General features: G+C 43.8%; 3 non-coding genes across 3 annotated transcripts; 1 reads left to right on the top strand and 2 right to left on the bottom strand.

The window, feature by feature from the left end:
- The first annotated feature begins 54,568 nt into the window (after nt 1–54,568).
- On the top strand, nt 54,569–54,642 carry TRNAI-AAU. The gene has a single exon. It is a non-coding gene; the product is annotated as a tRNA-Ile (tRNA).
- A 1,340-nt stretch (nt 54,643–55,982) lies between these two features.
- TRNAI-AAU lies at nt 55,983–56,056 on the bottom strand. Its single transcript has one exon. It is a non-coding gene; the product is annotated as a tRNA-Ile (tRNA).
- Nucleotides 56,057–61,432: 5,376 nt separating this feature from the next.
- TRNAI-AAU lies at nt 61,433–61,506 on the bottom strand. Its single transcript has one exon. It is a non-coding gene; the product is annotated as a tRNA-Ile (tRNA).
- Between the last annotated feature and the right edge of the window lie 10,583 nt (nt 61,507–72,089).

The raw sequence follows: 72,089 nt of genomic DNA, 5'->3' as shown, positions 1-72,089 counted from the left end.
GTAACCCCGAGGAACAATATTCAGCACCCATTGGTCTTGGGTGATTATGTGCCATTTTTTTGAGAAAAGTGCTAGCTTTCCCCCTAGAGGAGCTGCCAAAAGGTAAGTGCTTGGCATTTGTAGAGGGAAATCATTGGGACCGTTTCCTATCAGGTTGTGATTTGTCTTCCCCTCCTTTGGGGGCTGAAGCATCCCATTGTTTAGGGCTGTAGGAGCCTTGGGGCTGAGATCTGCCTCTTGGGCATCTGTATCTACCTCTTTGTGGCCTGTCTGACACTGGAAAGGACCAATTTTTTTGAAGGCTAGTTTCTGCTAAATCTAGGTGGTTGAACCTGCAAGAAATCCTTCACGGTCTGCATTGATTTTGCTTTATCCTCCATTTTCTTAAACACTTCCTCTGCCTTAACACCAAACAAAGTATCATGCTGTAGTGGAGCATCCAATAATTTTACTTTAACATGGTCAGGTAAACTTTGTTCTTTCAACCAAGCATGCCTTCGAATAACAGAGCCTGTAACTGCGGCTCTACAAGAAGCCTCTAATGAATCAAAACCTTACCTTACTGTCTGGACTTTCTAAATTTGAAATCATTTTCTATTTTAACAATGACATGAGATACTGTTGATATTTAAGCATGTGAAACTGGCAATTTAAAGCCCTTACAGCTAAATTAGCAGAAGTGTAAACTTTTTTCCCCCATCTGTCCAGAGCTCTGGAAACCCTATCGGAGGGGACAGGATTTTTAGCAGTGGAAGCCCAACCCCTTTAGGACCCTGAGAAATTGTTTTTGGGTCTGCAGCGGGGGTTTTGTAAAGAAATTTATGAGAGTCAGGGACCCTGTAGTACCTGTCTGGCTTGATTGGTGCAGGGGGTAAAGAATCAGGAGACTGACTGGATTCAGAAAAAACATCATCAACAATATCAAGCACAGGGGGGATAGCCAGGGGCCTGTGCCGAGGCAATAAAAGGAAGTCTCTGAGCCTTTTCTTGGATTCTGAATAATCCTGGCTCTCCCAATGGAAATGCTCCCTCATATACTGTGCAGGGTTTCCCCAAAAGAATAATCCTCAGGCGGAGAGGCTGAAGGTATAGACTCTTCTGCATCAGAGTCCTCATAGGGAGGGAGAGAGTATCCCTGATCAGAAGAGGAATCAGAGGAAATGGAAACCTGGTCAGAGGAATCATAGTCAGTGTCTTGCATAGGCCTTTTGTCAGGAGGGGGATGGGAACCCCTGATTAAAGTAATTAGGTCTTCGGCCATTTTTAGCATCTGTTTCTTTGGCATGGATGACTGTTCAGGAGAATGCTGTACTTGTTTGTCTTCACTGGTGTTTTTTACTTTGCCTTGGCTGCTGAAGTGGGCTTAATTGTAAGCTGTGAAGTCCTGAAAACACCCTCAGAAGCAGATGCCTGCTCAGCGGCTCCGGATCCATCTGAGGGAATAGTTTCCATAGACCCAATACCTTGAGTTTCCACAGGCCTAGGTGTCTCCACGTGGCTGTCGGTTACAGCCTGTGGCTCTGAGGTAGCGGGTGCCAGGGGCTGCGAAAGTGCCTCACTGAGAACCAGCGACTGACCTTGAAGAGGCTTCGTCTGTTTTGGACCTCAGATGCCTGTCCTTTTCTTTGTCTTTGCGTTTTTTATAAATTCCGGTAGTCTGTTGTTCTGACGGCATTATGTAATTAAACCTTCGGCCAAAGTAATGTAAAGCAAAATTGAACAGACGTTTAATAGTGCGTTTATTGAATATAGCACAAAACCAACAACTGGTAACGTCGTGGTCAGGGCCTAGGCAAGGAATACAATAAGAGTGAAAGTCCTTAGGAGGTATTTGCTTCCCACAAGAAATACAATTATTAACTTTTACTGACATTGGTCTGGAGCAAGAAAAAGTTTCCCCAACTAGGTACTTAGCTTTATTGAAGACTTCGGTTCTGAAACTCAAATTTGGAAATCTCAGGAGTCAGCCGGCCAGCACTTGCGAACTGCTTTTGCTTCGGGCACTGCGCGGCAAGAAAGACTGAAGAAAATGGCATCTGTTGCAACTTTTATACCCCTGGTGCAATGACGTCAGGGAAGAGGCGACAGCAACCGACGCCGGACCAAGACTTTGGAACACGGGCCGACTGCGGGTCGCCTGCCAGCAGGATTACCCAAGTGTAATGACTGCAACAGTGAAACACGATGAACATCTGCTTTTCTTGCCAGAGACCAAAGCATATGTCAACAGATATGGCAGATGAAATTCCTTCAGTCCTGAGAAATACTTGTATCAGACAGAAGCTTGAGGCCTTTTATCACTGTTTAGTACTAATCAATGGAGGGAGCCCAGACAATGGCCAGCCAGTGTGCAAGACCCGGAGTCGGCCTGTGTTCCAAAGTCTTGGTCCGGCATCGGTTGCTGTCGCCTCTTCCCTGACGTCATTGCACCAGGGGTATAAAGGTTTATATATTAGTACAGAAGTCATATATGAAGTATCGGGTTAGGTATATTGAGTCTGCAAATGTGTTCAATGATTTTAGTTTCAGTGAAGTGTGTTTTTGGAGATTTGCACATTCGAAAACTGGTCTCGGTGAGTTACTGTTCGGTGAAGCGAAAATTCGATAAGAAGTAGACCCATATATATATATATATATATATATATATATATATATATATATATATACATACATATACATATACATATATATATACACACACACACATACACACACACACACACACACACACACACATATATATATATACATATATATATACATATACATATACAGAGAGATATGAACACACACATATGTGTGTGTATATATATATATATATATATATATATATATATATATTATATATATATATAGCTTACTATTACTTCGTGCAATTGACATATGTGCGAAACTTATTTAGCAGAACCGTAAATGTAATCATTAAGGACACCTACTATCCATAATAATCTGATGTTAGACTACTGTATCACACTGTTCTGTTATCAGTAGTGCTGTTTCCTGTCCTTTGGGGTACTACTACTATTGATAAATCTGACTTTGCTGCACTCATATTTGTATCTTATGATTGGTTCAATCTGTTATAACCTTAATTTGTTTCTTGCCAAAACCCATAGTCTTACCTTTATATTATAAATTCTATTATACCCTTCTGAAGTCTAAACTATGGGATAAAAAAGAAGAGTCAGTCTAGCCTTACTCATTACACCTATTAGACTCTACTGCCCAGTACAGAATCTCAGTAAGGTCTTGCCCCTCTGTGGACAGCTTGTTGGCACTTGGTATTTTAAGGTAGTGCAACATCTGTCCCATAATTACCAAGTGTTTGTTATTTTTACCTTAGAATGATTCATTCACTGCAAGGTGTAAACATTTGAACTTGGAGGCTGCCCTCTCACATCAAACCCTCTTTAGTAAACACAGTATGCACTCACCTATAGCACAACTCAACTCCAAAACATCTACCTTTACTGAGGTCATCAAGAAAACGGTGCTAAGCCTCCTAGATAAAGGACCAAGAAACCTTAGCTATTAGATCAAATGGCAACAGCCACAGTTTCACCATGCATTTCAGAAGCCAATGCACAGACCCAGAGGCATTTCAATGAAATGGACTCCAAACCTTTAAGGCCTTCTGACTCTGCATCTGCCCATTGTAATGTTTTGGTAATAGGTGACTCATATCAATGCCATCCCCACCAGACTATAAAAGAACAGGGTAACAGCTAGCTGTCTTTCTGAAGCCAGGATCCAGTATGCAATGAAGGTCACAGATCCCTCTATCCTGGCAAACATAATTATGACCTTGTACTGGCTGATGTGAAGATGAATGGCCTTAGGTGCCCTATCATTGGACATACAAAAGAATATGATAGACCTTGGTATGCATATGTCTGAAGCAGGAAAGACACTGAACATGAGTGATATACTGCCATCACAGAGAATGTTGCCAAGAATCAAAATTATATAATCAGTTTTAGTAACTGGTCATTTAACTGGTGTTATTTTAAGGGAAGCCAATATGTGTCAGCATGGGCTAAGATGGCCGACCAGCCTTCCCATTTTGCAGGGATGGTTTGTTCCTCTCATACCAGGATTTCTGCATTCACCCTAAAGCCATTTCTGCCCCATAGTATTCTTCTAGGCAGAGTCCATTTGCTGGACTTACCAACCTAGTCAGTTCTAATTCAGAACACTTTAAGGTACACAATGCTAATAATAAAAATGCCTAAACTTGAAGCCCAGCTGCAACTCCAATACATTATATGTGTAGTTACAGAGACACGGTTTCTGTGTAAAGAAAACACTCTGTATTCCTGGGTGCAGTACTTGTTATGCCTTCTGACCTTCTGGATATTACAGGAGAATATCGATATTTGTCAATTACTCATTATCTTCAGGCACAAAAATTTCACAATCTTTTCCTTTACAATGGATGATACTTCCTTTCCAAATGCCGAAGTGTTTCAGGAGTTCTCTAAAGCTAATCTCCCACAACTGCTAGATGTCTTATGTAAATTCAACTATTTCCCTCCTCTGACTAACTCCAACGCCAAAACTGCTGCCTGTAAAACCTGGACTTAAATATATGTATTGATAACACAGTTACTATCTCCAGTAAATTTGCTGGAACATTTAAAACAATCTCTGTGGTGAAATACCCATACTAATAAATCATATAACACAAAGGAGAAATCACTTGATGCTTATAATAACTCACATTATACACACCTGAAGAAATCAGTCAAGCAAGCTAGCAAAGGGCTTAAGAATGTTATTCGAAAACTTAAAACTGAACATGAACTAGAAATAATATTTGAAAGTGAGCAAACGTAGGCCATTATTTAACTATATCAGTTAGGAACTAGCACTCAACAATGCCCTGAGCTTATCGCACAATACTATCCATTCCAATTATGAGAAAATAGCTAATTTCCTAGAAGATGCACTTAGTGTTCCATTTTACTCTTACAGTTAGAACTGCTCCACAGATTGTTCAGTCCCAGCCACCCCTATAACTGCAAAAGCAGTCCCTCAACCCTCTCAAAGCCAAGAACACCACATCCATGGGACCTTAACATACTAGATATCCTGATTATTATCACTAAACATGGCCTATTTGAACCCTTACTTAACCTCTTTGAAACCTAGGTTTCTCCACTGGTTAAATTCCTGAAGCCTAGTAAGTAGAAAAAGAAAAAAAAGAATAGGAAGGAGAAAGAGTTAAGTCAGTCTTTAGTTTTAAGTCCATGTTTAGCTCATCTTCAAAAACCACCACCCCTTTTTTCAACTCCAGTTTCATGCTTACAGGCTCTTTGTTTCACTCCTTATTAATAGATAGTGTGGTACTTAAAAAGCAGTCACAGCTTTCTTAAAATTATGATGGCTTATTTCAAATTAAAACAGGTCTTCTCGCATCAAATTATTGCACAAAAGAAAATTAACAAGGAGGCCGCAAAAACAAGGGGTTATAGTCCGAAAGTTAGTCAAGTGATATTCCTGTCTAATACAGGCAAGAAAGAAGTTTATGTAGGTGTTCCCAAGCAGGATCCTTACTCCTCTAGCACTGCTGGATTCCTCTGCAGGAAGATGGCCAGGTTTCCTTAATACACACTCCAAATGATTCTGCTTGTGGAAGTATAACACATCAAGAGCTGCTGTTCCAGGAAACGATACATTCACTGTGAGAGGCCAGTTGCTGTCATTTGGTAGGGCTATAGCCCTCGTTCTTTTACATCAAAATCAGGTAATTATTAAAATCAACCTGCTGATGCAGCTACATGGATTACACTATACTTAGACACAAGCTTTACATTCTTTCAGATGCCATTACTGGCAAGAACCATCACAGCTTTACATTCTTTCTGATACCATTACTGACAAGAACTATCATACTACTGCAATGGATATATAGTCTGAGGCACATATCTCAGGGATATTGCTTTTGGGAGCTAAACTGGGATTAGGCTGTGGCATTCTGTCAGCTGGCATGGCAAACTGATAATCTATTTATCAATGTGTTCCTTCAGTACTGAGGCAATTTTCTCGCTCTGAACTTGAGGCAGTGGAGTTCACTCCTTTTATCTGCCACCCTGTTTAGCCACTTACAGCTGAAGTTTAAGACGGTCTCCATAAATTCTTCCTTGCTTGTTACTAGGCTCTAGGTCTTCGCTGTTCCTCTTCTGGGCACCGACAGTAAGCTCACTGATTGGTTGAAGAGGACTACATGTGTGAATAAGGATGCTGAAAGTTGTTGGTTAGGATACCTGTAACAAGCCCTGTGCTGCCTGTCCTTTCACAGCACCACATGTGAGCCTCCCAAGTAGCACACTTTGCCTGCAATATATCTATCACTTTACTATGTATTCTGTGCAACACTTCAACCCCTGTAAAAGAGGGGGAACAATAACAAACAGTGACATGAGAACTCTTCCTCTTGTTGAGATGAAGGGATTAGAAATCTGATTCAGAAACTGAGTGACACTGAGCCATTTAATGTTACTCTCATACCAGAGACCCACTTGAAAAAAGACTCTCAGTTTCTCCATTAATACCACTTCACCCTCTACCACCACCACCCCACCCCACCCCACCCCCCACAAAGGGAAGAATAAAATAGCACTCATCACTTTCCTGGGAAGGAGACTAAGCTCTGACTTACAACACTAAAGGATGGTAACAGGGTGTTTAACAGAAACAAATAGGCTTTGTTTGATACTTGAAGTGCCCATGTCTCCTGGATCCTACAGCCCTTAAGAAGTCAGATCATATGGAACCTACTTAAGTAGTGCTCTCTTATCCAGCATCCCTGAGCAGCTAAACAACTTTAGTTTCAGAAACCTCCCACGATCTAAAATGATCAAAGGCTGCAAGGAAGTATGATAAAAAGGACATTTTTTTTAACAAGTTGAGCTGCTGAGCTATCAGCATACACCATATGCTTTTTTTTTTCAGACTTCCTGTTTTTCTGCAAGTGAAAACCAAGTAAGATTACTCAGCAGGCCGTTCAATAATTAAATTCCGTTTTAATGAGTGCTTTCTAAGGGGTCAGTGCCCCAACTTCAGACAAAACAAGACTTTAAAATCACATCCTTAAATTCTCATACATTCATTATCCAATTATCTTTAATTACTTTCTATTAATTACTATACCCATATTTTCTTTGTTTAAAAGCATAGAATAAACCATTGGTCCATACTTTAATGTGTTCAAGCTTATAAACACAATCTACTTATATTTCATAATTTCACTCCATATAGAATAAAATAAAAATAAAACTAAAAAAATATAAAATACAAAATGCTATTAACTTTTAGTTATGTACTCACCATAACTTCAGATGTTTGGGATCCATCTCGCCTACATTCTGACTGATGGGGTTCGGAGCCGATCCCTCGGCTCCGACTCGGCACGCTTATGCTGTAGAGCGAGGCCTCTAATTGGCTGAGCTATCTTTATCCCAGGATGCACCACCACTAATCCCCCAGATCTTGTTTGTCCGCACATTGTTAGATGTTTCAAGATGAAACAGGATTCGGACCTTCTGATATCCTCTGATCTCCAAGGAAGGGGGAAGGAGGGTGGGTTATTAGGAATGTAGGCGAGATGGATCCCAAACATCTGAAGTTATGGTGAGTACATAACTAAAAGACGTTATGTGATCCTATCTCGCCTACATTCTGACTGATGGGACAGCGTCCCTAGCGCCTAAATCCCGGGTGGCTCATTGGAAAACACTCCTGAGCACTGTGGAACCAAATGAAGCTCGTCCTCTAGATGCCACATCTAATTTGTAGTGAGAAATGAAGGTGTGCGGGGAAGACCATGTAGCCGCAGCACAAATGTCACCAATAGCAAGCTTAGAATGAAATGCTACTGAAGTAGCCATAGCCCTTGTAGAATGAGCCTTAACAGAGGTGGAAAGCTCTTTGTTAGAATAAATATAAGCTTGAGTAATACAGTCCCTGATCCATTTGGCAATAGTGACCTTCTTGACTGGGTTGCCCAATTTGTTTTCTGCAAAGGACACAAACAACTGATCTGTCTTCCTTGATTGTTTGGTCCTATCCAAATAAAAACGTAACTGCCTGTGGACATCTAGTGTGTGGAAAATAAACTCCGCTTTATTGGAGTATTTTGGGAAAAAAATTGGGAGCTCTAACGACTGTTGCAAGCATAAAGTAGAACAGACTTTAGGAACAAAAGGAGGATTTGGTCTGAGGGATACCCTGTCTGTATGAAAAACCAAGTACGGGGGTTTCACTGACAAAGCTTGAAGTTCTGAAACCCTTCTGGCTGAAGTAATTGCCACTAGAAAGGCTGTCTTCCATGATAGAAACTTCAGATCACAGGTAGCTGCCGGTTCAAAAGGGAAAGAAGTCAAGGCACGTAATACTATATCGAGATCCCATGGAGGTGCAGGATGAGAAATCGGAGGTCTTAATAGAGCAGCACCTTTCAAGAAGGTCTTGCACAACCTGTTGCTCATTAAAGGTGGGTCTATGGATTCATGAAAATTAGAAATCGCTGCCAATTGTACTTTGATGGTAGAAACAGAAGAGCCTTGGTTGAAAAGAGAGGTCAGGAATGTGAGTACTTCTGCCACGGGAGTAGAAATGGGGTCCAGGCCCCGGAGTTGAGCCCAGATAGCAAACCTTTTCCATTTGCTAGAATACAGTTTCTTCATAGTAGACTTGTGGGCTGAAGACAATATGTGCACCACATCTGGGTCCAGTGCATGTCTCCTGACTATGGTCGGAAGAGGAGGAGCCAGGCCGTCAATTTTAATGTGTGTAGGGACTGGTGTAGTAGTCCCGACTGATGAATCAGTAGGTCTGGGACTTGGTCCAGGAACCATGGACCTTCCAGAGCATGTTTCCGAAGATAGGGAAACCAGACTTGACGAGGCCAATAAGGAGCAATTAAGATCATCTTGCTCCCTAAGAGAGATGCCTTTTGAATTACCCTGGGTAGGAGAGGAACTGGAGGGAAGGCATAAAGCAGGCCGGTGGGCCAGGGATGGACTAACGCGTCCATAGGGCTCTTCCCCGGAGCTGGGGTTAGGGAGAAAAAATTTTTGCACTTCGCATTCAGAGGAGTCGCAAAGAGGTCGCAGCACGGAACTCCCCATTCGCTGAAAATCTGCTCTGTCGTAGTCATATTCAGAGACCATTCGTGAGGAGAGAGGATGGTTCTGCTGAACGTGTCGGCTATGACATTGGACTTGCCCGGTATGTGAGTAGCCACTAGGAAGCGTTTGGTCGAGATTGCCCATTCCCAGACTCTCATCGCTTCCCTGCAAAGAGGATAGGATCTGGTCCCTCCCTGTTTGTTCAGGTACCAGACAACTGACATGTTGTCTGAGTGAATAGCAATTACGCCCTGAGGGAGGTAATTGTGAAGGGCTTGGAGGGACAGAAGCACTGCCCTCATTTCTAGAATGTTGATGTGGAGAGGGGTCTCCTCCGGATGCCATTTGCCCTGGACTGACCTGCCCAGGGAATGCCCCCCCCCCGTCTGGGAGGCGTCCATGGTCAAAGTGGCCGCCGGAGGGGGAAGAACAAAGGGTCGTCCCTGATCCAAATTGGAGGACTCTAGCCACCAGCGAAGGTCCCGTCTGCAAGATTCTGTGATCCATATTAGATGATTGAGAGGGAGTTCCTGAAAGGACCACTGAGTTGAAAGAAGCCACTGGGGGATTCTCATGTGTAACCTTGCCAAGGGAACTAGCAGAACTGTGGCAGACATCGAACCCAATAGCTGCATGACCATTCTGGCTGGGGCTTTGGACCTGGGGAGTAAGGCTCGAACCTGATTTTGTATGATCTGAATTCTGTCTGCAGGTAGATAGACCCGCATCTGGTTTGAATCTATCTCTGCCCCTATGAATCTTATTCTTTGAGATGGCGTAACACAGACTTTGGCCAATTGAAGGTGATTCCGAGGGAATTGCCCAGTGATGTTGTGGCTTGCAGGCTCCGTAGAAGTAGATGCTTGGAGGTGGCAGTTAGAAGCCAGTCGTCTAGGTACAGAAACACCTGGAATCCTAGACTCCTCAAGTGAGCAATCACTACTGCCAAGCATTTGGTGAACACCCTGGGGGCTGTGGTGAGACCAAAGGGCAGCGCACGGAACTGAAAATGACTGCCTCCTAGGCTGAAGCGCAAGTGTCTCCTGGACGTTTGATGTATTTTGATATGGTAATATGCGTCCTTGAGGTCTATGGAGCACATCCAAACACCTTTCTCCAACAATGGGAGAATGGTTTGTAAAGTGACCATTCAGAACTTGGACTTCTTGGCTGAACAGTTTAGGTTGCTTAGGTCCAAAATGGGCCTCAAGTCCCCTGTCTTTTTTGGCACCAAAAAGAATCTTGAGTAAGTCCCTAATCCGATCTTGTCTGCGGGGACCGGTTGGATGGCTCCTTTTTGCAGCAGTTTTGAAATTTCTATGGTTGCGGTATCCCGTTAACTGGGTGGCGGGTCCGGGATTCTTTTGGACTGAGGGGGGGGGGGCAAGAGAATGGGATGGAGTAACCTCCGGCGATAATTCGAAGCACCCATCGGTCCTGAGTGATCCCTTCCCAGGCCTTCAGGTGCTTGGCGACCCCGACTGGCTCCGGAGCAGCACAGTCGGGCAATCCCTCAGGGACTATGAAAAGCTGAAGAGCCACGAAAGGACTCACGGTCTCCAGTGTTGCGGGGGCCTCTGCCGCCTCTGGGACGGCGTCTTCCTTATGAATTTCCCCCTCCTCTGCCTCTGGAGGGGGAACCTTCCTGCTGAGAGGGGTAAGACTTCTGCGATCTCCGGAACCACATCTTCCCTCCTCTTTTAGCCTTGGGAAAAGGCCGAAAGGGAGTGGAAAATCGTGCCCCTATGGCAGTCAGAGTCTTACCCTCCTGTTCACAGCGGGTAAGTGTGTCTTTCACCTTGGGCCCAAACAGGGAGGACCCATCAAAGGGGGCGTTGGCGAATGAAGACTTGAAGGCCTCCGCGAAATGACACAGGCGGAGCCAGGCTTGTCTCCGTAGAGCAATGCCTGTACACGCCGCTCTACTCGCCCCTTCGGCCGCATACGAAATGAGCCTCATGGACGAGTTCGAAATGGATGACATTGTAGCCAGCTGAGATCCAACCGTCTGGGCCAGCTCCTCAGGCAGGTTACCTAAGAGGGTATCGGATAGCTCCTTAATCAGATCCCTCTGGAATCTTGTAAAGTGCATCAGGTAGTTCAAAGACCTCAGAGTAAAGGCCGCTGAACTTAGGGTGTGCTTGCCGTACCGATCCATGCTCCTAGACTCCTTATTAGGAGGATGGACGGACGTAGAAGCCTCGGCTACATCCTGCTGCGTAGCAGATGCCACCACCATAGCATCCACAGCCACACCTTTGGTAAGGAACTCTCTATCTGGGGGCGCCGAAAGAAATTTGTTTGGACGAGCGGGCACCGGTTCCACAGAGTCCGGGTGTTCCCACGCCCTTCGACAGATCAAATCCAAGAGCTCGTCGAAGGGCGGAGACACCCAGGAGGCGGAGGGCTGAGCCCCGAAGGCCTTCAGGAACACAGACTCATCAGCAGAGGGAGGTTTGGACTGCCAGCCGCCTCGTTGTTTTAGGGCTTCCAGGATGTCTGCAAAGGAGACATCATCCGAGGATGACTTGGGGGACCCCTTTGCATCATCGAGATCGGTGTCAGATGTCAAAGACTTGTCAGGGGAGTCAACGTGCTTCCTCTTGCACGTTTTCTTCCTGGGAGGTTCTTCCGAAGAGGCTTCAGAAGGACCTCCAGGAGGGGGAGAAACCCCAGCGGGGGTAACCTGAGGTCCAGGGGCTCCGCTGTCTGCGGACAGGGGAACTGCCAACAACCCAGTCTCCAAATGTAGGGAAGGAGCTGGGGAAACTATGGAGGTAGCCAATGAAGATTTGGCTAGAGCACTCCTCATAGCCCTGAAGGCGGGACCACCAGAATCCTGGGAAGGTCCCCCCCTCCGTGGCCACGACAGTGGACGGTACTCCCGCCGCCGACGCACCAAGAGGGAGACTTGGGACCGAAGGTATCAATCCTGAAGCCTCCCCCCCAGGGCCGAAGGAAGAAGTCAGTGCACTGAACTCCGACCCAGGAGCCAGAGTCGGAGCAAGGGTCAGGCCTGACCCTAACACCTCCACTGGTTCCACCAACTCCTGCTCCAACGGTGCCAAAGCTGTTGGAGGAGGAAGTACAGTAAGGGAGTGGACCATCGGCTCCGAAGCCAAATGGGCTGGAGCCGAAACCATCTTTTGGAACACCGAAGACTGGAAGAGTCGAAGGAGCACCCTGTCGATGTCCGAATCAGACATCCTAGAAGATCTCGAGGATACCGATCGGGCCCGAACCGATTTCTCCATCGGCTCCGAAGGGCTCGGGGACCGGCTCCGAAAGGACTCAACAATTATCGGCTCCGAGGAAACCTTCAAAGAAATTTCCCTCGGTGCCGATAAAGACTTCGGCTCCGAGGGGGAAGTGTCTGAGCCGATGACCCTTATCGGCTCCAATATCAGTGGAGCCGATGAGGGTGACCCGCCTCTCGATGCCCCAGACCTCGGCTCCGAAACCAGAGGGGTCGAAGCTGGAGAAATCGAGGCAGACCGTTCCGACCTCGGCTCCGAAGTCCGTGGAGCCGATAGAGAAGTCTGCTTAGTCTTCTTAGCCGTCGGATCCGACTGACTGGTCGGAGCCGGCGCTTTCCTCTTTTTTGAAGGAGACTGAGAGGAAGACAAAGCCTCCTCAAAAGAAGGCTTGATTAATCCTTTGAGGACTAACTTGTTTTTCCTCTACTGGAGGACTCGGGAGGAAAACGCATGGCATACACTGCACGATTCCTGGAGATGTTTGGCGCCAAGACAATAGACGCACGAGGAGTGGTCGTCCGTTATGGACATTTTGAACCCACCCTTCGTGCACTTCTTAAACCCGGTGGGTTTATGTTCCTTAGACATAGTAGTACGAGAAAAACAGACCACAACAGTAGACTTAAAGATACAGGTACAATAAGTAAGTCAGTAACTCTGAATATTTTAAACTGAACGAACTGAAAGAACTTTTTTTTTTTTTTTTTTACACAGAGAAAAAGAAAAGGGGAAAAAAACAAGGAGGGTCAAGACCCTCTAACTCAAACGGGTACTTGACCCACACACAACCACTGAGAAGCAGTAACCACAAGGGAAGGCCCCTCTAACTGAAACGGAACCTTCTCTGGCAGGAAAAATTACTAAAATTCAATCAAAACTTGCAGAAACACACTCGTACACAAAAAATAGCCGTTAAAACAGCTTTTGGTTTTAAGTGAAAGAAATACTGACAAGAAAGACTATATAGATATAGTACTTAGCCCAGCCAATGTTGAGACCACGTCCAAGCTCTGTAAGCGGCAAACGAGATCTGGGGGATTAGTGGTGGTGCATCCTGGGATAAAGATAGCTCAGCCAATTAGAGGCCTCGCTCTATAGCATAAGCGTGCCGAGTCGGAGCCAAGGGATCGGCTCCGAACCCCATCAGTCAGAATGTAGGCAAGATAGGATCACATAACATATAATGTTATTAAAACCAGGTATATTTTACTAAGAGCCCACGAATCAATAATCATTGCAACACATAATTGCTAAAGCTTTGGGCAAACGTAAAACCTACTTTTAAAACCACGTTGGGTGCGGTACATAAATACATATTAAATATGTTACAATTTAGGTGTAATCTAAAAATACTCTAATTACCAAATTTCACTGCCATAAAAATATATGTATATGCATGTACATGTCTCCATATACATGCACATATATAACATAATAAAATACACAAATTATATCCAAAAAGATTCCCTCTATATAAAAATTTATATATATATATATATATATATATATATATATATATATATATGTATATATATTTTTTTATTATTATTTATTTTTGCTTTGACCACCTCAGTTTATTTTTATTATTTGTATTGATTTATTAATTATTCATTTTAAATTTATAATCCACCACCATTCTACCTAAAGAGTGCCTTTAACTTCAGAATACTTTTAATTGATGCATATTCATTAAGGCCTGGTGGAATATGTGCCAATGTACGAATTTGCCACATTAACTCACTCTCTTCTAATTTAAGTTGCCAGGGTCCACCCCTTATTTTGTATTGCACTTGTTGTATTACTATATATTGAAATCTGTGGTTTGGGTTATCTACTATATATTTAGCTAATGCATTTGTGGTGTACCTCCTATTAATACAATATTGGTGCTCTTAAATCCTTTGTTTAATTTTTGTTTCTGTCTTTCCAATATAGTATGATGGGCATGCTTCACAGCACGCTACATACACCACCCGTTTAGATTCACAATTAAATCGACCATTAATTAAATATGACTTATCTCTTATCACTTTATTTCCGGTTTGGATAAATTTACATTGTTGACATATTCCACATTTCTTCAGTCCAGTAATCTTACTTTGCTTCTTTTTCTTCTCAAGCAAACATTTTAGATTGGGCCCCCTTCTATAAGTAAATCCAGGTTTTTTGCCCAGGACTTTACTGAGACTATTATCTTCCAGGATAATTGTCCAATTTTTTGTTGAGAATATCTCTAATTTTCTTAAAATCTAGAGAGTGAAGTGAATAGAAAATTCACACCCAAATTCTGGGCTGAAACCCCTGGACATATAATCTGTTGGTCTGTTGTTGATACTAGATTATTGACATAACCATTATATAATAATGGTCTGAAATGCCCTGAAGACCTTTTCATATTAACCTCCAGAATAATGTCTTCTACAAACCCTTCTGGGTAGCCCCTTTTGATGAACATTAATTTCAATAATTCACATTCTTTTATATAGTCGGTATCTTCAGAGACCATCCTAGCCGCCCTGACCATCTGCCCCTTTACAACTGCTTTTTTCTGATGGTAGGGGTGGCTACTAGAAAAATATAAGTAAGCATTTGAGTGCGTGGGTTTCCTATATATTGTAGTTTTACATCTACGATTGACTTTATCCTTTGCTAAATTTATGCCAATGAAATTAATGCTTTCCAACCCTATGTGGTATGTAAATTCTAGGAAAATCAGTCATATTGGTCATACTTGCTACAAAAGCCTCGATAAGTCTTTCCTCTCCCTGCCATATACGGCACATATCATCCTCATACCTAGTATACCATAACACATTTTCTTGAAACAAAGCATTATTAAACAGTAAGGTTCTTTTCCAATATGCCATTACACAATTTGCAAAACTTCCACCACAGGGTGACCCCATCGCCACTCCCGTGTTTTTGGAGATAGAATTGCCCATCAAAAATCATAAAGTTATTAGATAGTACTACCTCTAACGTCGTCTCAACCAAATAGATGTTTTTATCATCTACCTTTTTTAGGGACAAAATCCTTAATCCATGCAAGCCCCAGAGTTTGCTGAATCACTGTATATAAATCTTTTACATCTATCGTAAGAAAAATATTGCTGTCATTGTATTCCATTTTATTAATATTACCTAAAAAACTCCAGGAATCTCGACAGATCTGTGTTTCATCTTGAATGAGGGGTTTCAACAGGTTATCAATAAATTTGGCACAAACATATGTTACTGATCCTCTGCCATCTACAATGGGTCTAAAGGGAGGGTCAATATAGCCTTTTCTAGGCAGCAGAAGGCTCTTGGGAAAGTCATTAAATCATCTGTTTAATGCGGAGTTTCATGAAGCTTACAGTTTTTATGAGACGCAGGCTTAATGGCGAGTGCTGTGACCACCGATGTCTGTATGAATGCTAAAGGCTTTCCACATTTTGTGAGGAAATGCGTTAGCAATCCAAGTTATGTTTTTAAATGCAAGACTCAATGATTAGTTCTCTCAAAAAATTATTGGTGATCTCCATAAGCATGAAGAAAAATCATTCTGCCTTTAAGGATGGTGCTTCCTCTTCCAATGAAATTTAGCAGATGTTAATGACAAAAAGCCAAGTACCAAAGGAGCCCGGCACAGCACCAGCCACATTATCTACTTTCTCGCCCCGTCTCATTCTATTCCTCTGATGAAGGCATCTGAGAAAACTGAGCCAACTGACCACTACACACACTTCACTTGCCTTCCCAGGTTACTTGGGTTGGAAGGTGGTTTTCTGGATATTTTCTGTCAGGAGAGTTGTCACCACCTGGCAGATGGGTGCTACTCATTATGAAAAGAAATTACATTTTATAGCTGTCTGGCTTTCTCTTGCCTCTTGATTGTCCCTCTTTGGTAAGCCATTTGATGCCTGTGGAGTTTCTGGTAAAGTCAGTATCACTTCTTTTCATTTATGTAGTTGACATCTCCCAAAGCATAAAGAAAGTGCACAAAAACTTGGCTTATTATACAGAAATAAACAGTATCTTACAAAAAAAAACTCAAAATCAACTATAGCCCAAACACATCTTCTCAACTCAACTCTTCTCTATGCCTCACCAATTCTCACTAATCTAAAAAAATCTGATTTAGTAAAACTAGAGTCCTGTTATTGTTTCTTTTATCCATTAATATGTTGTAAGCTAATATGTGTTTAATAGCCACTTTCTTACAACCCTCCAAGAGATGTTCATACAGTCTATCCATTCGAGGGCTATATACAGAGCAACTTGGGAACAAACCTTTAATATACTACCATAAAACATCATGCACACTACAGAGTAACGTGTTATAAGTAAACCTAGCAAAATACCCACAAACTCACAACAAAATATGGTATTGCAAACATTAATGTACGTGTTGTCTTTATATTGTTTAAACTTGTCTGAGAAAGCATCTATGCATATAGTGCAAATAGATTTGTTATATGACCTTCATGTTTCTATATTGACTACAATGTATAACTTTCTCTTATGGTCATGTTGTAAATATAAAAATTTTGTGTCTTTTATAAATGCAAAATGAAAATAAAAATTATCAAAAAAAAATAGAGTCCTGTTATAACAAAACTGCCAGGTTTACCACAGACTCCCCCCTTCAGGGTACATCGCTGTACTGCACTCCAGCAATTTAAAGAAAAACTTCACCCTCTCCAACAGTTTAACTCAATCTTTAGATTTTTCTCCATACAGTATGGTTCCAGGATTGCGTAGGTTCCAGAAACCTGATTGTACTGTTTAAAACTTTTATTTCCTTGCATTGGAGTCTAAGGAAAGGAAGACCACCTACTTTTTAAAGCTCAGCTTCTCACATACTTTGCAGATGAATTTGTCTCCACCGGCATGACATATCATAGACACAGTTACATCTGTAGTTTACCCATCAGGTACTGCTGTCAGTCTTATATGGGCAATTAATCCTGCTAATGTCAAGAACACAGCAGCTGATATAAAACAAAAGACAGAAAGCTGTGGAACTGTTTTTATTGCAGAGAGGAGGAGAACTTAACACTCCCGTTTCACAGCAAAACAAATTAATTACATCAGTCACAGTTTTAAAGGCAATATCTATTCTTCTAACAAATTTACATAAGCAGCAACGCAGTATTGAAATGCTAAGCTTTAAATATTGGTCATGTGTAATAGTTTATTTGTTAAGATAGCTTAAATGTAGTATCAAAGATTTCCGTGACATTTAAAGAAATGTCAGAAGACATTTTTCTTGTAAAGCACCAACACATTTACCATTTTCAAACCCCCCCCCACAGGACAGAACTGCAGAAAAAGAGACAAGTGGCAACCTATCAACTAGGTGCACTGATACTGTTCATAAAAAAAGAAGTTATATACTCACTAACATTCCATGTGAGTTGTTCATCTCGCCTTCATTCTTTACTGATGGGTTCGGAGCCGATCCTTGGCTTGGACTTGGCCAACTGCAAAAGTTCAAGGTCTTCAACCAGCTCGAGGCCAACTCCCTATCCCATGATGCCCCCTGATCTTCTCTCAGATCTTGTTTGCTGAGTGACTACTTAGTAGTATAAATATGCCACTCAAAGAATTGGATAAAAGACCAAGCACCCTATATGGACCTCAAGTAGACTGGATGGGGGTTGGAGGATGGGGCGCAAGAATGAAGGAGAGATGAACAACTCACGTGGAACGTTATGGTGAGTACATCATTTCTTTATGTGAAGTAGTTTCTCTCTCGCCCATTCATTCTTGACTGATGGGTAGCGTCCAAAGCATCTTCTCGGGTGGCTCACAGGAGAATATTCCTCAGAACTGTGGAACCAAAGAAGGTCCTGCCCTGGAGGCCTTGCCTACTTTGTAATGAGTGATAAAGGTATGAGGTGTTGACCAGGTAGCTGCTGCACAAACAGAATCTAATAGTAACCTTGCAGAAAAAGCTAATGAGGTTGAAATAGCTCTAGTAGAGTGGGCCTTTACTTTTTGTTGCAAGGGGGCATTTTGAGAATTATAAATGAAGGAAATGCAATTGGATAGCCATCTTGACAAGGTTACTTTTGTCACTGAGGCACGCTTCTTTGACTCTGAAAAGGAAACAAAGAGTTGATCCGTTGACCTGAATTGTTTCGTTATGTCTAGGTAAAATCAGAGTTGTCTATGGACATCAAGTTTGTGCAGCATGTGTTCAAAAACGTGCCACTCAAAGTTTGACATTCTGCCCAAAGTTCCTCATCAGACAACATACGGGCCGCCCTCACCAACTGGCCCTTAACGACAGATCTCTTCTGCTGCTGAGGATGGCTACTGGTGAAATGGAAGAAAAAGTTGGAATAAGTGGGTTTTCTATGAATCTTTGCTTTAAACATTTGATTCTCCCTATCCTTGTATAATTCTACATCCAAATACGCAATACTCTCTGTACCTGAACTGTATGTAAAGGACAGAAAATTTGTGGAATCATTCAGATAGTTTAATAACTTGGGGATGTCTTCCATTTCACCTTCAAACATATACATGTCGTTATTAAAAGAAACTGCTGCGCCTAATGGGCTATCACAAGATTGGCAAAGCTTGCCCCACATGGAGAGCCCATTGCAACACCTGTCTTTTGCAAATAATACCTCTCTTTAAACATGAAATAATTGTTGGTCAAAATCAAATCCAAAAATTCTTGCACAAGTTTGATTTCCCTTGCTGTACTACCCTTATCCAACATAAAGCTAGATACCCATTTGATGCCAATATCCACAGGTATGAGTGTATAGATCCTTTACATCAATAGTCAGGAAGACAATCTTGTCCTTGTATTCGAGACTATTGATGTTAAGAAAGGACCAAGAATCTTTAGAAATACGGTCCACACGTTAAACCAATCTTTTCAACATTGTATCAACATACTTTGCTATGGGATAGGTAACAGAATTTCTCCCATTCACAATAGGTCGATGGGGTGGATCTTCCAGGTTCTTGTGGACCTTCTGGATTCCAAAAATAATGGGCGTTAATGGGACTAAGATTGACAAATAATTATACAAGTCCAAAGAAATTCTTGATTCCATAAACAAATCATTTAAACATATCTTCACTTTCTGTTGTGCTTTGTTCAATGAAGCTAAAATATAATTATCAGTATTAAGTAATCTCAACATATGGTCTCTATAAATCAAATTCATCAAAAAAACACAAGGCCACCTCCTTTATCAGGTTTTACTATCCTTACATTACGAAAATGCTAAGAATTCAGTTTATCCCATTCCTGCTCATTAAAATTTAATGATTTACTAAAAGGTACACAGATCTACTACTATCTAATATGTCTCATAAATTCAACTCACAAACGCTCACAAATTGACAAAGCAGGAGGTAAAGGTGGATTAAAAGCACTTGGCACTCTACATTCCCTGTTAACTGTAGGTTGGTTCTTAAACATGCTTTCCAAATTTATTCTGCATGTAAAAAGTTTTAAATCAGCAACTGTCCTTGCCAGGTTTGCCCTCTGATCAGAGACAAATGTTAAACCCTTGGCAAGGAGGTCTGCCAAAGGTACATCAACAACCACGCTTGAATAAAGATTTTGAAGTCATGATCACTACACAATACACTTGTATTAGTTCTGGTTTAAGCACTTGGGTTTCAGGCCAGTTATTTTACATTAAGAAGGTTCGTGGTCTGCACTCTTGTGAGAGGAGAGGCTGGACTCTGCCCTTCTGAGCTGGGAATTTCTGGTTAAAGGCTTATAGTGCCTGCATATTTGAACTGTTTCTTACTGAAATTGGTACACCTTGTTTGCTGTAGCATAGACTAGATCCAGGCCTGCTGAATCTAGCTTTGTTTGTATGCTTGTTTGCTTATTTCCCTGAAACGCTAATTCCACCTAAAACGCGGCTTTTCAGCGCTTCTGTGGATCCCTAGTGATATCTGCATTGCTTACTGTACTTCTTTCCTTGTTTCACTTGAAAGAAAGTTACTGTTTGTCGTTTTTGCATTTAAGTTACCTGTAACACATTGCATTAAGTTACCTGGCACTTGCTCACTAAAGCAAATATACAAGTCAGCACTAAAAAAATTAAAAGCACTACACCCTCACAAACTCCCCTTGAGTACCTTGTTCCCCATTGGCCCTTTTTTCCAATTATAAAGGAATTCCCAATACTATTCTAGCATGTCCAAAGGTCAGTTGTCAATCTCCTCTCCGGTCCGGTCCAGCTGGTGAATCTGGGAATCTTGAGGCAAGGTTACAACTGCCTCATGTACACAGACAACCCTCTCCTCCTCCCAACAAATTCCAACACATGTGAGAGATGCAACCATATAGCCAAACTGGAGGCTAAGCTCTCTCAACTCATTACTGGCGTAACCAATCAGGAGGAGAAGGAAACCACACACTACAATTCCAATCTCACATAGACCTACTACGACAGCAAACCAAACACAAACACAAAAACATACTCGGAGGCTCTAAATAAAAATCTGCCTAAGCAGCAGAGACCTCCAAAGCAGACACCCAAGCAACCGCTACCCCAAAACAAAACACATGCAACACATAGCTCACAAAGCCAGTGTGCCGAACAGTCACAGCCCTTAAGGCTAAACAACACACCTGATACACTTGTAATAGGTGACTATCGCCAGGCACACTGACGTCCCGCTCACCAGGCTGAACAAGAAGGTCACAGTGAGCTGCCTGTCGGGCACTAGGATCCACCACATAACACAAGCACTCAGGTCACTCCAAGGCAAGTACAAATATGACTCAGTCATTGTCCATGCTGGTGTGAATGACCTAAGACGTACCTCCCTGGACTACATGAAGAGAGACAGAGGAGCTCTCTGAGCATGTAGCCCAGGCCGGTATGACCCTGACCTTGAGTAGCATCTTACCCTCACCAAGAATGATGCCACAATATGAATACAAGATGATTAATTTCAACAACTGGCTTAAGTAATGGTGTCATTCAAAGGGGATGCAATGCCCGTCAGCCTGGGATGACATGCTCGACAAGCCACGATGCTTTGCTAGGGACGGCTTGCACCTGTCACCCCTGGGCTTTCGGATATTGGCAAAGGCTCTTGCTACCCCCATAGTGCCTTTTTTAGGCAAGGCTCAAAAGACAAACCCACCTCCATAGGTACCACAAGGGATAAGAAACTAAGAGTAATGCTACTCAACGCCAGAAGTCTAAACCTCAAGATGCATGCACTCGAAACTCTCCTTAGCATGGAGAACATAGATATCTGCGCAGTAACAGAAACCTGGTTCAAGGCTTCCGAGAGCACCCCAGCACTACCAGGTTATACCTCATACCATACTTTTCGGCCCCAAAACTTGGACCGAACCAGTAAAGAAGGGGGAGTGTCAATAGTTGTCAAAGATGCCCACAACTCCAGGTTGGTGGCATAGCACGAAGCATCAGAGACTATCCATGTGCAAATAACAGTGGGTAAAACTGTCTTCCAGTTTTTAGCCTGCTACAGACCACCCTCCCAAACCCAGGAACCCCACTCAGCCTTCCTGAGAACACTGGAAAATATGAAGGTCTCTCCAAACACCATTATATTGGGTGACTTCAACTACCCAACATAGACTGGGAGCATTACTCTAGCTCCAACACCCTAGCTCAAAGGTTCCTAGAATTTATAAACTCAAATGCTATGGAACAACTTCTTACCACTCCCATAAGAAGGGAAAACATACTGGACCTGATCATCACCAACATGGGGACTCTATGCTCCAGACCAGAAGTGTATCCCTCACTGGTAAGATCAGACCATAAACTAATCTCACTGGATATTCACATCCCGACCCTACCCCCTTGCCCAGAAAACCACAGTGAAAAACTTCTCTAAAGCAAATTTCACACTCCTCAAAACCGAGGTGGATTCCTTCAAAGCCCCCGGGCCTGTGGAAAATACGGCCCAGACAGCAGAATCATTTATAAACGCATTCTATGAACACCTTCAGGAATGCATGGATCATGCAATCCCAAATAAAACCAAGACCCAATCCTCCAAAGGCAGACGTCCCGTCTGGTGGACCCCAGCCATAAACAAACTATACAATAGAAGGAGGAAGCTACTACATGACAGAGCAAAATCCCAAAAAGGGAAGGCATCTCTGATCAGTGTTGGCAAAAAACTACGGGCACTCATAAAATAGTCTAAGGCCAGCTTCGAGAGAAAAATTGCACAGGACACTAAGGATAATCACAAGGCTTTCTTTAGTTATGTTAGGAAACTGGGTGGGAATTCCCAGATATGCTCAGAATTAGTCCAAAATGACAAAAAAAACACCGAACCCACAGACATTGCCAACATCCTAGCTGACAGGTTCAGTGCAAACTCCCCCCCCCACCAAAAGAGCAAATATCTATCCCAGCAGAGTGCTGCCCCCCTGACATCTCAGATGCTCAGGTAAGTGCCGCCCTCTCCAAAGCAAAAAACACAGCATCAATGGGACCAGACTGTGCCCCGGGCTGCGTCCTACATGAACTCCAAGAAGAGCTAAACCCAAACATAAAACTACTGTTCAATCTCAGCCTTACCACAGGATATGTACCCAAAGAGTGGCGTACAGCAACAGTGGTCCCTCTCCACAAAGGTGGTGCCTCAACGGATCCTGGAAACTATCGTCCCATAAGCCTGACTAGTTTGGTCTGCAAAGCTATGGAAAGGATCATCATGGACCTCATAAATAAAGATATTGGGGACCTACAGACATTGGATCCTACCCAGTTCGGTTTTGTTAAGGGCAGATCCTGCCTCTTAAACCTGGTCGATTTCTTTGAAACAGTCACCAAGGCCATTGACGAAGGGAAAGTGGTCCACACAGCCTACCTGGACCTCGCAAAAGCCTTCGATACAGTACCCCACTTGGGCATTATAGATAAGCTCACCAGCTTAAATATAAACCCCTAGGTCACTAGATGGGTTGCAAACTGGCTCAAGGACAGAACCCACATGGTTAGAATTGCTGGAGCCATGTCAGACTCCAGACCAGTTACAAATGGCGTCCCACAAGGCTGAGTCCTGGGACCTCTCTTGTTCAGTATACATTTCTCGGAGGTGCAGGCCAACACTGAAGGACTGTGGCTGACCAAGTTCGCAGATGACTGCAAACTGGGCCCCATAATCAACTCTCCAGCCGACACAAGCATCCTCCAAAAGGGCCTCATAGAAACAGACAACTGGTGCCAGAACCATGGCCTCAAGCTAAAACGCCAAAAAGTGTATAGTCATCCCCTTTGGCAAAAACAAAGTGCCCACAAATTACCACATAGGTGGTAATCCATTAAGTACGGAAGAAGTAATTAGGGACCCAAGTTGATAGCAACCTCTCATTTGACAACCATGTGGCCAAAGTGGTTAGAAAAACATTTTATATAGCCCACCTAATCATGAAGCGATTCACATCTAGATCAGGGGAGGTCATAGTGCCTCTTTAATCACCCTCATCAGGCCCATAATGGAGTACAATGCCCTTTTTGGGATGTACCTTACCAGACACCTGCAGCAACTGGAAAGACCCCAAAAGTACCTCACCAAGAGGATCAAAGGGCTCAAACAGATGCCATATGCTGCCCGGTTAAAGAAACTCCAGCTCTACTCAGTGGCATACCGCCTGCTCAGAGGCGATCTGTGCCTGACGTATAAAGCCATGTCCAACCCGGAATTAATGGACATGCTGCACCTCAGAAAATCCAAATCCCATCGAGCTACGCGCTCGAGAGACTTGCACTGAAATAAATAGGACATGCTGGAGGGACAGATTCATAACCCAGAGGCTCCCTTCACTCTGGAATAAAATCCCAGTCCAGGTTAGGCAGAGTCCCTCATTCACTCTCTTCAAGAGGAATCTTGATGAGTGGATGGAGGATCGTAGGTTTACCCCTGGTATCACTTCTGTCTCACTGTTAGACAGGAGGCACAGTATACTAACTTCGAAAAAGGGCATAGCAAAATTAATTTAAAATGGGTGGCGAAAGCCAAACACACTCTGGATAGGCTTATAAATGCCCTAGGGCAGATAGCCTAGTTTGAACCTATGAACTATTAAAAACAATGCTATAAGTGCTGGCATTGACTCTACCAAAAGCACCGGCTAGATTGTGACTAGCCGGATCAACAGTTACCTCTGAGTTCACCAGTTCACCCTCAGACTCTTCACATTCAATTGTCTCGAACTGTTGGTTGAACTGGCCTCAGTTGTGAAAATTTTGAGATTTATTTTCATAATTTTGAGAATTATTGTAAAAATTAGGTTCCCGATTGGGGGAGACAAAATCCCGGTCATTATTCCGTTGATTAGCATTGGTACTGGCACTCCTAGACATATTCTTGTTTCTGGTGTTGTTCCTTAAGCAGCCATTCCAATTAGTACATTCAGGTTGCTGCTCCTGTAACTTCCCCATATCCTCTGCATAGCTACATCCTGGAGACTGAATATGCGGCCTATCAGGACCCTTGTGCTCATTACTATGGGAACAAGTCGAACGGTTGAGCCATACCTGTGCAGGTGGTGGTTTCGGATAAGCTAATCCTTTACCATAATCAGAACTGTCCCATTCTAGTTTTTTATTTTTTTGGAATCGCATACTAAGCCTGCTGGAAAATGCCAGGATCTCAGGCCTCTAGGTACCTGGCATCGCTGTAGGCATTCTCTAAAATAAACTATTTCTAGCTGCAATTTCTTTACTTTAAATAATTTAGTATATGAAGTTAATGTTGGATTCAATATCCCACAAGGAACTTATGCTTACTCGACAAGCAAGGTTTTGAACTGATAGAGATGTATATTAAGCATTATTCAGCTATTATTGGTCAAAGTATTAAAAATTACTCTGATTTCAGTAGATATAAGTACGAATACGGTCATATCTTTAGAAGTATCAATGGCCAAATAACTAGGGTTAAAGCCACAATTTTTTTTTTCTTCTTTGTATTGCTAATTGCATTTAATACTTATTATCTTTGCCAATGTAGTCCACATCGTGGCTGAAAAGGGTCCTGGGACCAGTTCACATTCCTAGTTTCCAAAGTATGAATAAATATGAAATAAATAAAGGGGGGGTGAACATGACAGAAATAATTAAGGAACTAGTAAAGTACATTTTAATTCTGCATCATTCATGAGAAAGAAAAAAAAACGGAGTCCTACTACTTGCATTTGTAAATGTACAGCAGGGATCATTTATGGCAGTGAGTTTTCACACCACAGTATGAGAGGAGAGTGTGGGGGAAGGCCTGTCAATTCTTCTAGAACTTAAAAAAAAAAAAAAATACAAAAGCCTGCTATTTACCTACTTTCTTGTGCTGGAAGTAGCTAACAGCTATTTATAGCACAGAACAAGCTCTGACAGGCACACAAAAGATGCTCAGTCAGGGAAACATAGATGTAGCTCTGTTACAGAAGGTGTGTTCAGATGACAGTGCTTCACAGTCCTGCCATTTTATATCAGTGGCATGAGAAAACACCACTACTTCCTTATGTCTAGCACGAGTATTATAAAGAGGACTTGAAATGAATTCTGGGAAGAAGAAATGAAAGCAAGAAAGGCTCAAAAGACAAACCCACTGCCGTAAATAGCACAAGTAAAAAAATCTGAGGGTAATGCTACTCAGTGCCAGAAGTCTAAACTTCAAAATGCACGCACTCGAGGCACTCCTTACTATGGAGAAAATAGATATATGTGCAGTAACAGAAACCTGGTTTAAGGCTCCAGAGAGTACCCCAGCACTACCATGCTACAACTCATACCATACATTTCGACCACAGAACCCGGACCGAAATACAAAAGGTGGGGGAGTATCCATATTCATCAAGGATGCCCACACCTCCAGGTTAGTGGCACAGCATGATGCTTCAGAGATCATCCACGTGCAACTAACAACGGGCAAAACTGCAATTCAAATTGTAGCTTTTTACAGATCACCCACCATGTCCCAGGACCCCCATTCCGTGTTTCTGGAAAACATTGGGAAACAAAGGTCCTACCAAACACCCTAATATTGCGTGATTTCAATTACCCAAACATTAACTGGGAAAACTACTCAAGTACTAACTCACTTGCCCAACATTTCCTAGAATTTATAAACTCAAATGCCCTGGATCAACTGGTCAACACTCCCACCAGAGGTGACAACATATTGGACCTGGTCATCACCAACCTGGGCGACCTGTGTTCCACACCGGAGGTCAACCCCTCGCTGGTTAGATCTGACCATAAACAAATCGCTTTGGATATCCACATTCCGCCCCCGGACAAGGGAACCACCGTAAACTTTTCAAAAGCAAATGAGAAGTTATGTACCTACCATAACGTTCCATGTTAGAGGTCTTCTCTCACCTTCTTTCTTGCTGGATGGGTTCGGAGCCGATCCTCGGCTCTGACTCGGCCACTTACTAAAGCTCAAGAGCTTATTTTACCGGCTCGAGGCAACCCTATATCCCATGATGCTAGGCAACAACTCCCCAGATCTCATTTGGAAGCTGAAAAACCTAACATAGGCCAATAAAACAAAAATCCTCCAACTGGAAAGGAGGAGGAAGAGGGATAAAAAACCCCCAAAGATCATTATCTACACTATGTATGTCCTAGGACACCTAGATGGTGAAACATGGAAATATAAGGACCCTTCAAGGAAGGGAAGATCTTCTCGGTCTGTCCAGGCTAGGGGGATGGTGGGTGGGACGCAAGAAAGATGGCGAGAGAAGACAACCAACATGGAACGTTATGGTAGGTACATAACTTCTCGATGTTAAGTTGTCAATCTCGCCTTCATTCTTGCTGGATGGGACCGCGTCCCTAGCACCTTCATCCTGGGTGGCTCATTGAAACAGACTCTTGAGAACGGTGGAAACAAATTTTGCTCTGTCCCTGGAAGCCATGTCCAATTTGTAATGCGAAACAAAAATATGAGGAGAGGCCTATGTGGCTGCCGCACAGATAGTGTCTATTGGTAGTCTAGCTTGAAAAGCTGCTGATGTAGCTAGTGCTCTAGTTGAATGGGCTTTTGGCTTAGTTAATTCCCTGCCTCTGAGTTGATAAATAGATGTAATCACAGAAGACAGCCACCTAGACAGGTTTACCTTAGAAACAGGAAGGCCTTTCTTATTTTCTGCATACGATAAAAACAGATGATCAGACTTCCTTATTTGTTTGGTTCTATCCAAATAGTATCGGAGCTGGCGGTGAACATCTAGATAATGTAGCTTTTGCTCCGCTCTATTAGTATAGTTTGGGAAAAAAAAACTGGGAGATCAATTGATTGATTTAAAATTTGTCTGCGAAGCCACCTTGGGTAAGAAGGATGGATTAGTCCTTAGAGAAACTCTGTCTTTATGAAAGATTAAGTAGGGAGGACGAATGCAGAGGGCGTGAAGCTCAGATACTCTCCTAGCGGAAGTAACGGCGACTAGGAAGAGTGTCTTCCAGAAAAGAGATTTCAATGAACAGGAGACCGCAGGTTCAAAGGGGGGAAGAATCAAGGATTAAGATCCCACTGAGGTGGAGGGTCTTTGATCGGAGGCTTAAGTAAAAATACACCTTTAAGGAAAGCTTTGCAAAGCTTATTGGACATGATGTTGCGGTCCGATAAGCCTGTATGAAAATTCGATATGGCTGCCAACTGAACTTTTACTGTAGAGGCAGAAGACCCTGAATAAAAATTTCGGCTAGGAAGTCTAAGACCGAATGAATTGGGGCAGTAAAGGGATCTATATTCCTTGCCTTTGCCCAGAAGGAGAAACGTTTCCATTTACTAGTGTAAATCCTTCTGGTGGAAGATTTAAGGGAAGCTACTATGATACCCCGGACGGGATTAGAAATCATAGGAAGCCTGGCTAAGGACAGAAGTGGAGCAACCAAGCAGTGAGGTTGAGAGAATGTAGGGATTGGTGCAGCTGCCCTGACTGATGGGTCAACAGATCTGGAGCTGGGTCCAGATGCCAAGGCTGTACCAAAAGATAATGATGTAGGAACGGAAACCATATCGGTCGAGGCCAATAAGGGGCAATGAGAATCAACTTGACTCTCAAGGCGGCTGCTTTCTGAATTACTTGTGGGATTAGAGGAAAGGGTGGAAAGGCATGGAGAAGTCCCCGAAGCCAATCTTGGACTAGAGCGTCTGAGGGGATGGCCTGGAAGGGGGAAGAGGGTGAAGAAGTCGGGGCATTTGCTGTTTTGTGGTGTAGCAAAAAGATCGCCGCAAGGAAGGCCCCACTTCTGAAAAATCTCTTGCGCCACAGATTGTTTGAGAGACCACTCATGTGGCATGAGTATAGCTCTGCTCAACCTGTCCGCTATGATGTTGGACTTCCCGGGGATATGCGTTGCTATCAGAAACCGCTGAGAGGAGATTGCCCATTGCCAAAGTCTGAGTGCCTCTCGACACAGGGGATAGGACTTGGTTCCGCCTTGCTTGTTGATATACCACACTACGGACATATTGTCCGTTTGGATTGCAATAGTTCCTAGGGGAAGAGTTGTGGAGGGCTTGCAATGTTAAAAGCACTGCTCTCATCTCTAGGACATTTATGTGCAGGTGGCGTTCGAAAGGTTGCCAAGTGCCATAGACCATCCTGCCCTGAAAATGCCCCCCCCCCCACCCGATCAGGGAGGCGTCCGATGTCACCGTGGCGACTGGGGGAGGAGGAACAAAGGGTCTGCCTTGATGGACTTGAGGGGACAATATCCACCAGGACAGATGACATTTGCAAGTTGGAGTCATCATGATCTTGTGGTGCATGGGGAGTTGCTGAAAAGACCATTGGGCGAAAAGCATCCATTGTAGAAGACGCATGTAAAAACGTGCAAGGGGAAGAAGTGTTATGGCGGCCGCCATAACACCCAATACTTTCAGGACATACCTGGCCTGAATTTTGTCGCTCTGAAGAAGAACATGGACATGGATTTGAATATCTAAGACCCTTTGCTCCATTAACTTTGCTGAAAGTTGTACGGTTTTCAAGTTGGCGCCTATAAAGGTTAATAGACTGACAAGGCGACAAGGCAGACTTTTCGAAATTTAGAGAGATTCCTAGCCTTCTGCAAATGTGAATTGTGTAAGCTCTGGCTTGGAGAAGTTGATGCCTGGTGGTGGCAGTGAGGAGCCAGTCGTCTCGATATGGAAACACCTGGAATCCTTGCCGTCTCAGGTGAGCCGTAACCACTGCCATACATTTGGTGAACACTCTGGGGGCTGGAGTGAGACCAAAGGGCAGGGCTCTGAATTGGTAGTGACTGGCCCTCAGCCGAAAGCGGAGAAACCTTCTCGAGCGCCTGTGAATTTTGATGTGATAGTACGCATCCTGAAGGTCCACGGAGCACATCCAATTGTCCTTGCCCAGAAAGGGTAGAATGGACTGTAGCGTGACCATCCGGAATCTTGTTCTCTTTACAAACTTGTTTAGTTTGCTGAGATCTAATATTGGTCTCCAGTCCCCTGTCTTTTTCGGTACCAAAAAGAACCTAGAGTAGATTCCGGATCCTAGTTGGTCTGCTGGGACTGGCTGGATGGCTCTTTTTGCTAGCAGTTTTGATATCTCTAGTACTGCTAGTTCCCTTAGACCGGGTGGAACGTCTGGAAGGGTTCCCTTTTGCTGAATTGGGGTTTGGATAAAGGGGATTTTGTAACCCTCGGATATGATCGACTGTACCCATTTGTCTTGAGTAAGGGAAAGCCAGGCTTTTGGGTACAGCGACAATCTTCCCCAGACTGCCTCCGAAGGTGGACAATCAGGCAACATCTCAGGGATGCTGGAAGGGTTTGTCAGAGAGAGGTTCCCTGCTACCCTGGTTCTGCGGACCCCCTCTGCCCCTAGGGCGGCGTCTGTTGTTGTTACCCCCTCTGCCTCTGGGGGGTAAACTGACCTCTTGCGTCAGGCGTGACTCCTTGAGATTTATGGAACCACATTTTCCCACCCTTCTGACCTTTAGGGTATGGTCTTGAAGGGGTGGAGAAACGGACTCCTATGGCAGAAAGAGTCTTGCCATCTTGTTCGCATCTGGTCAAGGTGTCTTTCACTTGAGGTCCGAACAAAGCCGAACCATCAAAAGTGGAATTTGTGAAGGACGCCTTGAAAGGGTCCACGAAATTACACAGCCGCATCCAGGCATGACGCCTTAAGGCCCCTCCTGTGCCCGCGACCCTACTCGCTCCATCGGCTGGATATGAAATTAGATGCATGGAGGAGTTAACAATCGAGTTTAGGGTTCCAAGCTGTGAGTTCATTTTATCCTTGGACCCAGCAGCTGATGGATCCTGTAAGACTTCTCCCAATTCTTTGAGAATATCTCTCTGAAGGCGGGTGAAGTGACACAAGTAATTCAGCGACCGCATGGCAAAGGTCGCTGAAGAAAACATCCGCTTACCGTACCTATCCATGGTCCTAGAATCCTTATTAGGAGGATGGATAGGTACTGAAGGATCAGCTAGTTCCTTCTTGGTGGCTGCAGCCACCACCATGGCATCTGCCGGTACACCTTTTTTTAGGAATTGTTTGTCAACTGGTGCTGTGATGAATTTAGATGGCCTCCGAGGGGTGGGTTCCACCGAATCCGGGGCCGACCACGCCTTCCGAGCCACTACTTCCATAAGGGGGTCGAAAGGCGGAGACCCCCAGGAGGTGGAGAGTCGAGAACCAAACGCCTCCAGGTACACCGACTCGTCCTCGGAAGGATTAAGGGAAGACCAGTTCCCCCCCTGCTTTAGGATTTCTAGGATGTCTGAGAAAGAGACATCCTCAGAAGGGGACTTTGGGGATCCCTCCGACTCATCCAAGTCTGTCTCAGATGTAATGGACTCAGTGGAGTCCACATGCTTCCTCTTACATGTCCTCTTACGCGGAGGCTCCGCTGACAGGTCAGGAGAAGCCTCGGAAGAGGAAGAAATTCCCAGCGGGGAAACATGAGGCGTTTGGTCTCTGGGTCTGGGAGCAAGAGAGTGGGAAGAGACATCAGCAGGCACTGTAGTGGGAGGAGCTGATGGAGCTGACCGTTGACTATGCCCTGGGGCTAGTACACTCCTCATCACCTTGAAGGCTCCCCTATCAGAAAGGCCAGAGGGCCCCCGCTCCGAAGAGGTAGGAACCCCAGGCCGCATCGACATGGAAGGCTCCGAGGCCGATGTCGGGGCCGAGCTCACCAGAGCCGACGCTCCGAGAGGGAGAACGGGGTCGGACAATCGTCCAATGCCACTCGCCCCCTCGGAGCCGACGAGAGAGACCAGGCGCCCGGATCCATCCAAGGAAGGCATCAAGGAGGAGATCAGAGCAGAAGACGAAGGAGCCGAAGGGGGAGGTATCTGCTCCGACGCCACAACAGTCATGGCTCCGAGGAGCTCCGGCTCCAAACTATGAGGGAGAGTCGAAGGAGGAAAAATAGGTGGAGTCGTAATATCTACCATCTGATGAGATGGGCTACAAATCATCTGGGCCAATGCCTGAGACTTTAACAGCCTACTTACCACTCTCTCAAGGTCGTGATCTGAAAGTCTGGACGACAGAGAAGATCGGCTCCCATGGCTCCGCTCCGAGAGCAGGGGAGATCTCGGAGCCGAATGGATGGACTCCAATGAAGGGGATCTTGACCTCTTCTTAGATATGGATGGAGCCAAAGGAGCAGAGGACACGTCGGCTCCAGCCGGAGCCGACAGTGAATGCATGGATTCTGAGGTATCGGCACCGAGTGGTGCCGAGACCGGAACCTGTGACTCAGAGGGATCGGCTCCAGCCGGAGCCAATCTAGGCACAGAGCCAGCAGTCGAAGGCTTAGTACTCTGAGCCGACGGTTTTGCTGGTTTCGAAGGCCTCCCCGACGCAGACTTAGTCGGGGAGCCCTCGGGCTTTAACAAGCCCCTCAGTAGAAGTTTGTTCCTGCGCTCCTACAGGACTTTTGGACTGAATGCATGACACACAGAACAAGAGTCCTGCAGGTGCAGGGGTCCCAGGCAGTAAACACAAGAAGTGTGACCGTCTGTCAGAGATTTTCTGACAGCACGAGTCACACTTCTTAAAGCCTGAGACCTTAGTTTCCTTAGGTTCCTTCGACATAACAGTGTTGAGGGATCACAAAAGGAAGAGAACACACACACACACACACACACACACACACACACACACACACACACACACACACACCACTTAAAAACATAATATAACAAAAATATTAATTAGTATACGGACACACCCAAACACTCCACAGGATCACCAAGAAAAATTAGGAAAGGGGGCAGGCTTAAGGCCTAACCTAAGAGTGGAGGGGGCGGGATATAAGGGATAAAAAGGAATAGAATTTAAGGTAGTAGGTAACTACTGAAAAAAACTTTTAGTTATGTACTCACCATAACTTCAGATGTTTGGGATCCATCTCGCCTACATTCTGAATGATGGGTTCGGAGCCGATCCCTCGGCTCCGACTCGGCACGCTTATGCCAAAGAGCGAAGTCTCTTATTGGCTGAGCTTACTATATCCCAGGATGCACCACCAACAGTCCCCCAGATCTAGTTTGTCCGCATACATGCACACATGCATACCCTGCTTATATAACATCGTCAGATGAAACAAGATAAAAACAGTGGAGCTCAAAACCGTTCTATCTCTTCTGATCTGCAAGGCAGGGGGAAGGAGGGTGGGTATCAGGAATGTAGGCGGGATGGATCCCAAACATCTGAAGTTATGGTGAGTACATAACTAAAAGATGTTATGTGATCCTATCTCGCCTACATTCTGAATGATGGGACAGCGTCCCTAGCACCTGAATCCTGGGTGGCTCACTGGAAAACACTCCGGAGTACCGTGGAACCAAATGAAGCTCGTCCTTTAGATGCCACATCCAATTTGTAGTGGGAAATGAAAGTGTGCGGGTTAGACCAAGTAGCCGCAGCACAAATTTCCGAAATAGCGAGCTTGGAATGAAAAGCTATAGAAGTAGCCATAGCTCTGGTAGAATGAGCTTTGATAGATGATGCGAGTTGCTTATTTGAAGAAGAATAGGCCTGAGTTATGCAATCTCTGATCCATTTTGAGATTGTAGCTTTTGTGATGGTCTGGCCCAATTTATTATCTGAGAAGGACACAAACAACTGGTCTGACTTACGAAGTTGCTGGGTCCTGTCTAAATAGAACCGTAATTGCCTGTGAACATCCAATTTATGGAGAGTGTATTCTGCCTCATTAGAGAATTTTGGAAAGAAAACTGGTAGTTCTAGGGATTGTTGAAGACAGAAACTAGAGCAGACCTTTGGGACAAAGGATGGATTAGGCCTAAGAGATACTCTATCTTTGTGGAAAATCAGATATGGTGGTTTAATAGACAGGGCTTGAAGCTCTGAGACTCTTCTTGCTGAAGTAATAGCCACTAAGAATGCCGTTTTCCATGACAGATATTTTAATTCGCATGTAGCAGCCGGTTCAAAAGGGGGAGATGTTAATGCGCGAAGCACTAAATCAAGATCCCACGGAGGTGCAGGATGAAAAACTGGTGGTCTTAACAGACTCGCACCTTTAATGAAAGTTTTGCATAGCCTGCTGCTCATCAAAGGAGGATCCGTGGATTCATGGAATTTAGAGATAGCAGCTAGTTGAACTTTAATAGTTGAGACAGAAGATCCCTGATTAAATAGGGATGTTAAGAATTTCAAAACTTCTGGGACAGGAGCAGTGATAGGGTCTAAGCCCTTGAGTTGAGCCCAGATAGCAAACCTCTTCCACTTACTGAGGTACAATTTGTTAGTGGTGGGTTTATGGGCAAGACAAAATGTGAACAACTTCCGGTCTAGTGTGTGGCTTCTGACTAAGGTCGGAAGTGGAGGAGCCAAGCTGTCAATTTCAGAGATTGAAGAGACTGATGCCAATGTCCCGACTGATGGATTAGCAAATCCGGGATCAGGTCTAAGGTCCACGGATCGTCCACTGCATGCTTTTTCAGGTAAGGAAACCATATCTGACGAGGCCAGTATGGGGCAATCAGAATCATTGAAGACCTTAGCTGGGAAGCTTTTTGAATGACTTTGGGAAGGAGTGGGATTGGAGGAAAAGCATAAAGCAACCCTGTTGGCCAGGGTTGAGCTAGAGCATCCATGGCCGGTACTTCCTGATGTGGAATCAAGGAGAAGAACCTTTGGCACTTGGTGTTTTGTGGAGTCGCAAATAGGTCGCAGCACGGCGTCCCCATCTCTTGAAAACCTGGGCTGCTACTGTGCGGTTTAGAGACCATTCGTGAGGAGAGAGAATTGTCCTGCTTAATTTGTCCGCCAATACATTTGACTTTCCGGGATGTGGGTCGCTACCAAGAAGCGGTTGGTAGCTACAGCCCATTCCCACACTCTCATGGCCTCTCTGCAAAGGGGATACGATCTGGTCCCTCCTTGTTTGTTCAGATACCAAACCACCGACATGTTGTCTGTGTGGATGGCGATGATACCCTGAGGAAGGAACTTGTGTAAGGCCTGTAGGGATAGAAGTACAGCCCTCATCTCCAACACGTTGATGTGGAGAAGAGCTTCGTCCGGAAGCCAGAAGCCCTGAACTAGCCTGCCCAGACAATGCCCCCCCCCACCCTATCTGGGAGGCATCTGTCGTCAGGGTAACCGCTGGAGGGGGAAGAACAAAGGGTTTGCCCTGATCTAAGTTGGATGTCTGAAGCCACCAGCGCAGGTCCCTTTTGCATATTTCCGTAATCATGATGTGATGATTGAGGGGGAGATCTTGAAAGGTCCATTGAGTTGATAAGAGCCACTGAAGAATCCTCATGTGTAACCTTGCTAGAGGAACTAAAAGTACCGTGGCAGACATTGAGCCTAGAACCTGTAGGACCATCCTGGCTGGGGCTTTGGATCTCGAGATCAGAGCTTGAACTTGGCCCTGTAAGGTTGGATCCTTTCGGCAGGAAGAAAGACAGCATCAATCTTGAGTCTATCTCTGCTCCTATAAACTTTATGCGCTGAGAGGGCAGCAAGACAGACTTTGACCAATTGAATGTAATCCCCAGGGAAACACCCAGGAGATGGTGGCTTTGAGGTTGTCCATAAGTAGATGCCTGGTGGTGGCAGTCAGGAGCCAGTCGTCGAGATAGGGAAACACTTGGAATCCAAGGCTCCTCAGGTGAGCCGTCACTACTGCCAAACACTTGGTGAACACCCTGGGGGCTGTGGTGAGACCAAAGGGCAGAGCACAAAATTGGTAATGACTGGCTCCCAGGCTGAAGCGCAGATACCTTCTGGACGCCTGATGTATCGGTATGTGATAATAGGCGTCCTTGAGGTCTATGGAGCACATCCAAACATCCTTCTCCAACAACGGGAGAATGGATTGCAACGTGACCATTCGGAATTTGGATTTCGACGGATAGGTTCAGTCTGCTGAGATCCAATATTGGTCTCAGGTCCCCTGTCTTTTGGCACTAAAAAGAACCTGGAGTAATTTCCTGATCCGATTTGGTCTGTGGGGACCGGTTGGATGACTCCTTTTGTAGCAGCTTTGAAGCTTCTGCGGCTGCTATTTCCCTTTGACTGGGTGGTGGGTCCGGGATTCTCTTGGACGGAGGGGTGAGTATTTGAATGGGATGATGTAACCTCCGGCAATTATCCAAGCACCCATCTGTCCTGAGTGATTGACTCCCAGGCTTTTAGGTGCTTGGCAACGACACCCGACTGGCTCGAGCAGCACAGCCGGGCAATCCCTCATGTCGTGTGGGAGGCTGAAGAGCCACGAAAGGACTCATGGTCTCCAGAATTGCGGGGCCCTCTGCCGCCTCTGGGACGGCGTCTCCCTGAAAAATTTCCCGCCCTCTGCCTCTGGACGGGAATCTTCCTGCTGTTGGGAGAAAAACTTGCGAGATTTTCGAACCACATTTTCCCCTCCTTTGGCCTTGGGGTAAGGCCGAAGGGAGTGGAATAACGGGCACCTATGGCAGATAACGTTTTCCCTCTTGCTCACAGCGGTAAGGGTGTCTTTCACCTTGGGTCCAAACAATGAGGACCCATCAAAGGGAGCGTCGGCGAAGAAGACTTGAAGGCCTCCATGAACTGACACAAGCGGAGCCAGGCCTGTCACGAGAGCCACGCCTGTGCCTGCCGCTCTACCCTTCGGCCGCATAAGATATGAGCCTCATGGACGAGTTAGCAATTGACGTCAGGATAGCCAACTGAGAGCTAACGGACTGGGCTAGCTGTTCAGGTAGGTTACCCGAGAGGGAGTCTGACAACTCCTTGACCAGATCCCTCTGAAGCCTGGTAAAATGTGCCAAGTAATTCAGAGACCTTAAGGTAAAGGCCGCTGAAGTCAGGGTGCGCTTCCGCACCTACCCATACTCCTAGACTCCTTATTAGGAGGATGGATGGACGTTGAAGCCTCTGCCACGTCCTGCTGTGTAGCAGATGCCACCACCATGGCATCTACAGCCACGCCTTTAGTAAGGAACTCCTTCTCGGGGGGAGCAGATAAGAATTTGTTTGGACGAGAAGGGACTGGTTCCACAGTATCCGGGTGTTCCCACGCTCTTGACAAACTAAATCCAGAAGCTCGTCGAAGGCGGAGATACCCAGGAGGCGGAGGGCTGAGCCCCAAAGGCCTTGAGGAGCACTGATTCGTCCGCAGAGGGGGTTTGGACATCCAGCCGCCTCGTTGTTTGAGGATCTCTAAGATGTCTGCAAAGGAGACATCATCCGAGGACGACTTAGGGACCCTCTGCATCATCCATATCCGTGTCCGATGTGATAGACTCGGGGAGTCCACGTGCTTCCTCTTGCACGAGCTCTTCCTTGGGGTTCCTCTGGAGATGACTCAAGAACCCTCAGGAAGAGGGAACCCCACTGGGGTAACCTCAGGCCTCGGGCTCCGCTGACTACGGACAGGGGAACTGCCAAAGACCCAGTCTCCACGCCCAGGGAAGGTGCTGGTAAAACCGGAGAGATGGCCGAAGAGGATTTGGCCAAGGCACTCCTCATGGCTCTGAAAGCCGGACCTCCAGAATCCTGGGAGCGTCCAGTCTCCGGGCCATGATAGTAGACGGAAGTCCCGCAGCGAAGCACCGAGAGGAGGCTCGGAACCCAGCATCGGTCCCAAACATCACCCTCGGGTCCAGCCGAAGAAGTCCAGCGTACCAAACTCGGACCCGAGGCCGGGTTGGAGTAAGGGTCGGAGCCGACCCTAAGATCTCCACCGGCTCCAAGAGCACCTGCTCCGACGGAGCCGAAGCAGTCGGAGGAGGAATAACAATGGGGTGGGTCATGGCCATCGGCTCCGAAGCCAACTGGGTCGGAGCCAAACAAATTTTTGGAAGACTGGGGACTGGAAAAGTCTTTGGAGCACCCTGTCTATATCAGAATCCGACATTCTCAAGACCGAGAGGAAACAGAACGGGTTCGAGAAGACCTCTCCCTCGGCCCCAAGGGACTAGGGGACCGGCTCGGCGACTCGATGAGAATCGGCGCCGAGGAAACACACACACCAGATTCCATCGGTGCCGAGCTAGACTTCGGCCGAGGAGGAAGTGTCTGAGCGACCCTTGTCGGCTCCGAGCAGTGGAGCCGGCGAAGGTGACCCGCCTCGATGCCCCAGCCATCGGCTCCGAAGCCAGGAGTCGATACTGGTGGCATCGAGGCAGACCGTTCGACCTCGGCTCCAAGTCTTTGGAGCCGAAGGAGAGGCCTGCCTAGGTCTCTTGGCAGTCGGATCCGACGGACTGGTCGGAGCCGAAGCCCTTTTCTTTTTGGCAGGAGTCGGAGCGGAAGACAAGGCTTCTTCAAAAGAGGGTTTAATCAACCCTTTAAGAATTAATTTATTTTTCCTCTCCTGGAGGACCCTAGAGGAAAAAGCGTGACATACGCTGCATGACTCCTGCAAGTGCTTTGCCCCTAAACAATAAACACAAAGTAGATGGTCATCGGTAACAGACATCTTAAAAGCACATTTAGTACATTTTTTAAAGCCCGAAGGCCTAGGGGCTTGGGACATAATGTTAACAATTCCTGACAGGAAATTTAACCACTGTAGAATCGCTAATGACAAAAAAGGCGAAGGCTTACAGAAACTGTGTCAAACACAACCTTAGGTGTAATAACCGGGAACTTTAACACTAAAAAGTTCAGTTATAGAGTTTGACTGAAAAGGCCCTGGATTGAAAGGGGCGCCAAAACAAACTCTACCCAATCACACACAATAAATTCCAGTACTCAATCTAACACAATTTAGCAATAGCAATAGCAATAGCAAAAGCAATAGCCGTTAAAACGGCTTTTGTGAAATACAAGCACAAAACTGACAGAAAAGTAGTTAATAAAAGCTACTCAGCCCAGCCAGCTCGAGACCACGTCCTTGCAGTTAAGCGGCAAACGAGATCTGGGGGACTGTTGGTGGTGCATCCTGGGATATAGTAAGCTCAGCCAATAAGAGACTTCGCTCTTTGGCATAAGCGTGCCGAGTCGGAGCCGAGGGATCGGCTCCGAACCCATCATTCAGAATGTAGGCGAGATAGGATCACATAACATCAACTGTTTTTTGTGAAAAAATTAACTAAAAGAGTGACTGAACACTATATTTGAAAGACTTACCCGAGGCCGGTAAAAATACGCACCTCGCAAGCGAAAGCGCAAACGAGATCTGGGGAGTTGTTGCCTAGCATCATGGGATATAGGGTTGCCTCGAGCCAGTAAAATAAGCTCTCGAGCTTTAGTAAGTGGCCGAGTCGGAGCCGAGGATCGGCTCCAAACCCATCCAGCAAGAATGAAGGCGAAATTGACAACTTAACATCTTCACGTTACTTAAGACAGAGGTTGAAAGTTTCAAAGCCCCCATGCTAAAAGATAATGCTGTCCAAACTGCCAAATCCTTTACTAATGCATTCTATGGGCACCTAAAAGAATGCATGGATCGTGCTTATCCCAAGTAAAAAAAGAAGTTATGTACTCACCATAACGTTCCATCTGAGTAGATAACTTCATTTGTCTGCAACCTGTGGGTATCAGATCTGAGCCGGCAGCTTTCCAATCCGAGCTCCAAGCTCCTCCCCCTACCCATAATGCCCTGCCATCTCCCTCTAGCCCTCAGATCGAGTTTGCCAGAAAAAAAAGGCAATATGAAATTCTATAACGTAGAAATTGTTACAATACGTTCCAGTGATGTCAATGGAATGAAGACATATCCTGATAACGAACTAAGGGTCTGGAGGATGGAGGGCGGGTCGGTTGCAGACAAAGTTACCTACTCAGATGGAACGTTATGGTGAGTACATAACTTCTTTATCTGAAGTAGTTAACTTCATTTGCTCAGCAACCTGTGGGACAGAGTCTCCAGCTACCAGCAACTTGGGAGGTCCTTATGGAAGGATATTCCGGAGCACTGCTGAGCCAAACTATGCACGTCCCCTAGATATTAAATCCAATTTATAGTGTGTAATAAAAGTATGAGAGGAAGCCCAAGTAGCTGCTGAGCAAATGTCATCCAAAGAAACCCTTAATCAAAAAGCAGCAGAAGTGGCCATAGATCGGGTAGAATGTGCTCACACTCTCAGGGGCACAGGACGACCAGAACTTCTGTATGTTAGGAGAATGCACTGGGAAATCCATCTAGCTAAGGTTACTTTAGTGACTGGCTTCCCCAGACAGGATTTTGCAAAGGAAACAAAATGTTGATCAGATTTTCAAAGATCTGCTGTTCTATTGAGGTAACGTAACTGTCTGTGAACATCCATACAAAGAAGTCTGTATTCTCCTTTGTTTTGGAAACTTGGAAAGACAGAAAGATTGATGGACTGGTTGATGTTGGCTTCCGAAGCCACTTTGGGCAGAAGAGAGGCATTAGTCCTGAGGGAGACCCTGTCTTTATGAAAGATGATGTAGGGACGTTTACTGCAAAGAGCATGAAGCTCCGATATTCTTCTAGCATAAGTAATGGCAATCAGAAAGGCAGTCTTCCAGGATACATATTTTAAGTAGACTAAAGCCGCGGGTTCAAAAGGAGGCCCAGTCAGAGCTTGAAAAACTAGGGTAAGATCCCATGGAGGGACTGGATCTTTAATAGGGGGTCTTAACAAAAAGGTTCCTTTCATGAATATTTTGCATATTTTGGAGGACGCTAGAGGCCCTGAACTGTTTCCAACGTGGTAGTGGGAAATAGCTGCCAACTGAACTTTAATAGTAAAAGCACCGGCTCTGATCAAAGGTATGCGAAAAAGTCTAAAACTGCCGGGATAGGAGCCGTGAAGGGGTCCAAGTTCCTGTGCTCCGCCCAGACAGAGAAACGTTTCCATTTAGTCTTACAAATTTTTCTGGTAGACTGTTTATGGGCGGCCACCTGGATGGCCTTAACTGAAGAAGATATACCAGTAGTCCTAGCCATTAAGGGAACGGGATCAAACAAGCTGAGAGTTTAAGGTAGTCCAGATCGGGGGTCTTCAATCCTAAAGGATGAGAGATCAGATCCGGATTGGGATCTAAAATCCACAGAGGATGTACTAGATGAGACCGCAGGTAAGGGAGCCAGGTTTGACAAGGCCAGAATGGGGCTATGAAGTTAACTCTGCTCCCCAACCGACGAGCTTTCTTCCAGAACTTTGTCATCAATGGAAGAGGAGGATAAGCATATAGAAAACCGGATGGCCAAGCATGAACTAGAGCGTCTCTGGGAGCTTCCCCTGGTGGGGGAATCAGAGCGAAGAACTTGAACTTTGTGTTCAAAGGCGAGGCGAAGAGATCGCAGCAAGGTTGACCTCATTGGATGAAGATTTGTTTCGCTGCTGCTGGGTACAGAGACCACTCATAAGGTGACAATCGTTCGACTCAACCTGTCCGCCAAGATGTTTGACCGACCCAGGATGTGCGTTGCTATGAGAAAGCGGTTGGTGGATATCACCCATTCCCATACTCTCATTGCCTCCCTGCAAAGTGGATAGGATCTGGTTCCCCCATTTGTTTATGTACCAGACTACCGGCATGTTGTCCGTTTGAAGTGCAATAGTTCCTGGAGGGAGAAAGGGATGGAGAACCTGCAATGCTAGAAGCACCGCCCTCATCTCCAGGACATTGATATGCAGTGAGGTCTCTGTGAAAGTCCACGTGCCTTGGACGGATCTGCTCATGCAATGCCCCCCCCCCCCCACCTGAGGAGAGATGCATCCGTGGTCACCATGACTTGGGGAAGGGGTATAACAAAGGGGCAGCCTTCTCAAAGATCTCTGGAGTAGAGCCACCAAAGAAGCGACTCCCTGCAAATCCTGAGAGGAATAGGTGTAGACAGGGGGTGAAAGAATGGACCATTGCACTTGTAATATCCACTGAAGGATCCTCATCTTCAGGCGAGCGAAGGGCGACAGATTGATGGCCGCTGCCATGGATTCCAGGGCCCTCAGGACTAGTTCTGCTGGGGGAGCTGACGATTGTAAGGGGTCTAGAATGTGAAGGCTTAGATTGCGAAGTCTGTCCGCTGTCAGAAAGACTCTGGATTGAGTAGTGTCTATCTTGGCCCCTATGAATTCCAAAATTTGAGTAGGTTGAAGGAAGGCATGATCCCTAGGTGGCGGGCTAGGTGTAAGAAGTAGTCCCTGCCTGAGCAGAGGTGATGCCTGGTGGAGGCGGCTAGGAGCCAGTCGTCCGGGTACGGAAAGACCTGTATTCCCTGAAGCCTCAGGTGGACCCCTACAACTGCTATGACCTTGGTGAACACCCTGGGGGCTGTGGTGAAACCAAAGGGGAGGACCCTGAACTGATAATGGCTGGCTCCTAGCCGAAAGTGGAGGAACCTCCTGGATGGTCTGTCCATCAGAATGTGGTAGTACGCATCCTTGAGGTCTATCAAGCACATCCAGTCGTTCTCCTGCAAAAGTGGGAGAATGGATTGAATAGTGACCATCCGGAATTTTTCTTTGGCGACAGACAGCTTCAGTGTTGACAGGTTGAGAATGGGTCGTAAGTCCCCCGTCTTTTTTGGTACCAAAAAGAACCTGGGGTAAAAGCCTGATCCGGATTGTTCGGGGGGATGCGCTGTTGCCCACCTAATCACAAAAGAGTTTGCATTCAGATCAAAAGAGGTCATTGTGCCCCTCTACTCATCAGACCCATCAGAGTACAACGCCCCATTTGGGATGTACCTTACAAGACACCTGCAACAGGTGGAAAGACCACAGAAGTACCTCACCAAGAGGATCACTAGCCTTAAACAGATGCCCTATGCAGCTCGACTGAAGAAACTCCAGCTGTACTTGGTTGCATACCGCCTACTCAGAGGTACTCTCTGCCTGACAAGGCTATGTCCAACCCAGAATTGATGGACATGCTCCACCTAAAGAAAACCTTATCCCCTCAAGCCACACGCTCCTAGGGATCTAAACCTCACCACAACAGTAAATAGGACGTGCTGGAGGGATAAATTCCTGTCCCAGAGATTTCCCATGCTTTGGAACAAGGTTCCAATCTACATTCGGCAGAGCTCCTCGCTAACACTCTTCAAGAGAAACCTTGACGAGTGGATGGGAAACTAGAAGTTATGTACTCACCATAACGCTCGATGTATGTGGTCCATCTCGCCACACGTTCTTACTCACGGGTTCGGGGCCGAACATCGGCTCCGACTCGGCCAACTTATTTTTCTAGCACGAAGTCTCTAATTGCTGGGCTAACCTGGTATCCCATGTTGCACCGCTCCATAACCCAGGATCTAGTTTGCAGCAACTCATAGTCCTACCTCATGCACAACCACAGTTCAGAAGAGTAGAACACTAACCAGGGCAGCAAAGAAAAAATAACCAATACCGAAGGGTCCTGAAACAAAGGTCGCCTCCAAATCCTCCAGGAGTGGGGAAGGTGGGAGGGAACGTAAGAATGTGAGGTGAGATGGACCACATACATCGTACGTTATGGTGAGTACATAACTTCTAGATGTTATGTGGTCCAATCTAGCCTACATTCTTACTCACGGGACAGCGTCCCCAGCACCTCTATCCTGGGAGGCTCAATGGAAGATGCTCCTGAGAACAGTGGAACCAAAGGACGCCCGGCCCCTAGAAGCCACGTCTAATTTGTAATGACTAATGAAGGTGTGGGGAGTAAGCCCACGTGGCCGCAGCACAAATTTCATCCAAGGACAGCCTGGAATGATAAGCTACTGAGGCGGAAAGAGCCCTGGTGGAGTGAGCCTTGACGGGGAAAGGTAACTCTCTGCCTGCTGACGAGCAGACGTATGAGATGCAGTCAGAAATCCATCTGGAAATTGTAATCTTAGAAACAGGGGAACCCGTTATATTTTCTGAGAAGGACACAGAGTTGGTCAGACTTACGAAGTTTTGTCATGTGCAAGTAAAATCGAAGCTGCCTGTGTATGTCCAACTGATGAAACTTAAACTACGCCTTGTTGGAAAATTGAGGAAAGAAAACTGGCAGCTCAATGGACTGATTGAGATTAACGGCAGAGGTTACCTTCGGAAGGAAGGACAGATTAGGTCTCAAGGAAACAGTGCCCTTATGAATGATTAAATACGAGGATTTGATGGGCAACGCTTGAATCTCAGACACCAGTCTGGCTGATGTGATAGCTATTAAGAATGCAGTCTTCCAAGACAGAAATTTTAATTCACAGGTGGCAGCTAGTTCGAAAGGTGATGAAGTCAGGGCCTGTAAAACAAAATTTAAATCCCATGGCATGATGGGTTCTGACACTGGAGGCCTAAGCAACAAGGTGCCCCTCAAAAAGGCCTTACATAGCTTATGAGCCATGAGAGAAGGTTCGTAAGAGGTATGAAAATTAGAAATAGCGGCCAGCTGAACCTTAATGGTAGCAGGAGCAGAACCCTGCTGAAAAACTGTGGATAAAAAATTTAAGACAGCAGGGATGGGGGCTGTGAAAGGATGCAGTCCCTTGGCCTGAGCCCAAATCGAAAATCTTTTCCACTTGCAGGAGTAAATCTTCCTGGTAGAAGATTTATAAGATAAAATGGGTACTACCTCAGGTGAAAAACGAAGTCTGACTAAAGATGAAAGTGGAATAGCCAGGCTGTCAACCTGAGGGTCCCGCAGGGAGGGATGGGACTGTCCCGACATGTGTGTCAGTAGGTCTGGTGCTGCGTCCAGAGTCCAAGGACTGTCCACTGCATACCGATGAAGAAAGGAGAACCAGACTTAGCAAGGCCAGTGTGGGGCAATCAGAATCATCTTGCTTACAGAAGAAATGGCTTTCTGAATCATTCTTGGTAGCAGAGAGAAAGCATAGAGCGGACCGGGAGGCCAATCGTGGACTAGAGCGTCCCTGGGTGACTCCCCCTGTGGGGGGATCAGAGGGAAGTAGTTGCTGCACTTGGTATTGTGGGGATTGGCAAAAAGGTCGCAGCAAGGCTGACCCCACCTGTTGAAAATCTGTTCCGCAACTCGGCGGTTCAGGGACCACTCGTAAGGCATCAGAATAGATCTGCTTAGCCTGTCTGCTATCACACTGGCCTTCCCCGGAATGTGCATTGCCACTAGGAACAGTCAGGAAGACACTGCCCACTACCACACTCGCATGGCCTCTTTGCATAGGGGGTAAGACCTGGTTCCCCCTTGCTTGTTCAGGTACCACACCATGGACATGTTGTCCGAGTGAATCACAATCGTTCCTAGGGGAAGAGAGCTCTGCAGTGCTTGCAATGCCAGTAACACCGCTCTCATCTCTAACATTGATGTGCAGATGTACCTCGTGATCCTGCCAAGTGCCTTGGACCGTCCTGCCAAGATAATGCCCCCCCACCCTATCTTGGAGGCGTCTGTGGTCACCGTGGCAACCGGAGTCATAGGAATAAATGGATGCCCTTTGTTCAAGCTGGTGGAATGCAGCCACCAACAGAGGTCCTGTTTGCACCGATCGGCGAAGTAGGATCAAATGGGACAGGGGAAGTTTCTTAAAGGACCATTGGGCAGAGAGGAGCCACTGCAGAAGCCTCATGTGTAATCTGGCTAGGGGCACCAACATAATGGTGGCTGCCATGGATCCCAGGAGCTGTAGGACCCATCTGGCCTGAACCTTCTTGAGGGGTAGCAACGTGCGAACCTGGCCCTGCAACACCTCTATCCTTTCTTGAGGCAGGAACACCCGCATATGAACGGTGTCTAGCTCTGCGCCTATAAATGTGACACGCTGTGAGGGCAGCAAGGCTAACTTTCCCCAGTTCAAGGTAATACCTAGTTGATGACAAAGGGCAATGGTCTTTTCCCTGGCCTGAATGAGAAGATGTCTGGTCTGAATGAGAAGATGTCTGGTGGGGGCGGTGAGGAGCCAGTCGTCCAGGTATGGAAACACTTGGAATCCTTGACGTCTCAGGTGAGCTGTCACAACTGCCAAACACTTGGTGAATACCCTGGGGGCTGTGGTGAGGCCAATGGGCAGGGCACGAAACTGGAAATGACTGGCTCCCAGACGGAAGCGTAAGTGACTCCTGGATGCCCTGTTCATTTTGATATGGTAGTAAGCATCCTTGAGATCGATGGAGCACATCCATACTTCTTTTCCCAGTAACGGAAAAATAGACTGAAGGGTGACCATTCGGAACTTGGACTTTAGAACGTAGCGATTCAGTCGACTCAGATCCAAGATGGGTATCAGGTCCCCTGTTTTTTCGGCACCAAAAAGAGTCTTGAGTAAGTCCCTAATCCAATCTGGTCTGAAGGGACAGGTTGGATGACTCCTTTTTCCAGCAACTTTGAAATTTCTAGTGTTGTGTGATCCCTTTGACTGGGTGGAATGTCTGGGATTCTCTTGGGTGGAGGAGGGTCTGACAATAAGGGGATGGAATAACTTCCGGTAACTTTATGAAGCACCCATCGATCCTGAGTGATTCTTGCCCAGGCTTTCGGGTACAACGAAATGCGGCCCCCGACTGGCTCCAGAATAGCACAGTCAGGCAATACATCAGGGACGATTATAGGAAGGCTCGCGAAAGGAATCACGGTCTCCCGAATTGCGAGGGCCTCCTCTGCCCCTAGGGCGGCGTCTCCCAGAATAGCCACCCCCTCCTCTGCCTCTGGAGGGGGACTCACCTTGCCCGGCAGGGAAAGACTTCTGTGACTTTTTGAACCACATTTTTCCTCCCCTCTGAGCCTTGGGGTAAGGCCTAGATGGGAGAGAAAAACAGACCCCTACGGCAGACAGGGTCTTTCCCTCCTGCTCGCATCCGGTGAGGGTGTCTTTCACTTTGGTCCCAAAGAGTGAGGACCCATCAAAGGGGGAGTCAGTGAAGGAAGACTTGAAGGCCTCTGCGAAATGACACAGGCGCATCCAGGTTTGCCTCCTAAGGGCTACACCTGAGCTAGCTGCCCTGCTCGCCCCCTCGGCTGGATAAGATATGAGCGTCATGGATGAGTTGACAATCAAGCCAAGAGTAGACAACTGGGCGTTAACCATCTGTGTTAACGCCTCAGGTACATTACCCATTAGGGTATATCCTAACTCTAAGGAGATCTCTCTGGAGCCGAGTAAAATGACAAAGATAGTTCAGAGACCTAAGTGTGAAGGTCGCTGAAGAGAGGGTATGCTTCCCGTACCGATCCATACTCCTGTACTCCTTGTTAGGAAGATGGACGGAGGAAGAAGACTCTGCTACTTCCTGCTGAGTGGCCGCCGCCACCACCATGGCATCCACAGAAACCCCTTTGGACAGGAACTCTTTCCCAGGGGGAGCTGAAAGAAATTTATTAGGGCATCTTGGTATAGGTTCCAGAGTCAGGAGTCTCCCATGCCCTTCGACAGATCAAATCTAGGAGCTCATCAAAGGGTAGAGACACCTAGGAGGTGGTGGGTTGAGCCCCAAAGGCCTTGAGGAATAACGACTCCTCCTCAGAGGGTGTTTTGGACGACCAGCCACCTCTCTGCCTCAAAATCTCCAGGATGTCGGAGAAAGAGAAGTCATCAGAGGACAACTTGGGGGACCCCTCTGACTCTTCGAGGCCAGTATCAGAGGTGAGAGATTCATCCTCGGAGTCTATGTGCTTCCTCTTGCACAACTTCTTTCTTGGGGGCTCCTCATGGGGGTATCCCCAGACCTTGGGGCTCCACCATCAACCAATAAGGGGACATCAGAGGCTCTCGCCGGAGTGGGAGGGGGATGGAATGACCGATCCGGGTGATATCACTGACGATCTGGCCAGTGCGCTCCTCATGGCCTCGAAGGCGGGTCCCCCCAAATCAGAGGGTCGACCAACCTCAGAGGCCAAGACTGGAGCCAAAGTTCCCCGAGCCGAAGCACCGAGAGGGAGGCTCGGAACCGACAAAAGTCCCGAAGTATCCCCCTCGGGCCCGACAGAGGAAACCCGGGTTCCGAAACCAGAGGACAAAGCCGACATGGTAGGAGCGGACTTCGGCACCGATAAAGCCTTAAGAGGTATTGGAGCCGGCAGAACATCATCTGGAGCAGAACACTCCGGCTCCGAAGACAAGGAGGTGCTCGGAGGAGGAAACATGGGTGCACTCATCGGGACTGGCTCCGGAGCCGAATGGGTCGGAGCCGAAAATAATTTTGCCAAAACCGGCGACTGCAGGAGCCTCTGGACCACCCTATCCACATCCAAATCAAAGAGTCTGGAGGATTTGGAGGAGAGAGAAGGTGAACGTGATCTCCTATCTGGAGATCCTTGTCTGACACTAGGAGACAGGCTCCGAATGGGCTCTAACAGAATTGGAGCCGAGGCTGATTCAAGAACAACAGCTACCTCCTGCGGCCCCGAGGACAAGGGAGCAGAGGAGGTAGAATCCAATTTGGTAGTCTTCTCCGGTGGCTCAGATGAAACAGATGGAGCCGGAGATCTCTCCTTAGCCTTAGAAGTCTTTGCTTTAGTCTGTGAACCAGAGGAAGAGTCCAAGGACTCCTCAAAGGAAGGCTTTAGAAGACCCTTCAGTATAGGTTTATTTTTTCTTTCCTGTAGCACCCTTGGGCTGAAAGCGTGACAAAAGCTACAGGACTCTTGTAAATGTATAGCCCCACAGGCAGTATACACAAACGGCATGTCCATCTGTTATGGACATCTTGTAGCTGCATTTAGAACATTTCTTAAACCCGGAGGGTTTCTGTTCCTTTTGATCCTTTGACATATCGGCAAAAACCACAGTACACAACACCACAGAAACAGGACCTTAGGCCAACAACCGTTAAGGCGGGAAACTACCGCTAACAACTGTTGACAAGAATCTCTAAGTTAAACGATTCTGACACAACTAACGAGATACACTCAGAAGCAAGGGACAAAACGCTTTCCTCAGACAAACTACACAACGGAGGGAGGACTAGGTCCTCTAACTTAAACGGGCCTAGCCCGTAGGTACAGAGGGATACCACAAAACAAATCACTCACACCACAAAAAATACGTCAATAACAAGAGCAATCAGCTATTAAAACAGCTTTTGTGAGGAAAAAATACAATTTTCAGTGAGAAAAGAAAGTTTTAAAGCTACTTAGCCACAGCCAAGCGAGACCACGTCCTAGCTACACGAGCGGCAAACGAGATCTGGGGTTATGGAGCGGTGCAACATGGGATACCAGGTTAGCCCAGCCAATTACAGACTTCGTACTAGAAAAATAAGTTGGCCGAGTCAGAGCCGATGTTCGGCTCCGAACCCATGAGTAAGAATGTAGGCGAGATTGGACCACATAACATTAGAAAGTTTACCCTGGGGATCACTTCAGTGGCTCTGCTGGACAGAGGCACAGGGAACTAATCCTAAGGGGGTGGCAAAAGCCAACACATTCTGGCTAAGCTTATAAATGCCTTCGGGCAGATAGCCTAGTACCTACCTATGAAAAAAATATCACATTACCAAGGCAGGCCCAATCATCCAAAATTTTGAGGGAAATGCATTAAAATTGTTAAGGAAGCACTTAGAATGATCTTGAGGCATTAAAATAGCTCCGAAAACAAAGATACAATGAAAAAATATGTTTGAGTTCTAAGGTGGAGTTCTCCTTTAACTAGCTGGAATTTCCTCAATTCCTACTTTATACTCAACTAATTATGACCCAGAATATTTTCAATCGACCAGAGAAAACCCCTGCCCTTCAAAATCTATTACTTCCATACTCCAGTAACAGGATTCTTTGCACTAGCAATAAATACCTGATGAAAGTGACCAAAGCCAATAATGCTGCAGAAGACCCCCCTCTTCTCAAACTATATAGGCAAAATCTGAAACACTATCCATAAACAGTTTAAATTGTATGAACACTATAAAATGTTCAATATTAAATTGTATCCATTTCTCTGCTTCATATGATGTACTTGAATTTTAATGAAGGTATATACAACATTGTTCGTTTTATGCACTTCTCTGCAACAGATAACAAAAGACCTTCGGCTTTTCCCGGTTCGGGGTCGCCACAGCGGAACTCTCATCCGCTCATGTTTGGCAGTAGATTTTTACGGTGCCGAGTTGACAGCCTGACACCCAACCTTCAAAGAAGGCACGCCCATTCACGCTCGCACTTACCTGCATTCTTTAACGTCACTAGACCGTGGGGAGGACATGCAGACTCCACACAGAAGGCGCTCCAGCGGAGAATCGAACGGGAGAACCTCTTGCTGTGAGGCGACAATGCCAACAGCTGCACCACAGCGGCTACACTTCTCTGCAATAGATTATGTTCGTTATTTTGTCAAGATGTACACAAAAATTTTAACATTTTCTTATGTAGAATCTTGTATATATAATTTGTGTACACTTAAATGTTGTATGTGGAGCTTTTCGAAAAAGAACTTGTGTCCAGTCGGACTTTCCCGGTAAACAAATGTACAAGAAGCTATTCCAAAGATGGAACTGGTAATGGGGTTTCTGCTCAGGTCTTCCCAATTTTCCCATATGTATCTAAACCTTTAAATCAATATACAGACCGTTTACAGATAAAACTCAAGCAGAAGAACGAAGCCACAACAAACTGACAGAGCTGCACCACAGACACAGATAGTCCAGAATGCCTAGATGGGAATCTTTAACAGCACCAAAAAGGAAGTGGCATTTTTCCTAACAGCGAAGCAAAGCAATGAGGATGTGTTAATGCATTTAAGTACACAACTGAAAAATGACTGAGGTAGAATTTTAAAGAGCACAAACAGCAAGCTGAATGCTCTTCTCAAGGACAACTGGGAACAGCATAATACAGCACCAAAGATAGGTAAGCAAGGATGCCCACAGACTGTCGCTGACTGCTACTTCTGTCCTACACAGAAATAAACCATTACAGATAAATCCATTACCAGTAACCTTATTGTTTTATCAATAAACTACCCACTGGCAAGGAAAGACGTGCATCATTACGGCCAAAGGGGTGAGAGAGAAGCTGAAAGGCTGCAGTACATCATCATTCAGTGTAAGATGAAGCTAGCAAGTACGGCTGGTGCCCGGCAACCAAGCTTATGTGACCAAATGAAAAAAATAAGCCAGCATCACGAATGGATCCAAAAAGTAGTAGTTTATTGCACTGAAACTAGACCGGTTTCAGCTATTTAGCTTTCCTCAGTAGTTACAATCATAGAATAAGAATGCTCCTTATATACCCTTCAAGGAAGGAATGACATCACTTCCTGTCAGAAAAGAAGAACTATTAATAAAATGAAAAATAAATAGTTAAAAAACATTCAAAAAGAATAGAGAAAACAAAAGTTACTGGCAAAGACACAAAAACGTCCAGGAAACAGTCTCTGTAATATGCAAAAAAGGACGCTGACAGCTGTAGATAGCCAAAAAGGCCTTTACTCAGTGCAGAACACAAGCGCTTTCACTAATAAGCGTCTTCAGGTGTATACTAAGCACTAAAACACACACACCTTTTATATCAGCTGACATATCATATGTTCCCATTCCCGAGATGCTCCAATTATCTTAAAGGCACTACCAATATATAAAAAATATATATCTATACACATAAAAAACAGTACTATGACACATGTAACAATGTCAATACAAATAAAATATGCTCAATTTATATAAAACATATATACAAATGCATTTAATACATAGAAACATTCAAAGGCAGTAACTAAATTCACACATATTATCTCCTAAGGGGCCTCCTCTTTAGTCTAGGTTTTAAGGGAATGCACTCATTAAGCCCATGCCCATCAGTGCTTTTCAATTTGGTGATCCAAATAGCTTCCAAGTTCTCTGTTCTGTTGCAAATATCTCCTTGTCTTAAAGTTTCTTGCAACAAGCAGATAACCCTGAAACTAAACACATGTGAATCATCTGTAATAGCTACATGTTTGGAAAGGGCATTAGTCTGACTCCCTTTCCTGATGTTGTAAACATGTTCCCTGATACGTTCTCTAAGATGTCTGTCTGTCTTGCCGATATAGAATTTGGAACATATACGTTTCTATCGTAGATTTGTGGATGACGTTTTTATCCTTTGGGAGGGAGATGTTGACAGTCTTAATAAATTTTTAAGTTTTATTAATGGATCCACAGAGTTTTTATGCTTTACGTATAGAGTGTCACATCAAGAATTAGATTTTTTAGATGTAGTTGTTGTGAGAGATATAAATGGGTCTATTTACACCAAACTACACAGGAAGGATCGTCATGTGAATCACCTCCTTCATAGGAGTAGTGCACATCCGCCCCATGTTTTTAAGAATGTTGTCACTAACCAGGCTATGAGGGCCTCTAGATTAAATGTTAGAGACGCAGATTTTAATAATGAGATGGATAGAGTCGTTGGGTTTTTGAAGGAAAGAGGGTATGATTAAAGGACCCTGACTGAGCACGTACCCATAGTCACTCAGAAGCGAGGTCTGGAAGCTAAACCATATTTCTCTAATAAGAGAGTTTCAATGCAGAATTCTACAGATAATATGAAGCAAACTAAATTGAGAATGTCTCTGAAATATACTAATGATATTGGCAGGTACACTGAAATTATTAAGAAACATTGGCAAGTGTTATTAACAGACAACACCATAGCATGCCTAGTTGATACTATACCCAGGTTTAGTTACAGGAATGATAAGTCTATTAAGAGAAGGTTATGCTACCCAAAGGAGAATAGAACACATGGTGAATCTACGGGTACAATTCAATGTGGAGCATGTAACTGGTGTAGTTACATACACACGGGTAATTCCTTTTATCACCCGGATCAAAGTAAGGAATATTTTTTTCATGTTTCTGCCACATGCAACAGCAGACACGTGGTCTATCTTGCTAGCTGTAGGGTATGCTCCAAATTCTATATCGGCAAGACAGACAGACATCTTAGAGAACGTATCAGGGAACATGTTTACATCAGGAAAGGGAGTCAGACTAATGCCCTTTCCAAACATGTAGCTATTACAGATGATTCACATGTGTTTAGTTTCAGGGTTATCTGCTTGTTGCAAGAAACTTTAAGACAAGGAGATATTTGCAACAGAACAGAGAATTTGGAAGCTATTTGGATCACCAAATTGAGAAGCACTGAGGGGTATGGGCTTAATGAGTGCATTCCCTTAAAACCTAGACTAAAAAGAGGAGGCCTCTTAGGAGATAATATGTGTGAATTTAGTTACTGCCTTTGAATGTTTCTATGTATTAAATGCATTTGTATATGTTTTATATAAATTGAGCATATTTTATTTGTATTGACATTGTTACATGTGTCATAGTACTGTTTTTTATGTGTATAGATATATATTTTTTATATATTGGTAGTGCCTTTAAGATAATTAGAGCATCTCAGGAATGTGAACATATGATATGTCAGCTGATATAAAAGGTGTGTGTGTTTTAGTGCTTAGTATACACCTGAAGAAGCTTATTAGTGAAAGTGCTTGTGTTCTGCACTGAGTAAAGGCCTTTTTGGATATCTACAGCTGTCAGCGTCCTTTTTTGCATATTCAAAAAGAATAGTCTACCATAAACTGTACCAAACTGTCATGATACCTTTTAGGTGAAAAACAAAATATTACCTTAGTATGATAAAACATATATACAAATGCATTTAATACATAGCTAAATTCTCATTCTGCATTACTGATAACATTATTGGAAACCGGGCATTCAAAACAGGATGGCATGACATTTTAAACAACAAGGAGAAAAGATGGATAGTCAAACTTGGCGGGCTTTTCTCACCGGGACTTAATGATAAAATGTGATTTATTGTTCCAACATTTTATTTCAGCTCAATCGTTGATGGTCCAAGTATGTGGTATTCCCATTGTAACCAAAATATGATTTATTGTTACCATAATTTTTTAGTGTTTTTTTCATAGGATCTTATGACATAATGTGAGTTAAAGACCTATTATGTTAATCCATTTTTTATTTCATACAGCCAAAATCTTCTTTAGCATACTAAGGTAATATTTTGTTTTTCACCTAAAAGGTATCATGACAGTTTGGTACAGTTTATGGTAGACTATTCTTTTTGAATGTTTTGTAACTATTTATTTTTCATTTTATTTTATTAATAGTTCTTTTCTGACAGGAAGTGATGTCATTCCTTCCTTAAAGGGTATATAAGGAGCATTCTTATTCTATGATTGCAACTACTGAGGAAAGCTAAATAGCTGAAACCGGTCTAGTTTCAGTGCAATAAACTACTACTTTTTGGATCCATTCGTGGTGCTGGCTTATTTTTTTCATTTAGTACATCATCATACCCAGAGTACCTGAACTTCTGTCATGCGGTGGATACCTCAAAACAGCAACTAACAAAAGAAATTGGCTTCCATGTTAAGTAATCCAGAACAGATCAGAGGTACATATACACACACACACCGTAACACAGCTCATCCATAGGCATGGAGGAACAAGTTATCCAAACCAAGGAGAAAGTCTGTGCTAAATCCCTTCAGCTGGATGACTGAGATGAAGTCTGTAGCAAGCCACGAGTCAGCAAACTGTTGAAAGAATGGCAGGCATAGATAGGTGATCCTGTTCCCCACAGCTCAAAATATGAAGCATCTCTGAGAAAGTATTGGTATTGTTGAGAGATACAATGTTAAAGACACGCGCACACACACACACACACACACACACACACACACACACACACACACACACACACACACACACACACACACACACACACACACACACACACCTACCTTTGAGTCTTCAAACAGTAATGTACTATTCCTTAGCTGAAAAACAATGAAAAAATATACTGTTTCTTACTCTATATTCTCATCCCACTCACAATGATGGGACATTCAGCTCTTTGGTGGGGCTGCTGTTGGAACGCCATACACTGGTAGGTAAGTCCGGTTAGCTCAGTTGGTTACAGCGTGGTGCTAATAACGCCAAGGTCACAGGTTCAATTCCCGTACGGGCCAGAAGCCTTTTCAATTGGAGAGGCCACAAAAGTACCTCACAATGAGGATCCTAGGCCTTGTCCTATATGGACAGACTAAAAAAAAAAAAAAAAAACTAACTATTCATCATCTCACATCACCTACTTAGAGGCAGTCTCTGTTAAAAGCCATGTCTGACCCAGCTCTGTCAGAAATGCTACATCTAAAGAAATACCAATCCCTCCGCACCACATGCTCCAGAGACCTCAACCTCCTTAGCACAATCAGAGCATACTGGAGGGACAGGTTCATAACCCAGAGACTGTCCATGCTATGGAATAGACTTCCCATACATTTCAAACAGAGCACCTCACTGGTCCTGTTCAAGAGGGATCTTGAGTGGATGGGAAATAGAAAACTCACCCTGGGGATCACGTCAGTGGCTCTACTCGACAGAGGCACTGGGAACTAAGGTCGGGTGACACAGTGCCAGGGTAATCTTATGGGCCAGGCTTGTAAAGACTCCAAGGCCATTAGCGTAGTACATACCTATGAACATGCAATGGGGCTTGGCATGCTGCAGCTACTGCAGTCGGTTATATTTTTTAAAAGGCTGTCAGAAAATTCCTGCCAACCCGCTTCCTTCATTAATATCCAGGTACTGCCAGTTCCATTTCTACTGGTATGCGACATAAGGTCAGAGTAAATGGCCTGGTGAATAACCGCAACATGGATATCATGTATACTCCTCCATATTATGAACATAGCAGCCCTTGGCATTTTACCGGAGGAGGATGTCATAGGGGAAAATGCAAAGCGCTGAAGACCCTGCTGATACAGGACATCCAGCACTTCAAGGAAACTACTGATACTGCAAGTGTTTCAGTACCAAGTTCTCAGAAAATGTGCTACTGTATGGAGTCTATTCTATGTCATTAAATACGACATTACCGACTCCTTGATTTTCTTCCATGCAGCCAGACTATGATGGAAGCAAGCACAGGCAACTTTGGAGACATATTGGTGTGTGTCAAATATCCATCAGCAGTGTGTTCCAAACACCCAGCGGGGAAAAAAAAAAAAAAAAACATGCTGATGACTTGAAAGCATTTTGAATCACTTCCCATGACATTAATTTGGCATAGATAATCAACGCTAATAATGAAAATTAATATCAGATTAATTCACTGCATTAGGCCACAATGTGGGTTGTGATGCAAGTAGCATGTCACATTTTATAGGTTCATAGGCGACTACTAAGCTAGCTGCCCCTGCAGACCATTTTAAACCTAGCCAATTTTCCTTGAGAGGTGTAAATCAAACCGTCTAACTTGCATCTGTGAGGTAAACACTTTATGCCAACTCCAGTTAAAAAGGATTTGTGGCCCGTACGGGGATCGAACCCGCGACCTTGGCGTTATTAGCACCACGCTCTAACCAACTGAGCTAACTGGCCTTCCTTACTTCAGGTTTACCATCTGTCTTCCTACTGTAGTCAATAGCTGGTTGCTGTCTCAGCTTTTTATTTTTGCATACATTTTCCTACGGATTGCAGACCTGAGTGAATTATTACTGCTGTGAGCATGAGTGACTGTTTTTTCTGCTAGACTTTTCACATGTATATACTTTTGGATAAGATTTCTGAGTGTAATTTATTGTAAAATTCTTTAATTGATTTATCATTGGAGATGAAAAGACTTATGTACATATATATTCTCAAGTGTTTGCTAGTTTATTTAGGGTTTTTTTTTTACATTTTCTTTAATACGTATTGTTTTTACCCCCAACAAAAAGTAGTATTACGCAATGATATTTAAGTTTTAATTTTTAACTTCTTTTCACACTGTGGTCAGGTTTTGAATGAAATGATGGAACGCGAGTCCTGTAGAAGGTTTCAAAAGTGGATTAAAATGGATTTTAACTTTAAACGGGACAACTGTTTTTCAACAGGGGGACATTTCTAAAAGACTACAAGAGCTTGAAACAAAATTAACAACGGTATGGAACCTCCAATGTGATAATGTTTATTTAAAAAGAGAGCATTAGGCAGAAGAGAGTACCTAAAGTTTTAAGGATGTATAAATTTCCGAATGATTTAAGAAAATGACAGAGTGTACTGAACTTTTAGAAATGTTTGACAGACATGGTTTGGAACTTATGGATTTTATAATCAGAATTAATAAGAAAATTAATGAACAGAGGGTGAAGTGGATAAACTAAATGAAAATATTAATTAATGATGCTTACTTTTCCTTTTTTTCTGTAAAATATATGTTTAACACAGTTTAACAAGTAGCTAAATGAAATTTTAAAAGAAAACAGAAAAAACTGCTTTGTGATGAAGCTGAGTATAGGGATAAAGTAGCATACCCCTTCTCCAAATCTTATGAGAAAGACAACACAACCAACCACACCTGGGAAGGAGAGAGAGAGAGACATGAATAACCCAAGGGATGTGCAAAATAGGGACAGGGAGTTCAGTTGTAACAGCAACTGAAAATGCACTAAGGTTTTAATATTTTTAATTACACAAGTTTAATGGTAGAGGAAAACTTATTTTCTCTCATGCGTAAAGGCATAAAATTTGTGCCTGCAAAAAGAGGGGATGTAGCAAAAACGTCAACAGAGTTAAAATTATACATGCGAAAATTAAACTTTAAAGTCATGCTTAAGGACCATGAAAATGAATCCAGTAATAATGTTGCTTTATTTAAAAAGAAAATCTGCTTTAATCCTCCCCTGCACCCTACTATTAACATCTATGAGCAGGTTTGCACTGAAGAGATTTTTGAATGTTTCCACACCCATAGGAGAAGGTACTACAACCTGATCCTTGATTAATCACCGTCAATGAACCAAGTAAGGGCTAACAATAACTTAAGGTTTATGAAACCGGATAAAGGGGGTGGTATGATTATTGCAGAGAGGACTGATTACATTAATCAAATCTTCACTACTTTGCATTGTGAGGAAAAATACAAATTTGGGTCAGGAAACAAGGTGAATATCGCTTACAGGAAGATCCAACTTCTATTAGAAGATTCTTTATTTCAATGCAGTGAGGACATCTTTAATTTTTTAAGTATTGAACATCCTACCACCCCAACCATATTCGGAATCCAGAAGATTCGTAAGAGTATTGAACATCCATCTTATAGACTCGTTACGTCCTAGAATAGTGTTACCTATCCATTAGGGATCTTTGTGGATAGGTTGGTCAGAAATTCTATGATGGAAATTGACCACATATTAAGACGCATGGGACTTCCTTTCCAGGATCAAAGCAGATTATTATTCTGACTTGGTTTGGTTTTTCCCCAATAGATGTCATGGATATTTTTACATCTATACCCCATCAGGAAGGGTTGGAATTATTCCAAGCGGCTTTGTTAGAGAAAACAACCTTAAGGGGGGGTCAATTTTAAACATCATGTTGGTCATGGAGGTCATACTGAAAAACAACTGGTTTGTGTTTGAAAGGGAATACTTTAGACAAGTTATGGGTGTAGCAATGGGGGCCAGTTGTGCCCCACTGTTTGCCAACCTTGTGATGTATTCCTGGGAAATGAAATATGTTTTGACTAGTCCTTTTCAAGAAAACTGGCACTGTTATTTGAGGTTTTTAGATGATCTTTTCACTTTGTGGAAGGTTCCTGGGAGACGAGAACAGTTCTCAGACTATCTCAGTGGCATCTGTGATTATTTTAAGTTCACATCTAATCACTCAGACCAGAGTGGACTATTTGGATGTGACATTATGTAAAGATGTGGAAAATCAAACACTCATTTCTAAAATTTACAGAAAACCTATGTTCTCTAACGATTATTTAGATTTTAAAAGTTGCAACCCTGGACATGCAAAGAAAAACATAGTTAAGGGCCAAATGGTCAGGGTGGCAAGGATGTGTTCTGAAGTGGAGGTTTTTAGGTACGCGGTGGGAACTCTTGTTCAGTTTTTTTTTTAGATGTAGGGTACCCAAGGGACTTAACACTTGTGAGCAGGTCACGGGTGGTTGGGGTACTCGGTACACACCTTTGCTGAGTATTCCCCCTGTAAAAAACAACTCACAAGTCGACAAAGGGTCATATTTTCAATCAATGGTTCTAATATACAGTGGTATCAGTAGTAAGGTGAGACAGATATTGAAGAAATGGGTGATATTCAGGAGTAATGATGAGATTTTCCAGTATGTTGGTAATACCCCTAGGTTTGTGTATAGAACTGATTTTAACTTGAAATACTTGTTGGAGCACCCAAAGGCCCCGGAGAATCTAAATTTCAAAGGTACATTTAAATATGGTGTCTGTGGTTACTGTAGATATATTTTGGAAGAGAGTGGCATCTGTGTGGGGAACCCTCCCATGAAGGTCAGACTAGCCACAGGAAACTATAGGTCAAGGGGTCTGGTATACATTGCAGTGTGTACAGGATGTCAACAATTCTATATCAGGTAAACTGAGAGACCCTTTCAAAAACGTATTTACGAGCACTTATACGCCATAAGAACTAAAAATGAAAACGGTCTATTTAGGCACCTAGAAAACTCTCCCCTTTGCACAAGATTCCAATTTGGTATTTTAAAGATAGTGAAAGAAGACATCAGGGGAGGACACTGGCAAAATAAGCTGGAAACAATGGAACTGATTTTTTTTTGGCAACAAAGTTTAAATGCCAACACTAGTCCAGATATCAATGATGGCTGTCCCCTAATGACTATTTTGAAATATAAATCTACTATTTTAACATGACTGTTTAAGTTGAGATGTCATAATGTTCATTGATGGGAAGTGCTGGTTTTACTATTTTAACTCATTTTTAGCTTTTTTTGTATGTTGTTCTGATGAAGTCCAGAATATCCATGGATGAAAGCGCTTGACTGGAGATTTGTATTCTTTTTGTATTGAATTCTATTTGTGAAGTACCATTAAACTTGTCCTACTACAGGTGGTTTTGGGACATTTCCTACATCTAAATACACAATTCAAAAATACTTGGAAGCAGAATTTTGAGGAGCACAAACGGCAAGCTGAACACTCTTCTCAAGGACAACTAGGAACCTCCTAATACAGCAGCAAAGATGGGTACCAAGGACGCCCACAGACTGTCACTGACTGCTATTTCTGTCCTACACAAAAATAAAACCATTACAGATAAATCCATTACCAGTAACCTTACTGTTGTTTTATCCATAAACTACCCACTGGCTAGCAAAGACATGCATCATTACGGCCATAGAGGTGAGAGAGAAGCCGAAAGGCTGCAGTACATCATCATACACAGAGTACCTGAACTTATCAGTCATGTGGTGGATACCTCAAAACAGCAACTAAACAAAAGAAATTGGCTTCCATGTCAAGTAATCCAAACAGATCAGAGGTATATACACACACACACACACACACACACACACACACACACACACACACACACACACACACACACCTCATCCATAGGCATGGAGGAATGCGTTATACAAACCAAGGAGAAAGTCTGTGCTAAATCCCTTCATGTGGATGACGGAGATGAAGTCTGTAACAAGCCAAAAGTCAAACAGTTGTGTACTATTCCTTAACTGAAAAACAATGAAAAAAAATACACTGTTTCTTGCTCTATATCCCCATGCCACTCAAAATGATGGGACATTCTGCCCTTTGGTGGGCCTGCTGCTGGAACATGTAAAGGGGCTTAGCATGCTGCAGCCTGTTTTATTTTTTTAAAAGGCCACCAGAGAATTCCTGACAACCTGCTTCTCATTAATATCCAGGTACAGCCATTTCCATTTCTACTGGTATGTGATACAAGGTCAGAGTAAATGGCCTGATGAATCACCGCAACATGGAACTCACATATACCCCTCCATATTATGAACATAGCAGCCCTTGGCATTTTAATGAAGGAAGATGTCATAGGGGAAAATCCAAAGCACTGAAGACCCTGCTGAAACAGGACATCCAGCATTTCAAGGAAACTACTGATGATACTGCAAGTCTTTCAGTACCAAGTTCTCAGAAAATGTGCTACTGTATGGAGTCTATTCTATGTCATTAAATACGACATTACCGACTCCTTGATTTTCTTCCATGCAGCCAGACTATGATGGAAGCAAGCACAGGCAACTTTGGAGACTTTGTAGAAAAAGAAAGGTCCAAAGACTGGATAAACGCTTGGTTTACACCTCAAAGCAGTAGCAAAAATAAAATAAAACAAACTGACCACGGCTGAATAAGTTCCAAATTCAAAGTTCCAAGAAGATAAAACTTCAATGAGAAAGACAAGAGTCTGAAGAAGAGATTAGTTGTTAAATCGCGAACGCGCTTTGGTGTCTGAAGAAGCGATTAGATGTTGAATCGCGAAAGTGCTTACTCTTGTCTTTCTCATTAAAGTTTTATCTTCTTGGAACTTTGAATTTGGAACTTATTCAGCCGTGGTCAGTTTGTTTTATTTTATTTTTGCTACAACTTTGGAGACTTATTGGTGGGTGCCAAATCTCCATCAGCAGTGTATTCCAAACACCCAGCAAGGGGGGACGACGACAACATGTTGATGACTTGAAAGCATTTATGAATCACTTCCCCTGAGATGAATTTGGCATGGATAATCAAAGCTAATAATGAAAATTAATAACAGATTACTTCACTGCATTAGGCCACAGTGCGCAGATGGGTTGTGATACAATGTCACATTTTATAGGTTCATAGGCAACTACTAAGCTAGCTGTCCCTGCAGACCATTTTAAACCTAGCCAATTTTCCTTGAAATGTGTGAATCAAACCCTCTAACTTGTATCTGTGAGGTAAACACTTTATGCCAACTCCCTTTAAAAAAGAGTTCTGGCCCGTACGGGGATCGAACCCGCGACCTTGGCGTTATTAGCACCACGCTCTAACCAACTGAGCTAACCGGCCTTCTTTACTTAAGATTTACCATCTGTCTTCTTACTGTATTATATAGCTTGGTGCTGTCTCAGCTTTTTATCCTCACTTATATATTTTCGTAGGAATTGCAGACCTGAGCAAATTATCATTGCTGTGAGCATGAGTGACTGTTTTTTTCTGCTAGACTTTTTACATATATACTTTTGGATAAGATTTCCGAGTGTTATTTATTGTAAAATTCTTTAATTGATTTATTATTTGAGATAAGACTTATGTACATATACATTCTCAAGAGTTTGGTAGTTTTAGTTTTTTTATTTTTTTTACTACATTTTCTTTAATATACTGTTTTTTACCCTAACAAAATGTAGTACTGAGCACTGACATTTAAGTTTTAATTTTAACTGCTTTTCACACTTGACATACAAATCTGAAAACGAACAGACGAAAGTGATCTATGTTAAAAATGTTATGTTGGTAGAAAAGATTTCTAAAGAATTTAAGACGTGTTATTTTTTTTTCTTTTTTGATACTACAATGAAATTAATGTGCAATTTTTAGCTTAACTTTTAGTTTAGTTTAACATATCTTGGAATCAGAGTCTGAAGCAGAGCAGCACTGTGTCAAATATCACACTGGTGTATGGGGAAAGGGGTATTTAGCAAGTAAACATGCTGTCTTTTACAACACAGCTACCCTAGTAAACCACTCTCATGCTTTTATTTATTTATTATGTTATTTGGCATTTGTTAACTGGGTTAATCCGAATGGGCAAATAGCCTTTTTTTTGCGGAGGCCGGAGGAGAAAAGCTCCAAACATGCACAAAATACAAGATAAAATGTAATATACTTTATAACAAAAAAGAAAAAAATTACAATCAAATAGCATAGTAGAAATCAACACCAATTACAATCAAGGTTGTCAAAGAAAAAATACAAAATTTCTATGAATGTAGTAGCAATCCGTAGTTATGAGTGAGCACAGGATGAAAATAAGGAGGGAAAACAGAAGGTAGATTAAGTGAATGCGGAGCAAAGGCAGGACCAAGATTTTAGCAGGCTGTCGTCAAGATTTGTTTAAAGTTATAAGTGTTAGAGAGAGTTCCTAAGCACTGAGGTAAGTTTATTCCAAGCTTTAGCAACGGAGTGATTGTAGAGAAGTTTGCCTATGTTTTTATTAGGCTTATGAATTTCTAAGAGGTGAAGATCAGAGCTTCGAAGAGTACGTTTTGGAGATTAGGCAGAGATGAGAGTTGAGAGAACAGGCTAGGAAGAGTGTTTGTTTAGGATAGAGTGAGTGAGGTGTAGCTGAGGAAGAAGGAATTGTTGCTGGACTTCAAAGCCATTGCAGGTTTTTTAATGCTGTGCAGTGGTGGGAGCAGTAGGGAACAGTGGCAGCAAATCTAGCAATTTTATTACAAGTGTTTTCAAGTTTAAGAGAGAGACTGGATTGTATGTTGGTGAGAAAAGGTGCAGCATACAATAGGGTGGGCAGTAGGAAGGCCTGAACTAGAGAACATTTAGCTTCATTAGTGAGATATTTTTTTGCCTGTATAACATCCCTAGTATTTTGATGGGTCTTTTTGACAGTCTGTTGAGTGTGGATGTCAAATTTAAGTTGGTCATCGATAGATACTCCAAGCAGTTTTGTATGTGGTTCGACAGAGATAATTGTGTTATTTAGAGAGGTGACAGTGAAGGTATTTTTGTGTTGTTGCAGAGATTTTGGGAGGAAGACTAAGTTAATTTTTTTTTAAGGCTGAGAAGGAGATGATTAATGGTTATCTAGTGTTCCACTGAGAGGAGCGATTCTTGGGTAATGGTAAAGAGGTGGGAGAGATTGTCAGAACAGGAAAAACTGCAATCATTGGCATACTGTGTTAATGAGACGTTGGGCCAGGATGTGTAGAGATTATTAGTAAAAAGATTAAAGCAAGGGTCCAAGAATGGAAACCTGAAGAACCCCAGTTTGAACAGGGAGGAAGGGGAGGAGGCAGAGAGCCATCTGACAGATTGGAATCTGTTGGAAAGGTAGCTGGAGAACCAGAGAAATGCAGTGTTGGAGAAATTAGTTGTTTGTGGGAGACAGTTATCAAAGGCTTTAGAGAGGTCAAGGAAAAGACAGGGGACTAGCCTGTTGTCACAAAATTTTGCAATGGTCTGTGTAAAAAAAAAAAAAGAGAGTGTGCTGCAGAAGTGCTGCGATGGGGCAAAAAACATATTGGGTAGAATTAAGAGGCTTTCCTGTACAAGATTATCAAGAAGCTGTTTATGAATGCATTTTTCCAGTATTTTTGATAGGGGTGAGAGTATTGTAATAGGTCGGAAATTAGTGGGATCAGAAGAGTTACCGCCTTTGTGTAGGATAAGACGTAATAGGTCGGAAATTAGTGGGATCAGAAGAGTTACCGCCTTTGTGTAGGGTAAGACGTAGAATTTCTTCCAGATTTCAGGAACTGTGCATTCTTGGATAGATTTACTGATTAAAACAGAGACGAGATAGGCAATAGATTTAGCAGCAAGTTTAAAGAAAAGTGGAGGTAGCTTGTCAGTAGAAGGAAAGCATGGTTGAACTTTGCTGAGAAGTGTTCTAATATAAGCAGTAGAAGTCTTAAGAAAGAAAAGGGAGTGTGGGTAAAAGGACTGGTAATGGGGTGTAAAGTATGGTCTTTTTTAAATTAAGTTTTGAATAGAGTCAATCTTCTACTTTCGGCTTTTCTTGGTTAGGGGTCGCCACGGCGGATCCTCTGTCCGCTCATGATTGGCAGTGGAGTTTTACGGTGAGGAGATGCCAGCCCGGCGCCCAACCTTCCACAGAAGGCGCACACACTCACACCTAGGGCTAATTTAGAGTGTCCAATCCACCAGCGGCATATCTTTGGGATGTGGGAGGAAACCAAAGCACCCGGAGGAAACTCATGCGACCACAAGGAGGACATGCAGACTCTGCACAGAAGGCACCCCAGCAGAGAATCTAACCAGAGAACCTCTTGCTGGGAGGCGGCAATGCTAACTGCTGCACCACCGCTGCCACCCTTTTGAATAGAGTCAATGAAAAAGGAATTTAGAAAGGTGGGTGTATCTAAGTCGGAGCTGTTGGGACACAAATGGAATGGTGAATTTCTACACTTTATTCTGCTTTTTCAACTAGTTTTTGGACTGCTTGTTTGTGTTTTAATAAAAAAGATTCAACTTGAAACAGCTTGTGCTTTCCTACTTTCATTAGTGGATTTATACTTTGGAAAGTTTTAAAGAAAGCATTTCCACCAACTGCTATTAGGCTGGATATTCAAAGTATGTTTTTTATTAGGTGCCTGAACTCTAGGGAATCTTAGATCTTCCACACAGAGAAGTTTCCACATTATTTGTCTAGTCAAATTCTGACTTAGCACATTTACACAATATTTGGCTTAATAAAGCTGTTTTGTAAGTTACTTACTATGTCAATGGAGTGGATCTCTCATCTTTTTTTTTTGTAGAAAATTGTATGTCAACTTGCAGCCTCAGGTCATTTCTGATGTTTTAAATTATGATGAAGTGAGCTCCATCTAGCTTTTTACCTTAGCAGTGTATTCCTTCAGTACCAGTCATGAAAAGATTCCTATAATTTTCAGGCTCTAATGTGACCTTTCCCTAGGAGTTTTTGATTAAGACGGTTAAGACCAACAACTACTGAATCACTACTTGTGAAGGTCAAAGTTTCACTTTATTCTGCAAAGTCAGTACAGTTAAGTACAGGATACTGCCATTTGGCCTTTTTGCCACATGTATTTTACTTACCAAGGTGTTAACCATGGCAGTGGGGGTCCTCAAGTAGTATAACCGGTACTTGCGTATTATCGCAACCACATTCGTAAGCAACTCACTTTCACTTGATGTTGCGACATTGAACAGTGAACCGGTAAAAGGTTTTTTTTTTTCAGTGAAAGTGTCAGTACTATACCAACAGATTGATGTGTACCCGGAGTGGTTTATAGAGCTGCCAATTCCTCTTAGTTTTGAAAATAACCCTACTGGGATAGAAAGTCAGATGACCTACCCAGTTTGCTCGCATTTGTCGTGTTTATCAGGAATGTGCAAGCGGCATTTGCGGCTGTACTTAATCTGGCAAAGGTGAAAAACAGGTTTGTTTGTTTTTTCTCAGCCAAGTTAAAGTAATTCCCCCAACCCCATCATGTTTTTCTCTTATTTCTCTTATTTTCTGACTGCTGTCTCACCTCTCTGAGTTGTAATTACGAAGTAACACTGTCCCAACACTCCCTTTCGTTCACGGAAGCTACCTGGACTGTTGTGTTAACAGGAACAGTTAAAGAACCGTACTGTGGAAATAATGTCATGGCATGTTTGTCATTAGCTGAACAACTGCAGGACAGTGAACAAGAAACAATAAAACGATTTATCTGACATTTCTTTACTATGAATATACAAGTAGGCATTAACTCATTTTCATCCAACACCCATGGCCAAAAACTCTCCAATCAGATCAAGTGTACAGATTCTGTGATTCTGTTTTGGTCTTTCTTTCTGACCATCTTTTACCGTTATCCAACGGGGTTGTAGTTGAGGGCTACCTTGAGTTCTTCACAGAACCGGGATTTCTTTTCCGTATACAAGAAGAGCCAAGTGAGTTGCTCAAGAATGTGGTTGCGATAATATACGCAAGTACCTTATAACCTTTACCTCTCTATTCGTATGAATAGTTGTTGGTCACCCCACTACACATTCTCTACCACTCTTAGTTGCACAACCGACACTTTCCTTTCTTCTCATCACTCCACACACAAAAAATAATTTTCAGATAGCCTTCCCTAAAAGTATTAGAACCATCCAAATTTAAACAGCAAAAAAATACTCACATTCAGACACACCAAGATCCCAAAACAAGCACAGGGGACAAAAGGTAATTCAGGACTGCATCAGCATCTTTAGCCCCACCATCAGACTCCATAAAACTAAAATACAAACTACACCTATAGAAAAAAACACTCAGATGCAAACCAGCTATCAGTCTGGCAGCAGTAATACTAGCATCTGCAAAAGCAGTGGCACCACCAATACTAAAGTACTAGTTATCCCTGGCTCCGTGCTGGATAATTAGTGGAGCGATATCTGCTGTGTCAAGTGCAAAGTGTTTTCTTTACAGAAGAGGATCCAGGTGCTCTAGGAAATGTCTTCGTGTTTTTTTCACACACATGGATTCAGATCAGTTTCAGGTTTGCTTTCTTTCCTTTTGGATTTACAGCGATAGCAGTATTTGGTCTCAAAGACCATCCTCCATATGACAATTATTCAGAGGACAGTTCACAACTATTGACTCAACACATTTCTCTGCTTAGTTTCTGTTTAGGATCTGTGAAGCCACTCCATGGATTTCGTGGATCTTGATCCATAACCTCCAGATGGACCTTCCCTTTATTACAAACCTTACTGAAGGAATATACTTGAAATCAATCCTGGTCCAGGCCTGGTACAGTAACTTGAAGAAGCTCTACTTAAAATCTGTCACGGATGTCTGTATTTCTAGCTTTGTAGGCCCTGGAGGAGCCTGAACAAAGTTAAGGCACAAAACGGGTAACAATGCTGAAGCCCTGGCATGTAGATACTTAAGAGGTTTACTTGCATCTATATTGAAGACAGGCAGAATATAAAAGCCAAAGAATAACTCTACGGCATACAACTCTTAAAGCAATATCACAGCATACTTCTCAACCTGGAAGCATCAAATATTTGGCCAAAGCCCATAAAAATAGGTACAACTGGCCAAAAACCTGGATGCCAATTAACACAAAATTTGCATACATAATTATGTATCCCCAACTCCTGCAATGGGATTGTGGGATGCCAACATTCAAATACAAATTGAAGAACAGACAAAATATTAATCGCAAAATATAACCAGAACAATAGGGTTGTATTTACATTCAGATTTGAATTTGTATAAAACTAAAATGCATTTCTTTTATAAAAATAAAATTAACTGCTACACTAATATTAAATAATAAAATATAAATATTAATATAAATAAAACAGTATTGTTTGGGTTATATTTTATTTAATATTAGTGTAGCAGTTATTTATTTTTATAAAAGAAAATTAAATTTTAGTTTTAAACAAGTTCAACCAGAACATTACTGTTTTACTTGTATTAACATCTGAACTTGTATAAAAGTAAAAAGTAATTTTCTTTTATAAAAATAAAATTAACTACTACACTTAGAAAATATAGCCAGAAAAAGAATTATGTACTTACCATAACTTGGCATCTGTGTTATCCTTTGCCACTATTCATCACTCTTGGGTTGCAGGATTAACATTGGTTCCGAGCCAGCAACTTTACAGAGAGCTTCTAGGCTTGAGCTCCTCCCACTCCCAAGACCCCTTGCCGCTCTCCAACTCCTCACATTGAGTTTGCCCTAAAGCTACAAAGCCGCTAAGGAAGACCTTGACTGCCAAATAGGACATGTCCACTTCCTTTAGATCCCACAGGATAGGGGAAGGAGGGAGCGATAGCGATGAATAGTGACATAGGATAACACAGATGCCAAGTTATGATAAGTATATTATTTATCTGATGTTATCCATGTCACTATTCCTCGCTTTTGGGTCAGAGTCCCCAGCTACCCTAAATCCTGGGCAGTCTCATGGAAGAACATGCCGAATAACTGTGGAACCAAAGGAAGCTCTGTTCCTGGAGACGATGTCAAGGTTGTAATGACTGACAAAAAAGTGTGAGGAGAAGACCAGGTGGCGGCCGTACAAATGTCATCTATGGAAAGCTAGGCAATATAGGTAGCTGACGTGGCCATAGATCTAGTGGAATAAGTTCTGATTGGACCTGGTAAGGATAAGCCTTTGGAAGAACAGATGAAGGAAATGCATGCCAAAATCCAGTGGGAAAGCGTTATTCTGGAAACTGCTTGACCTCTCCTGTTAAGATAGAAAGTACAGTTTTGTACCTACCATAAATGTAGATGTCCGAACTGGATAGCATCTGCAGTCATAACAACTGGGTTGTCCTGTCGTCAGGCAGCCCTTCAGTCGGCCGGATTCCAAAGTCCGGGTCCGGCTTCGGCTGATGTCGCACTTCACCCGACGTCATCTCTGTTGGTCTTCGGGTATAAAGGCATCAGCCGACGCCATTTTCCTCAGTGTTTCTTGCCCCAGATGCCAGTTGCCCTCTTGGAAGGCTAAAATTTGGATGAATGCCAATGTTTCCAAAAGGTAGAAGGCAAACACAAAAAATAAGCATGTATGTACATATATACAAACAAATACACCATAAGAGACTCCCCCCCCCACCAGCTAGCTATTAGGAGGGTAAACACCCTAGGACTACCACAGAGGGAAGGAGGGAGGGTAATCCTGACTGCAGATGCTATCCAGTTCGGACATCTACATTTATGGTAGGTACAAAACTGTACTATGTCCTTCATGGATGCATCTGCAGTCATAACAACTGGGTAGAATACCATAGCCAACTAGGGAGGAGGAAAAACTAGATTATGGTGTGGTTAGGATCCCTTGCAGTACAGCAGTGGCAAACCCTGCTCGGGATCTAGAATAGAGAGGTAAATTATAATGCTTGGCAAATGTATGCACGGAGGTCCAAGTAGCCGCCTCAATAATGTCTTTGGTTGCCACTCCTCGTAAGAAGGCTGTGGTAGTGGCTGTTGCCCTTGTAGAATGAGGCCTTATGTTCTGTGGAATTGGTTTTCCATGGAAGGAGTAACAGAATCGTATGCAATTTCCTATCCATTTGGAGATTGTCTGTTTGGAAATAGCTTTTCCTTCTCTTCCTGTTGCATAGGCTACAAAAAGCTGGTCAGTTTTCTGCTACTTTTGTTCTGTCCAGGTAGTAGCGTAGCTGTCTATGTACATCCAAGGTGTGTAGTATTCTTTCCCTCTGTTTTGTGGGTTGGGAAAGAAGGCAGGTAGGTGGATTGCCTGGTTTAAGGACACTCTGGATACCACCTTAGGCATAAATGTAGGATTAGTCCTCATGGACACTCTATCTTGGTGGAAGATTAGGAAGGGCTGTACTGCCATTAGGGCCTGAAGTTCAGAAACCCTCCTTGCTGAGGTTATTGCCAGAAGGAAAGCAGTTTTCCACGATAGATGCTGTAGGTCTGCTGTTGCTGCTGGTTCAAAAGGTGCAGTGTCAACTTTTCTAGCACAAAGTTCAAATCCCAAGCTGGCAATGGTGGTTTCCTTGGAGGTTTTACATTCTTGATTCCTCTGAGGAACTGCCTGAGTAAAGGATGTGAAAAGACAGGTGGATCAAAACTGTATTCTGCTGATATAGCTGATGCATGTATCTTGATGGAGGAATAGGACAGGCCTGTATGTAGAAGCTCTGCCAAATACTCCAGAATGTTAGCCATATCTATATTTGACACATCTTTTCCTCTTTCAGTACTCCAAATGACAAACCTTTTCCATTTTCCTGCATAATTCCTTCTTGTTGAAGGTCTGCGGGCTTCTAGGATAATGTCTTTAACCCTTTGGGAAAGTTCTGGATTAGTTGCTGCTATGTGAAGTTCCATGCAGTCAGTTGCAACGTTTTTAGGTTCGGATGCATGACGCTGTAGTTGTTCTGAGTTAACATCAAAGGCATCAGGGGTATTGACCACATGTTGTTCCGAGACATGCTCCTCAGCAATGGGTACCAGTGTTGTCTTGGCCAGTTTGGAGCTATCAGGGTTATCCTTGGACGTTCCTCCTTGATTTTTAGTAATACCTTGTGTATCAAGGGAAGAGGAGGGAATGCATATGCTGTTAGGCCTTTCCAGCTGAAGGAGAGCGAATCCACTTTCCATGCCAGTGGGTGGAATGTCCTTGTGCAGAATTTTTTGAGCTGGTGATTGAGAGGGAAGCGAATAGATCTATCTGAGGCATTCCCCATTTCTTTGAGATGGTCTTGAAGATGTCCGATGTAGCATCCATTCGTGGGCATCCGATGTGGTTCTGCTTAATATGTCTGCTAGAGTATTCTCCTTTCCGGTACAAACATTGCCTGTAACTGGATGTTGTAGCTGAGTGCCAGGTTCCAAAGCTCCAAAGTCATTCTGCATAGGGGTATGAATGAGTGCCTCCCTGTTTGTTGATGTACCACATGACTGTGGTGTTGTCTGTCCTTATCATCAAATGGCCTTCTTTGAGAAATGGTCTGAAATTTTGGATTGCCAGTTTTACTGCCAGCATCTCTTTTAGGTTGATGTGCAGGTGAAGTTGATCCTGGGTCCACAAACCTTGCACGCATTTGTCCAGCATGTGAGCCCCCCATCCTAGGTCTGAGGCATCTGTTGTGATGGTCTGATTTGCTTGACAGCTGCGAAAGGGTAGTCCCGGGTTTGACTGGCATGCTTGAGCCCACCATAGGAACTCCTGTTTTAAGCATGGAATTAGTGGAATTTCTGCTTCTAGGCTGTGACTGTGTTGAGACCATAAATTCTTTAGGTACCACTGTAGTTTTCTCATATGTAGTCTGGCATGTGGGACCAAGATTATGCATGATGCCATGAAGCCCAAGGCCTGCAGTACTTTTCTTGCTGTTAACTTGTTCTGTTTTGTTAGAGCCAAGAAGTAAAGAGGGAGTTCTTTTAGATTTTCTGCAGTTAGGAATGCCATTTGTCTTACTGTGTCCAATTCTGCGCCCAAGAATGTCCTTGTTTGGGATGGTATCAGCCTTGACTTTTGTAAATTGACTGTGTATCCCAGTGCTTGTAGCAAGTAAATGACCCTTTGTAAATCTGTTGTCAGCTTGCTTTTGTTGTCCCCTTGTAGCAGGCAGTCGTCCAGGTATGGGTAAATTTGGATTCCTGTAGTCTGCAGTGGGCGATTACTGATGCCAGGCATTTTGTGAATACTCTGGGCAGTAGATAAGCCAAAGGGCAATGCTGAGAATTGATAATGCTCTGATCCTGCAAGAAATCTGATGTATCTTCTGCAGATTGGTCGAATGGGGACGTGCAGGTATGCCTCCTTGAGATCTAGAGTTACCAGCCAACACTCCTTGCCCAGCATGGGAAGAAGTTGCTGTAGGGTCAGCATTTTGAATTTTGGGACAATGATGTATGTATTTAAGGTGGACAGGTCGAGAATAGGTCTCCAACTTTTTCCTTTCTTGGAACTAGGAATAGTCTGGAGTAGAATCCTTTTCCTTGTTCTGTAATTGGCACTCTTTCCACAGCTCTCATCTTTGCTAATTGCATTATCTGTTGTAGAGCTTCTGTTTTTTGATTTGGAGGTAGGTTTGGTATTCCTCTTTTGACTGGTAAAGTGTGGAAGTGGAACCGGTAACCTTGATCTATGGTTTGCAAAATCCACTTGTCTTTTGTGATGTAGTGCCAGTTCTTCGAAAATAAGGTTAATTTGCCTCCTAATGGAGCTGCTATTTGTTCCCTGGTAGGCGGATTTAGAGTTAAGTCACTGTGATTGTGTTGTTGTAGTGGCAGTGGTTGTGTCTGTGCCTCTGTTATTACCTTGCCACTGTCGTCCTCTGTAGGCACCTCCTCTGGATTGGTTTCTGCCTCTGGGACGTCTATTCCTGCCCCTTTGGGATCTTGTGGAGTCAGGAAAGGACCAATTTTTGGCAGGCCAGTTCCTGCTAAACC

The sequence above is a fragment of the Protopterus annectens genome, chromosome 9.part0 (assembly GCF_019279795.1).
Source record: "Protopterus annectens isolate FY-2018-M chromosome 9.part0, PAN1.0, whole genome shotgun sequence".
In the NCBI taxonomy this organism is placed as follows: Eukaryota; Metazoa; Chordata; order Ceratodontiformes; family Protopteridae; genus Protopterus; species Protopterus annectens.
This window is presented reverse-complemented; position numbering and strand designations above follow the sequence as displayed.